This window comes from Paralichthys olivaceus, chromosome 22 (genome assembly GCF_024713975.1).
Source record: "Paralichthys olivaceus isolate ysfri-2021 chromosome 22, ASM2471397v2, whole genome shotgun sequence".
NCBI lineage: Eukaryota > Metazoa > Chordata > Actinopteri > Pleuronectiformes > Paralichthyidae > Paralichthys > Paralichthys olivaceus.
This window is the reverse complement of record NC_091114.1, coordinates 22,819-94,907: the sequence shown is the minus strand read 5'-3', so window position 1 is coordinate 94,907 and position 72,089 is coordinate 22,819.

Here is a 72,089-nt window from a genome sequence, read left to right as displayed (position 1 = left end):
TAGTTCATTGCCATTGCAGGACTTTTTAAAATCCAGCACATAGGTTTTTGAGCATGAACTGTACATTCATGCTGTACTCTAAAGTCTTGCCACAGCATCATAACCGGGTTCAAGTTGAGAGCTAACATTTGGTGTTTGTCCTGATGCCTATGTAAATACGTGCTCAGGACATTATGTGTTGCTCTACAAATTGTTTGGAGTGTCCAGTCAGTTGTATTGGCAGTTTGCTACTGCATGGCGTGAGTTTTATTTGCTTTGCAGCTTGTTTTTTCGAATTTAACTGTTGCTTGTGGGTATCGTTGTGTTATTGCGAAGTTGTGCTCTCCCTGTTGTTAAAAAAAATCCACTGTGTGTGTGTATGTGTGTGCAGAGGTGATAAAAGCACACACATACTTTACTCAAGTAGAGGTACAGGTACTTGTATTAAAAATAACTTGAGCTGAAGTTTAACCACTGTTTCGGCTTCTTTAACCAAGTAAAAGTATAAAAGTACAGGTTCTGAAATGTACTTTGACTTCTTTAACTGAACTACTCTTACTTCAAATAAAGTAAAAAACAATTCACTTAAACGGAGGGTTAAAGCAAAGATTTTTGAGCATGAAAAACTGTCCACAAGAAAATGAGTACAATGTATTGAATGAAGTATTTTCTTAAAAGGTCCAGTGTATAAGACTTAGGAGAAAGTGATCTATTGGCAAGAATTGAATATAAAATAATCCACCAGTGGGCAATCGTCAAAATTGTACAGATTGAACAGAATGGGCCCTGCTAGATTTAAATACTTTATATTTACATCAGGAGTGCGTCCAAACTGGACAAACTAAAGCTTTTGAGTTTTTATGTCAGCTGAAGTTCACCACAGGTTCTACTTCCCACCTCTGAGAGTGTTTATGTACATATGATATTCATTAGCGATATTCACTGCCACTAGATGTCGCACTAGCAGCAGTATCTCAAACCATAGCAAATGTGGAGGTAATCCTGTAATTCTCCATTTACTTTAATTAAATCTCAATAGGTATATGTTTATATCAGTGATGTAAGTGTGGATATTTCAGTGGATACGATGCATGGTGCTAAAAAGGGAACCTTTTTATTAAGAGCACCTGCTAAAATGCAAAAATTAGACTTTTTTTCTTTTAATTTTTTCTTTGCCCAAACAACACCTAGCATAATATAAGGAGATTCACTTGGGGGTTGGGGGTTTACAGATAGCAAGTGGCTGATCCCTTATTCAGTAGAACATGTAACTTGTACAATGCTCAATTATATAGATATCCATTTCAGATTTCTGCAACATACTTTGTAATTTTATCCATAATTAATTATGAAAATAAATCCAGTTTATGATTTGTGATATATGACAATTTGATTCTGTGTGCTCAGCTACCGATAGGTTTATGGGTGCTCGTCAGTCGCCCACCAATCACAGCCCATTCTCTCACCAAAGTGGTCTCTTTAAATACGACCTCAACATTAAATTTCTCATATTCTAATACTAGAGCATATTCATGTTATGGTTGTAATGTTTACTGTCAGTTGCAGCACTTAGAGAACAGTATTTTTGTTTATTCTTGTGTTTTTATGTTCAAAAAGTTATTCTAACACCAGCAGCAGTAAGAGCATGTGTAGTTACCCTAACCAGACATTTGAACCCAAAAGGCTCCAAATTTGATCTTTTGACCTGCAACACCCGAGCTTTTTTTTTTTTTCAATTATCTTTTTTATTGATTCCACATATCAATATTCCATCAATATTTTACATAATGTGTATAATTTTACAACAGTATAAAACATTCCTATACTTCCACCGCAGAGCAGAGACATAATTGGACATGAATTCTCAAGTAAAGTTACAGTAGAGTAAATGTGAAGTAAAATGAACCGCTTTTTCACTCTTGTCCTTATTTTCACACCTCTCCTGCATTGTTCCTTGTCTCCTGATTGGGGTAAACATATCAAATAAATAAATGAACAATAAACAAGTTTGTAGCCTGAACCAAGGGGGTCAACACTCTGCAATACACACTGTCCTTATTGCACAAAGTCTACTCTCAATGGAGACACAAAATCAATCGAGTTTTCCCAGTAGTTTTTAAAAGTTTCTGATTTTAGTCTAGCTGAGAAAGTCAGCTTCTCCATTCTATATATATCGAGCATTACATCTACCCAATCCTCTATTTTTGGTGGATCTTTTTTTAGCCATTTTCTGGTGATGGCCTTTTTAGCCACCACCACCATTATTCGAAATATGTATTTAATCTCCTGGTTCTCTTTTCCCAAATATAAAACTTCAAATGAAAGTGGAATTTGCACTTTCAGAATTGTTTCCATACTCTTCTTTAACTCTTGCCAAAAAGGTATAATACAAGGGCATCCCCAAAAGATATGAAAATGGTTGGCCTTATTTTCCCCACACAGTCTCCAACGTCGTGTGTCTTGAGATTTCTGTTGTGTTGGTGTAATAAAGTATCTTACAATGTTCTTCCAACCATATTCTCTACATGAGAGGGAGCATGTTGTTTTCCACTGTCCTTCATTTACCTTGTCCCATTCCTCCTCTGATAACGTGCGAACGAGCTGAACACGTTCTTCAATAGGTTCAACAACAACCCCCCCACCCCCAGCGGACCCTCCACTGCCTCTACGACTGCCTCTACTGCTTCTCAGAGCAACAACCCCCCACCTCCCCCCATCATCCTCTGCCCCACACCACACCCGTCACCATCTCCCCCCACCCCTCCGCTGGCTTTCACCACAGACTTTTTCAAACCTCCCACCCCCAGGACATCCTCACATCACCCACAGTCCCCCACCACCACCACCTCCTGCAACACACACCTCTTTGCACCACCCTCAAACCCACCACTGACATCCCCTACCCTCCAGTCTGGACTACACATCACAGCCAGCCAGGTGAGGAGAGAGCTGGAGAGGCTCAAACAGAGGAAAGCTGCTGGACCGGACCGCATCAGCCCTCGTGTGCTGAAGGCATGTTCCAGCCAGCTCTGTGGAGTTCTCCAGCACCTCTTCAACCTGAGCCTACACCTTCAGAGAGTGCCAGTGCTCTGGAAAACATCCTGCCTGGTCCCAGTGCCCAAAAAAGGACATCCTGCTGCACTGGAGGACTACAGGCCGGTGGCACTGACCTCTCACATCATGAAGGTCATGGAGAGACTGGTATTGGCACACCTCAGACCACTGGTGTGCCCATCACAAGACCCCCTGCAGTTTGCATATCAGCCCCATGTTGGGGTTGATGATGCAATCATCTACCTGCTGCAGAAGGCCTACTCCTCCCTGGACAGACCCAACACCTCAGTCCGGATCATGTTTTTTGATTTCTCCAGCGCCTTCAACACCATCCAGCCCAGACTGCTGAAGGCCAAACTGGAGGGCACGCGGGTGAGTGCTCCCCTCATCACTTGGGTCGATGACTATCTGACGGGCAGACCACAGTTTGTGAGATTACAGAATTGTGTGTCTGATCGTCTGATCAGTAACATCGGGGCCCCCCAGGGAACTGTACTGTCCCCCTTCCTCTTCACCACATACACTGCTGATTTTAAGCACTGCACTGAGTCGTGTCATCTGCAGAAGTTCTCTGATGACACAGCCATTGTGGGGTGTATTGAGGGCGGGAGGGAGGCTGAGTACAGGGACCTGGTCGACCGCTTTGTGAAGTGGTGTGGGGAGAACCGCCTGCAGCTCAACGTGGAGAAGACGAAGGAGATGGTGGTGGATTTCAGGAGGAACAAGCCCCTGCCCTCTCCTGTCTGCATCGGTGGGACGGATGTGGAGGTGGTACCTGCATACAAGTACCTCGGTATCACATTGGACAATAAACTGGACTGGTCCACCCACACAGAGGCCGTCTACAAGAAGGGCCTGAGCCGGCTTTACTTCCTGAGGAGGCTCGGGTCCTTCAATGTCTGGAACAAAATGCCCGCAGATGTTCTATCAGTCTGTTGTGGCGAGCACCATCTTCTTTGCTGTGGTGTCCTGGGGTGCGGGCATCAGGACAAAGGATGCCAACAGACTGAACAAAATCATAAGGAAAGCAGAGTCTGTGGTTGGCTCTAAGCTTGTCACCATGGAGGAGGTGGTGGAGAACAGGATGCTGGCAATCATGGACAATCCCTCTCACCCCCTCCACAAAACACTGGACAAGCTAAAGAGCAGCTTCAGCCACAGGCTCATCCAACCCCGCTGCTCTAAGGAGCGATACAGGAAATCGTTCATTCCAACCGCAATAAGACTCTATAACTCATCTACCTCTGTCAGAGCCACCATCACAGAACTGCACTAACATACCTGTCACCCTTGCACCATGTACCCTGTACTACACTACGCCCCATATACTGGAACATTTACTTCTGTGATATGTGTTAATTAAACCATTTTGATATTACAGACCATTTTATACAATAATATTGTCTTTTGCACACCCAGTCTACATATTCTTACACTGATAGTATATTGTATAGTCAAGTACTTATATTTATACCCTACTATATACTATATATCATATCATATTATATCATACTCTGTATATTCTCTGTATATTCTTCGTATATATAAGTCTATATACACATATTTATACATGTGTACATGTTATTATTATTATATTATTACTACTACTATTACTATTATTATTATATATACTGTTGCTGCCATTATTACTATATACTGCTATTATATTGGTATAAGTACTATCTATATAAATATATATTATGTTATATTGTATACTATATATATATATATATATATATATACTGTACTACTATTCTTATATACTGTCTAACAATAACATTACCATCATATCATCATTACTATTACCATCATATTGCCACTGCACTACTTGTCTGCCTATTCATCTTGTGTTTCTGTTTTTGTTCATTTTTACCTCAATGTTTTGTTTTGTTCTATTGTATTGTGTTTTGTTGTGTTCTGATATACGAGCTGCTATGACAACTTAATTTCCCTCCGGGGATGAATAAAGTAATCTATCTATCTATCTATCTAACTGCCACCCAGCCTCTTTTCCCCCCTTTTCTTTTATATATGTCATATTGTTACCCTTTAATCTTTCCACTTCTTTATATAGTTTTGTGATTAGTTTCTTTCCCTGGTCTGAATCATATGCTGAGATAAAGAACTTAATGATTCCTGACTCAGGCTCATCTGAATTAAACTTTTTTATAGTTTTCTCCATATAATGCCGCATCTGTAGATATCTGTATAAATCTTGATTGTTTAATCCATACCGATTTTTTAGATCCTGAAAACTTTTGATGGTCTTCTTTTTAAAAAGTTCCCAAAATATTTTTGGTCCCGCGTCCCATCTACTGAATCTACTATCTGCTGTGTTTGGTGTGAAGTCTGAATCATATGCGATTCATCTCAATACCTTACTCTCTTCAATCACTTTATTCTTTGATATAATCTCAAGAAATTCCCTGTCTGCCCCTGCTGCCTTCTAGCCGTATAACGTTATTAAAAACAAGCAAGATCTTACCTTTGCACTTTTCCTGCCACACAGGGAAAGACAACGCCTCCACGACACACACAAATGAAACTTATCTCTCTCTCACGTGTCTGTGTGTGTGTGTGTGTGTGTGTGTGTGTGTGCGTCGGGTCAGATCAAGGTGGTCAGCGGGACCTTTCACGTGACTCCTGCATTTAGAGACGCGGTCTTTCCCTGCGTGGAGTTGGAGAGAGCGAGCGACCTTCGGTGACCACGTACAATGATATTCCGGCTGAAATCTTGATACGGACACACAGGGGATGCAGAGGAAGGCAAAAATCTACGGAGGAAAAGGGAGGCTGTGAAACAACAAAGACTTATCAAGAAGAGCTATAAACCGAGTCTTCCCTCCATTGTCATGGGAAACGTGAGATCGCTGGGGAATAAGATGGACGAGCTGACTGCACTGGTCCAAAGTCAGAAGGAGTATCTTGAGTGTAGTTTAATATGCTTTACGGAGACATGGCTGCACCAGGATGTTCCCGACGAAAACACCACAATTCTGTGGAAGCCCTTGAAGCACAGTATGCGCGTGGACAGAGACAGCGTTCAGAGCGGTAAGCGCAAAGGAGGGGGTCTTTGCAGGCGACTGAAAGACCGCGTCTCTAAATGCAGGTGTCACATGAAAGGTCCCGCTGATCACCTTGATCTGACCCGACACACACAGACACGTGAGAGAGAGAGAGAGATAAGTTTCATTTCTGATGAAAGTGTGTGTCGTGGAGGCGTGGTCTTCCCCTGTGTAGGAGAGGTGTATAGGCTGGTAAGATCTTTTTTGTTTTTTAATTTTTAATAACGTTATATGGATTACATTATAGCGTAACGAGTTGATATGATGCGGAGCTCCCTGTGTTGTTTTCCAATTGCTGGTGGAAGTGAAGGGGGTTAACCCCGCAGTAAGCAACATCACCTTCGGCCCTGGATGGAACACACCTCTGGCTACGACCGGTGAGCTGAAGCAGGAACGATTAACAAGAGGAAAGTGACTGAAGGAAAGTGTGAAAGACATTCACAGATTCAGACTTTTCGGATCAATAGCAGACTCGCAAGGGGATTCGTATCAAGTTACATTGTGAAACCTTTCAGGTAATGCAATAACTTTATTACAGTTTCCCTTTTTCCAAATGAACAACTGAGACGATCCCTCATGTGATTAGTTTATCATTAATACCACGGTCATTTTATACTCCACTTCAACTCTTCTTTACCCATCTTTCACACTTTACTGCAGTAATTTCCTCCTGTCCTCAACCAGAAATATGTCACGCTATAATGTGATCCGTATAATGTTATTAAAAATGTATAAAACACCCCACACTTGAGAACAAACACAGTTAAGATAAGTTGTTATATAGATAGTATGCTTGAATGTTGTTATATAGTATTGTTTGCAGATGCTATGAATGTGTTGTTAATTTTATGACACTCAGCCCACAGTGTGGACGATCATCTGCCTGGATCATCTGGTATCAGCTCTTACTAGTTAAAATGTAAACAATAACAGTGTAAAGAAGTTATTGATTATCAATGATAGCAGCAACAATTAATATAATAAGCATTGTTGTTAATAATAATAATAATAATAGTTGTTCTCCTTCAGTTCTTGAGTCAGAGGTATCTGCAATGAGAGAGAGAAAGAGAGAGAGGGACTATGGGAGAAAAGAGACACGTCAATAACATAGTTTTTGACATTTATTAAAAAAAATAAATGAGTGTGGGGTGGGGGGGGGGGCAGAGAGACAGAGAGAAGTGGAGAAGTGCTCTGTGGATGATGGGAGTTTCCCCTGCAGTCTAGACCTATAGCAGCTTAAGGGATGGTTCAGGACTCACCTGATCCAGCAAGGCTTTATCAAAAAGGAATGTTTTAAGTTTAACCGTAAATGCACAGAAGTTGTCTGCCTGGTAGCTGAATGCTCTACCTCCTGTTCTACTCTTACAGACTCTTGGAACCACAAGAGAGCCTGTGTTTTGGGAATGAAAACACCTACTGTAGATCCTTGAGAGAGAGTCTGAGCCAGGGACAGTAAATATGGTTGAGGTTCCATCAATAAGGTGAGTAATAAAAAATGTGATACCTTACAATATACTGTGATGTTAACTTTGTTCTGAGAAGGTTTTTGAAATCTGTGGGGATTTATGTAGATAACATTTATTTGACAACTTGTACCATTTCTATTTGGGGGGGCAACTTCACGGCTATGCTCAGTATCAAATTCTAAATCCACATTAAAAAATTGAGGAGAAAAAAATATGAAAAGATGAGGAGGGAGGTTGATTTTCATGTGATTTTTATTGTGTTGTAGACTGGTTTGTTTTAAATGTCCCCCAGGCAAAATGGAACGTGCGTAACTTGTAATGACTACAGTATCAGTATAGTGCCTGGAAAAGATAATTTTGGATACATGCCTCGAGCTGCAACTGGCAACTGACACAGAAAGTAATGCATGTAAGACACATTGTCATCATCCACAGGGTCTCCTCCTGTGTCCTTTCACCTCCCCTCTATAATGTGTATACTGATGACTGCCGCAGCTGGCATGACAACAGATTACTTTTCAAATTTGCTGATGACTCTGTGACAGTCAGTTTCCTCCATGCAGATGAGAACAACCATGGTCCCATTGTGGATTGTGTGTGTGTGGGGGGGGGGGGGTGTTTTAAGTTTAACCGTAAATGCACAGAAGTTGTCTGCCTGGTAGCTGAATGCTCTACCTCCTGTTCTACTCTTACAGACTCTTGGAACCACAAGAGAGCCTGTGTTTTGGGAATGAAAACACCTACTGTAGATGCTTGAGAGAGAGTCTGAGCCAGGGACAGTAAATATGGTTGAGGTTCCATCAATAAGGTGAGTAATAAAAAATGTGATACCTTACAATATACTGTGATGTTAACTTTGTTCTGAGAATGTTTTTGAAATCTGTGGGGATTTATGTAGATAACATTTATTTGACAACTTGTACCATTTCTATTTGGGGGGGCAACTTCACGGCTATGCTCAGTATCAAATTCTAAATCCACATTAAAAAATTGAGGAGAAAAAAATATGAAAAGATGAGGAGGGAGGTTGATTTTCATGTGATTTTTATTGTGTTGTAGACTGGTTTGTTTTAAATGTCCCCCAGGCAAAATGGAACGTGCGTAACTTGTAATGACTACAGTATCAGTATAGTGCCTGGAAAAGATAATTTTGGATACATGCCTCGAGCTGCAACTGGCAACTGACACAGAAAGTAATGCATGTAAGACACATTGTCATCATCCACAGGGTCTCCTCCTGTGTCCTTTCACCTCCCCTCTATAATGTGTATACTGATGACTGCCGCAGCTGGCATGACAACAGATTACTTTTCAAATTTGCTGATGACTCTGTGACAGTCAGTTTCCTCCATGCAGATGAGAACAACCATGGTCCCATTGTGGATTGTGTGTGTGTGGGGGGGGGGGGGTGTTTTAAGTTTAACCGTAAATGCACAGAAGTTGTCTGCCTGGTAGCTGAATGCTCTACCTCCTGTTCTACTCTTACAGACTCTTGGAACCACAAGAGAGCCTGTGTTTTGGGAATGAAAACACCTACTGTAGATGCTTGAGAGAGAGTCTGAGCCAGGGACAGTAAATATGGTTGAGGTTCCATCAATAAGGTGAGTAATAAAAACTGTGATACCTTACAATATACTGTGATGTTAACTTTGTTCTGAGAATGTTTTTGAAATCTGTGGGGATTTATGTAGATAACATTTATTTGACAACTTGTACCATTTCTATTTGGGGGGGCAACTTCACGGCTATGCTCAGTATCAAATTCTAAATCCACGTTAAAAAATTGAGGAGAAAAAAATATGAAAAGATGAGGAGGGAGGTTGATTTTCATGTGATTTTTATTGTGTTGTAGACTGGTTTGTTTTAAATGTCCCCCAGGCAAAATGGAACGTGCGTAACTTGTAATGACTACAGTATCAGTATAGTGCCTGGAAAAGATAATTTTGGATACATGCCTCGAGCTGCAACTGGCAACTGACACAGAAAGTAATGCATGTAAGACACATTGTCATCATCCACAGGGTCTCCTCCTGTGTCCTTTCACCTCCCCTCTATAATGTGTATACTGATGACTGCCGCAGCTGGCATGACAACAGATTACTTTTCAAATTTGCTGATGACTCTGTGACAGTCAGTTTCCTCCATGCAGATGAGAACAACCATGGTCCCATTGTGGATTGTGTGTGTGTGGGGGGGGGGGGGTGTTTTAAGTTTAACCGTAAATGCACAGAAGTTGTCTGCCTGGTAGCTGAATGCTCTACCTCCTGTTCTACTCTTACAGACTCTTGGAACCACAAGAGAGCCTGTGTTTTGGGAATGAAAACACCTACTGTAGATGCTTGAGAGAGAGTCTGAGCCAGGGACAGTAAATATGGTTGAGGTTCCATCAATAAGGTGAGTAATAAAAACTGTGATACCTTACAATATACTGTGATGTTAACTTTGTTCTGAGAATGTTTTTGAAATCTGTGGGGATTTATGTAGATAACATTTATTTGACAACTTGTACCATTTCTATTTGGGGGGGCAACTTCACGGCTATGCTCAGTATCAAATTCTAAATCCACATTAAAAAATTGAGGAGAAAAAAATATGAAAAGATGAGGAGGGAGGTTGATTTTCATGTGATTTTTATTGTGTTGTAGACTGGTTTGTTTTAAATGTCCCCCAGGCAAAATGGAACGTGCGTAACTTGTAATAGATAGATAGATAGATAGATAGATAGAGATAGATAGAGTACTTTATTCATCCCCGGAGGGAAATTAAGGTGTCATAGCAGCTTGTGTATCGGAACACAACAAAACACAATGCAATAGAACAAAACAAAACAAAACAAAACATTTAGGTAAAAAGAACAGAAACAGAAACACAAGATGAATAGGCAGACAAGTAGTGCAGTGGCAATATGATGATAATAGTAATAATGATATGATGGTAATGTTATTGTTAGACAGTATATAAGAATATTAGTACAGTATATATTTATATATATATATATATAGTATACAATATAACATAATATATATTTATATAGACAGTAATTATACCAATATAATAGCAGTATATAGTAATAATGGCAGCAATAGTATATATAATAATAATAATAGTAGTAGTAGTAGTGATAATAATAATATAATAATAGCATGTACACATGTATAAATATGTGTATATAGACTTGTAAATCCGAAGAATATACAGAGAATATGCAGAGTATGCAGAGTATGATATAATATGATATGATATATAATATATAGTAGGGTATAATTATAAGTACTTGACTATACAATATACTGGCAGTGTAAGAATACGTGGACTGGATGTGCAAAAGACAATATTATTGTATAAAAAGGTCTGTAATATTAAAGTGGTTTAAATTAACACACGTAGTGTAGTGCAGGGTACATGGTGCAAAGGTGACAGGTATATTAGTGCAGTTCTGTGATGGTGGCTCTGACAGAGGTAGATGAGTTATAGAGTCTTATTGCGGTTGGGAGGAACGATTTCCTGTATCGCTCCTTAGAGCAGCGGGGTTGGATGAGCCTGTGGCTGAAGCTGCTCTTTAGCTTGTCCAGTGTTTTGTGGAGGGGGTGAGAGGGATTGTCCATGATTGCCAGCAGTTTTGCCAGCATCCTGTTCTCCACCACCTCCTCCAGGGTGACAAGCTTAGAGCCAACCACAGACTCTGCTTTCCTGATGATTTTGTTCAGTCTGTTGGCGTCCTTTGCCTTGATGCCCGCACCCCAGGACACCACAGCAAAGAAAATGGTGCTCGCCACAACAGACTGATAGAACATCTGCAGCATCTTGTTGCAGACATTGAAGGACCCGAGCCTCCTCAGGAAGTAAAGCCGGCTCAGGCCCTTCTTGTAGACGGCCTCTGTGTGAGTGGACCAGTCCAGTTTATTATCCAGTGTGATACCCAGGTACTTGTATGCAGGTACCACCTCCACATCCGTCCCACCGATGCAGACAGGAGAGGGCACGGGCTTGTTCCTCCTGAAATCCACCACCATCTCCTTCGTCTTCTCCACGTTGAGCTGCAGGCGGTTCTCCCCACACCACTTCACAAAGCGGTCGACCAGGTCCCTGTACTCAGCCTCCCCCCCGCCCTCAACACACCCCACAATGGCCGTGTCATCAGAGAACTTCTGCAGATGACACGACTCAGTGCAGTGCTTAAAATCAGCAGTGTATGTGGTGAAGAGGAAGGGGGACAGTACAGTTCCCTGGGGGGCCCCGATGTTACTGATCAGACGATCAGACACACAGTTCTGTAATCTCACAAACTGTGGTCTGCCCGTCAGATAGTCATCGACCCAAGTGATGAGGGGAGCACTCACCCGCGTGCCCTCCAGTTTGGCCTTCAGCAGTCTGGGCTGGATGGTGTTGAAGGCGCTGGAGAAATCAAAAAACATGATCCGGACTGAGGTGTTGGGTCTGTCCAGAGAGGAGTAGGCCTTCTGCAGCAGGTAGATGATTGCATCATCAACCCCAACATGGGGCTGATATGCAAACTGCAGGGGGTCTTGTGATGGGCACACCAGTGGTCTGAGGTGTGCCAATACCAGTCTCTCCATGACCTTCATGATGTGAGAGGTCAGTGCCACCGGCCTGTAGTCCTCCAGTGCAGCAGGGCGTCCTTTTTTGGGCACTGGGACCAGGCAGGATGTTTTCCAGAGCACTGGCACTCTCTGAAGGTGTAGGCTCAGGTTGAAGAGGTGCTGGAGGACTCCACAGAGCTGGCTGGAACATGCCTTCAGCACACGAGGGCTGATGCGGTCCGGTCCAGCAGCTTTCCTGTGTTTGAGCCTCTCCAGCTCTCTCCTCACCTGGCTGGCTGTGATGTGCAGTCCAGACTAATGACTACAGTATCAGTATAGTGCCTGGAAAAGATAATTTTGGATACATGCCTCGAGCTGCAACTGGCAACTGACACAGAAAGTAATGCATGTAAGACACATTGTCATCATCCACAGGGTCTCCTCCTGTGTCCTTTCACCTCCCCTCTATAATATGTATACTGATGACTGCCGCAGCTGGCATGACAACAGATTACTTTTCAAATTTGCTGATGACTCTGTGACAGTCAGTTTCCTCCATGCAGATGAGAACAACCATGGTCCCATTGTGGATTGTGTGTGTGTGGGGGGGGGGGTGTTTTAAGTTTAACCGTAAATGCACAGAAGTTGTCTGCCTGGTAGCTGAATGCTCTACCTCCTGTTCTACTCTTACAGACTCTTGGAACCACAAGAGAGCCTGTGTTTTGGGAATGAAAACACCTACTGTAGATGCTTGAGAGAGAGTCTGAGCCAGGGACAGTAAATATGGTTGAGGTTCCATCAATAAGGTGAGTAATAAAAAATGTGATACCTTACAATATACTGTGATGTTAACTTTGTTCTGAGAATGTTTTTGAAATCTGTGGGGATTTATGTAGATAACATTTATTTGACAACTTGTACCATTTCTATTTGGGGGGGCAACTTCACGGCTATGCTCAGTATCAAATTCTAAATCCACATTAAAAAATTGAGGAGAAAAAAATATGAAAAGATGAGGAGGGAGGTTGATTTTCATGTGATTTTTATTGTGTTGTAGACTGGTTTGTTTTAAATGTCCCCCAGGCAAAATGGAACGTGCGTAACTTGTAATGACTACAGTATCAGTATAGTGCCTGGAAAAGATAATTTTGGATACATGCCTCGAGCTGCAACTGGCAACTGACACAGAAAGTAATGCATGTAAGACACATTGTCATCATCCACAGGGTCTCCTCCTGTGTCCTTTCACCTCCCCTCTATAATGTGTATACTGATGACTGCCGCAGCTGGCATGACAACAGATTACTTTTCAAATTTGCTGATGACTCTGTGACAGTCAGTTTCCTCCATGCAGATGAGAACAACCATGGTCCCATTGTGGATTGTGTGTGTGTGGGGGGGGGGGGGTGTTTTAAGTTTAACCGTAAATGCACAGAAGTTGTCTGCCTGGTAGCTGAATGCTCTACCTCCTGTTCTACTCTTACAGACTCTTGGAACCACAAGAGAGCCTGTGTTTTGGGAATGAAAACACCTACTGTAGATGCTTGAGAGAGAGTCTGAGCCAGGGACAGTAAATATGGTTGAGGTTCCATCAATAAGGTGAGTAATAAAAACTGTGATACCTTACAATATACTGTGATGTTAACTTTGTTCTGAGAATGTTTTTGAAATCTGTGGGGATTTATGTAGATAACATTTATTTGACAACTTGTACCATTTCTATTTGGGGGGGCAACTTCACGGCTATGCTCAGTATCAAATTCTAAATCCACATTAAAAAATTGAGGAGAAAAAAATATGAAAAGATGAGGAGGGAGGTTGATTTTCATGTGATTTTTATTGTGTTGTAGACTGGTTTGTTTTAAATGTCCCCCAGGCAAAATGGAACGTGCGTAACTTGTAACGACTACAGTATCAGTATAGTGCCTGGAAAAGATAATTTTGGATACATGCCTCGAGCTGCAACTGGCAACTGACACAGAAAGTAATGCATGTAAGACACATTGTCATCATCCACAGGGTCTCCTCCTGTGTCCTTTCACCTCCCCTCTATAATGTGTATACTGATGACTGCCGCAGCTGGCATGACAACAGATTACTTTTCAAATTTGCTGATGACTCTGTGACAGTCAGTTTCCTCCATGCAGATGAGAACAACCATGGTCCCATTGTGGATTGTGTGTGTGTGGGGGGGGGGGGTGTTTTAAGTTTAACCGTAAATGCACAGAAGTTGTCTGCCTGGTAGCTGAATGCTCTACCTCCTGTTCTACTCTTACAGACTCTTGGAACCACAAGAGAGCCTGTGTTTTGGGAATGAAAACACCTACTGTAGATGCTTGAGAGAGAGTCTGAGCCAGGGACAGTAAATATGGTTGAGGTTCCATCAATAAGGTGAGTAATAAAAACTGTGATACCTTACAATATACTGTGATGTTAACTTTGTTCTGAGAATGTTTTTGAAATCTGTGGGGATTTATGTAGATAACATTTATTTGACAACTTGTACCATTTCTATTTGAGGGGGCAACTTCACGGCTATGCTCAGTATCAAATTCTAAATCCACATTAAAAAATTGAGGAGAAAAAAATATGAAAAGATGAGGAGGGAGGTTGATTTTCATGTGATTTTTATTGTGTTGTAGACTGGTTTGTTTTAAATGTCCCCCAGGCAAAATGGAACGTGCGTAACTTGTAATGACTACAGTATCAGTATAGTGCCTGGAAAAGATAATTTTGGATACATGCCTCGAGCTGCAACTGGCAACTGACACAGAAAGTAATGCATGTAAGACACATTGTCATCATCCACAGGGTCTCCTCCTGTGTCCTTTCACCTCCCCTCTATAATATGTATACTGATGACTGCCGCAGCTGGCATGACAACAGATTACTTTTCAAATTTGCTGATGACTCTGTGACAGTCAGTTTCCTCCATGCAGATGAGAACAACCATGGTCCCATTGTGGATTGTGTGTGTGTGGGGGGGGGGGGGGTGTTTTAATTTTAACCGTAAATGCACAGAAGTTGTCTGCCTGGTAGCTGAATGCTCTACCTCCTGTTCTACTCTTACAGACTCTTGGAACCACAAGAGAGCCTGTGTTTTGGGAATGAAAACACCTACTGTAGATGCTTGAGAGAGAGTCTGAGCCAGGGACAGTAAATATGGTTGAGGTTCCATCAATAAGGTGAGTAATAAAAACTGTGATACCTTACAATATACTGTGATGTTAACTTTGTTCTGAGAATGTTTTTGAAATCTGTGGGGATTTATGTAGATAACATTTATTTGACAACTTGTACCATTTCTATTTGGGGGGGCAACTTCACGGCTATGCTCAGTATCAAATTCTAAATCCACATTAAAAAATTGAGGAGAAAAAAATATGAAAAGATGAGGAGGGAGGTTGATTTTCATGTGATTTTTATTGTGTTGTAGACTGGTTTGTTTTAAATGTCCCCCAGGCAAAATGGAACGTGCGTAACTTGTAGTGACTACAGTATCAGTATAGTGCCTGGAAAAGATAATTTTGGATACATGCCTCGAGCTGCAACTGGCAACTGACACAGAAAGTAATGCATGTAAGACACATTGTCATCATCCACAGGGTCTCCTCCTGTGTCCTTTCACCTCCCCTCTATAATGTGTATACTGATGACTGCCGCAGCTGGCATGACAACAGATTACTTTTCAAATTTGCTGATGACTCTGTGACAGTCAGTTTCCTCCATGCAGATGAGAACAACCATGGTCCCATTGTGGATTGTGTGTGTGTGGGGGGGGGGGGTGTTTTAAGTTTAACCGTAAATGCACAGAAGTTGTCTGCCTGGTAGCTGAATGCTCTACCTCCTGTTCTACTCTTACAGACTCTTGGAACCACAAGAGAGCCTGTGTTTTGGGAATGAAAACACCTACTGTAGATGCTTGAGAGAGAGTCTGAGCCAGGGACAGTAAATATGGTTGAGGTTCCATCAATAAGGTGAGTAATAAAAAATGTGATACCTTACAATATACTGTGATGTTAACTTTGTTCTGAGAATGTTTTTGAAATCTGTGGGGATTTATGTAGATAACATTTATTTGACAACTTGTACCATTTCTATTTGGGGGGGCAACTTCACGGCTATGCTCAGTATCAAATTCTAAATCCACATTAAAAAATTGAGGAGAAAAAAATATGAAAAGATGAGGAGGGAGGTTGATTTTCATGTGATTTTTATTGTGTTGTAGACTGGTTTGTTTTAAATGTCCCCCAGGCAAAATGGAACGTGCGTAACTTGTAATGACTACAGTATCAGTATAGTGCCTGGAAAAGATAATTTTGGATACATGCCTCGAGCTGCAACTGGCAACTGACACAGAAAGTAATGCATGTAAGACACATTGTCATCATCCACAGGGTCTCCTCCTGTGTCCTTTCACCTCCCCTCTATAATGTGTATACTGATGACTGCCGCAGCTGGCATGACAACAGATTACTTTTCAAATTTGCTGATGACTCTGTGACAGTCAGTTTCCTCCATGCAGATGAGAACAACCATGGTCCCATTGTGGATTGTGTGTGTGTGGGGGGGGGGGGGTGTTTTAAGTTTAACCGTAAATGCACAGAAGTTGTCTGCCTGGTAGCTGAATGCTCTACCTCCTGTTCTACTCTTACAGACTCTTGGAACCACAAGAGAGCCTGTGTTTTGGGAATGAAAACACCTACTGTAGATGCTTGAGAGAGAGTCTGAGCCAGGGACAGTAAATATGGTTGAGGTTCCATCAATAAGGTGAGTAATAAAAACTGTGATACCTTACAATATACTGTGATGTTAACTTTGTTCTGAGAATGTTTTTGAAATCTGTGGGGATTTATGTAGATAACATTTATTTGACAACTTGTACCATTTCTATTTGGGGGGGCAACTTCACGGCTATGCTCAGTATCAAATTCTAAATCCACATTAAAAAATTGAGGAGAAAAAAATATGAAAAGATGAGGAGGGAGGTTGATTTTCATGTGATTTTTATTGTGTTGTAGACTGGTTTGTTTTAAATGTCCCCCAGGCAAAATGGAACGTGCGTAACTTGTAATGACTACAGTATCAGTATAGTGCCTGGAAAAGATAATTTTGGATACATGCCTCGAGCTGCAACTGGCAACTGACACAGAAAGTAATGCATGTAAGACACATTGTCATCATCCACAGGGTCTCCTCCTGTGTCCTTTCACCTCCCCTCTATAATATGTATACTGATGACTGCCGCAGCTGGCATGACAACAGATTACTTTTCAAATTTGCTGATGACTCTGTGACAGTCAGTTTCCTCCATGCAGATGAGAACAACCATGGTCCCATTGTGGATTGTGTGTGTGTGGGGGGGGGGGGGTGTTTTAAGTTTAACCGTAAATGCACAGAAGTTGTCTGCCTGGTAGCTGAATGCTCTACCTCCTGTTCTACTCTTACAGACTCTTGGAACCACAAGAGAGCCTGTGTTTTGGGAATGAAAACACCTACTGTAGATGCTTGAGAGAGAGTCTGAGCCAGGGACAGTAAATATGGTTGAGGTTCCATCAATAAGGTGAGTAATAAAAAATGTGATACCTTACAATATACTGTGATGTTAACTTTGTTCTGAGAATGTTTTTGAAATCTGTGGGGATTTATGTAGATAACATTTATTTGACAACTTGTACCATTTCTATTTGGGGGGGCAACTTCACGGCTATGCTCAGTATCAAATTCTAAATCCACATTAAAAAATTGAGGAGAAAAAAATATGAAAAGATGAGGAGGGAGGTTGATTTTCATGTGATTTTTATTGTGTTGTAGACTGGTTTGTTTTAAATGTCCCCCAGGCAAAATGGAACGTGCGTAACTTGTAATGACTACAGTATCAGTATAGTGCCTGGAAAAGATAATTTTGGATACATGCCTCGAGCTGCAACTGGCAACTGACACAGAAAGTAATGCATGTAAGACACATTGTCATCATCCACAGGGTCTCCTCCTGTGTCCTTTCACCTCCCCTCTATAATGTGTATACTGATGACTGCCGCAGCTGGCATGACAACAGATTACTTTTCAAATTTGCTGATGACTCTGTGACAGTCAGTTTCCTCCATGCAGATGAGAACAACCATGGTCCCATTGTGGATTGTGTGTGTGTGGGGGGGGGGGGTGTTTTAAGTTTAACCGTAAATGCACAGAAGTTGTCTGCCTGGTAGCTGAATGCTCTACCTCCTGTTCTACTCTTACAGACTCTTGGAACCACAAGAGAGCCTGTGTTTTGGGAATGAAAACACCTACTGTAGATGCTTGAGAGAGAGTCTGAGCCAGGGACAGTAAATATGGTTGAGGTTCCATCAATAAGGTGAGTAATAAAAAATGTGATACCTTACAATATACTGTGATGTTAACTTTGTTCTGAGAATGTTTTTGAAATCTGTGGGGATTTATGTAGATAACATTTATTTGACAACTTGTACCATTTCTATTTGGGGGGGCAACTTCACGGCTATGCTCAGTATCAAATTCTAAATCCACATTAAAAAATTGAGGAGAAAAAAATATGAAAAGATGAGGAGGGAGGTTGATTTTCATGTGATTTTTATTGTGTTGTAGACTGGTTTGTTTTAAATGTCCCCCAGGCAAAATGGAACGTGCGTAACTTGTAATGACTACAGTATCAGTATAGTGCCTGGAAAAGATAATTTTGGATACATGCCTCGAGCTGCAACTGGCAACTGACACAGAAAGTAATGCATGTAAGACACATTGTCATCATCCACAGGGTCTCCTCCTGTGTCCTTTCACCTCCCCTCTATAATGTGTATACTGATGACTGCCGCAGCTGGCATGACAACAGATTACTTTTCAAATTTGCTGATGACTCTGTGACAGTCAGTTTCCTCCATGCAGATGAGAACAACCATGGTCCCATTGTGGATTGTGTGTGTGTGGGGGGGGGGGGGTGTGTTTTAAGTTTAACCGTAAATGCACAGAAGTTGTCTGCCTGGTAGCTGAATGCTCTACCTCCTGTTCTACTCTTACAGACTCTTGGAACCACAAGAGAGCCTGTGTTTTGGGAATGAAAACACCTACTGTAGATGCTTGAGAGAGAGTCTGAGCCAGGGACAGTAAATATGGTTGAGGTTCCATCAATAAGGTGAGTAATAAAAACTGTGATACCTTACAATATACTGTGATGTTAACTTTGTTCTGAGAATGTTTTTGAAATCTGTGGGGATTTATGTAGATAACATTTATTTGACAACTTGTACCATTTCTATTTGGGGGGGCAACTTCACGGCTATGCTCAGTATCAAATTCTAAATCCACATTAAAAAATTGAGGAGAAAAAAATATGAAAAGATGAGGAGGGAGGTTGATTTTCATGTGATTTTTATTGTGTTGTAGACTGGTTTGTTTTAAATGTCCCCCAGGCAAAATGGAACGTGCGTAACTTGTAATGACTACAGTATCAGTATAGTGCCTGGAAAAGATAATTTTGGATACATGCCTCGAGCTGCAACTGGCAACTGACACAGAAAGTAATGCATGTAAGACACATTGTCATCATCCACAGGGTCTCCTCCTGTGTCCTTTCACCTCCCCTCTATAATATGTATACTGATGACTGCCGCAGCTGGCATGACAACAGATTACTTTTCAAATTTGCTGATGACTCTGTGACAGTCAGTTTCCTCCATGCAGATGAGAACAACCATGGTCCCATTGTGGATTGTGTGTGTGTGGGGGGGGGGGGGTGTTTTAAGTTTAACCGTAAATGCACAGAAGTTGTCTGCCTGGTAGCTGAATGCTCTACCTCCTGTTCTACTCTTACAGACTCTTGGAACCACAAGAGAGCCTGTGTTTTGGGAATGAAAACACCTACTGTAGATGCTTGAGAGAGAGTCTGAGCCAGGGACAGTAAATATGGTTGAGGTTCCATCAATAAGGTGAGTAATAAAAAATGTGATACCTTACAATATACTGTGATGTTAACTTTGTTCTGAGAATGTTTTTGAAATCTGTGGGGATTTATGTAGATAACATTTATTTGACAACTTGTACCATTTCTATTTGGGGGGGCAACTTCACGGCTATGCTCAGTATCAAATTCTAAATCCACATTAAAAAATTGAGGAGAAAAAAATATGAAAAGATGAGGAGGGAGGTTGATTTTCATGTGATTTTTATTGTGTTGTAGACTGGTTTGTTTTAAATGTCCCCCAGGCAAAATGGAACGTGCGTAACTTGTAGTGACTACAGTATCAGTATAGTGCCTGGAAAAGATAATTTTGGATACATGCCTCGAGCTGCAACTGGCAACTGACACAGAAAGTAATGCATGTAAGACACATTGTCATCATCCACAGGGTCTCCTCCTGTGTCCTTTCACCTCCCCTCTATAATGTGTATACTGATGACTGCCGCAGCTGGCATGACAACAGATTACTTTTCAAATTTGCTGATGACTCTGTGACAGTCAGTCTCCTCCATGCAGATGAGAACAACCATGGTCCCATTGTGGATTGTGAATCTGTATTGGTGTGACTGTGCATTTTTACTACTAAATGTGACAAAAACCAAGGACATAAGTTTTAGGCATCAGTCCTCAAACTCTTAGAATACTATCATCAAGGGACATGTGGTAGACTTTGTAGAGAACTACAAGTACCTTGGGATGATTATTAACTATGATCTCTCTGATGTTCCTGATGATGGCTGTTTGTATTACAGATAGCAAGTGGCTGATCCCTTATTCAGTAGAACATGTACTTGCACAATGTAACTTGTACAATGCTCAATGATATAGATATCCATTTCAGATTTCTGCAACATACTTTGTAATTGTATCCATAATTAATTATGAAAATAAATCCAGTTTATGATTTGTGATATATGACAATTTGATTCTGACTGATCATAATTCAAGGTCAGCTTTAATTTGCCTCAATTCAAGATACTTTGTATTAAGTTTAAAGTGAGAATGTCATAGTAGAAATCCTGAACTTGAATTGTGACTAATGAAGCATTGTGTTAGTTCATGCAGGACACAGAGTCATGTGCTCAGCTACCGATAGGTTCATGGGTGCTCATCAGTCACTCACCAATCACAGCCCATTCTCTCACCAAAGCGGTCCCTTTAAATACGACCTCATCCTCACTGATCCCTGCTCAGCTATAACACTTTTAGCACTGTAATGGAAATGTTACATTTGTGTATGTATAATTGCATGAGCAAAGATATATGTGGAGGACTGACCAAATGGTTGACCAAATTGTTCATCTAAAAGTGCAACTTTAAGGTTTACGATGGTGGCTTACTGACTGACTCCCAGCAGACCTCAGTTTACACACTGTCTCCTTCCATTAGACAGACAATCCCCATTCCCGCAGCTTGTCAATATTATTCAAAGGTTTATTGTAAAGTTGTTTAATGTTGTAAATAGATATTTAAGGACCCGTGACTTGCCAATTCATTTACATGAAATACTAAGATGACCACATCCTCTCTTAGAGGATGCAGGCTTATGCTCCTGGTAAATATGCCAGAAGTAACAAGTTTGCAAAACAGGAAGTGCTGGATGACGCCCAGCCTCACAGGCCTTTGTCTTTGACATTTCCTCAATAGAATAACAGAAGAAATTTGAATATCCTTTTATCTTTCAACAACATAAAAAGAGAGGATGGCACAGTGTTAAATAAACATCTGCCCCCAGCTGGTAAATTTAAAGAGAACAATTAATCCTGATGACTTTGTGAGAATTATGGTGTTAGGTATCGATCTTCACATTTTATCGGAGGTGATCATTTTTGTCAGTGAATAATTACTTAAGAAAGAGTAATTGTTTTCTTATTGTCTTGAACTCTCCCTCAGCTCTCTCTCTTTCCAATTCATGTCCATCACTGTGGTGTAAAGGCAATTTCATTATTAACTGAACATAATAACAAATCCATGTTGCTGTTTAAACTCTGCAATAAATCTGCAGAAAGAGCATGGCCAGTGTAGTTCACCTAGTTCATTGCCATTGCAGGACTTTTTAAAATCCAGCACATAGGTTTTTGAGCATGAACTGTACATTCATGCTGTACTCTAAAGTCTTGCCACAGCATCATAACCGGGTTCAAGTTGAGAGCTAACATTTGGTGTTTGTCCTGATGCCTATGTAAATACGTGCTCAGGACATTATGTGTTGCTCTACAAATTGTTTGGAGTGTCCAGTCAGTTGTATTGGCAGTTTGCTACTGCATGGCGTGAGTTTTATTTGCTTTGCAGCTTGTTTTTTCGAATTTAACTGTTGCTTGTGGGTATCGTTGTGTTATTGCGAAGTTGTGCTCTCCCTGTTGTTAAAAAAAATCCACTGTGTGTGTGTATGTGTGTGCAGAGGTGATAAAAGCACACACATACTTTACTCAAGTAGAGGTACAGGTACTTGTATTAAAAATAACTTGAGCTGAAGTTTAACCACTGTTTCGGCTTCTTTAACCAAGTAAAAGTATAAAAGTACAGGTTCTGAAATGTACTTTGACTTCTTTAACTGAACTACTCTTACTTCAAATAAAGTAAAAAACAATTCACTTAAACGGAGGGTTAAAGCAAAGATTTTTGAGCATGAAAAACTGTCCACAAGAAAATGAGTACAATGTATTGAATGAAGTATTTTCTTAAAAGGTCCAGTGTATAAGACTTAGGAGAAAGTGATCTATTGGCAAGAATTGAATATAAAATAATCCACCAGTGGGCAATCGTCAAAATTGTACAGATTGAACAGAATGGGCCCTGCTAGATTTAAATACTTTATATTTACATCAGGAGTGCGTCCAAACTGGACAAACTAAAGCTTTTGAGTTTTTATGTCAGCTGAAGTTCACCACAGGTTCTACTTCCCACCTCTGAGAGTGTTTATGTACATATGATATTCATTAGCGATATTCACTGCCACTAGATGTCGCACTAGCAGCAGTATCTCAAACCATAGCAAATGTGGAGGTAATCCTGTAATTCTCCATTTACTTTAATTAAATCTCAATAGGTATATGTTTATATCAGTGATGTAAGTGTGGATATTTCAGTGGATACGATGCATGGTGCTAAAAAGGGAACCTTTTTATTAAGAGCACCTGCTAAAATGCAAAAATTAGACTTTTTTTCTTTTAATTTTTTCTTTGCCCAAACAACACCTAGCATAATATAAGGAGATTCACTTGGGGGTTGGGGGTTTACAGATAGCAAGTGGCTGATCCCTTATTCAGTAGAACATGTAACTTGTACAATGCTCAATTATATAGATATCCATTTCAGATTTCTGCAACATACTTTGTAATTTTATCCATAATTAATTATGAAAATAAATCCAGTTTATGATTTGTGATATATGACAATTTGATTCTGTGTGCTCAGCTACCGATAGGTTTATGGGTGCTCGTCAGTCGCCCACCAATCACAGCCCATTCTCTCACCAAAGTGGTCTCTTTAAATACGACCTCAACATTAAATTTCTCATATTCTAATACTAGAGCATATTCATGTTATGGTTGTAATGTTTACTGTCAGTTGCAGCACTTAGAGAACAGTATTTTTGTTTATTCTTGTGTTTTTATGTTCAAAAAGTTATTCTAACACCAGCAGCAGTAAGAGCATGTGTAGTTACCCTAACCAGACATTTGAACCCAAAAGGCTCCAAATTTGATCTTTTGACCTGCAACACCCGAGCTTTTTTTTTTTTTCAATTATCTTTTTTATTGATTCCACATATCAATATTCCATCAATATTTTACATAATGTGTATAATTTTACAACAGTATAAAACATTCCTATACTTCCACCGCAGAGCAGAGACATAATTGGACATGAATTCTCAAGTAAAGTTACAGTAGAGTAAATGTGAAGTAAAATGAACCGCTTTTTCACTCTTGTCCTTATTTTCACACCTCTCCTGCATTGTTCCTTGTCTCCTGATTGGGGTAAACATATCAAATAAATAAATGAACAATAAACAAGTTTGTAGCCTGAACCAAGGGGGTCAACACTCTGCAATACACACTGTCCTTATTGCACAAAGTCTACTCTCAATGGAGACACAAAATCAATCGAGTTTTCCCAGTAGTTTTTAAAAGTTTCTGATTTTAGTCTAGCTGAGAAAGTCAGCTTCTCCATTCTATATATATCGAGCATTACATCTACCCAATCCTCTATTTTTGGTGGATCTTTTTTTAGCCATTTTCTGGTGATGGCCTTTTTAGCCACCACCACCATTATTCGAAATATGTATTTAATCTCCTGGTTCTCTTTTCCCAAATATAAAACTTCAAATGAAAGTGGAATTTGCACTTTCAGAATTGTTTCCATACTCTTCTTTAACTCTTGCCAAAAAGGTATAATACAAGGGCATCCCCAAAAGATATGAAAATGGTTGGCCTTATTTTCCCCACACAGTCTCCAACGTCGTGTGTCTTGAGATTTCTGTTGTGTTGGTGTAATAAAGTATCTTACAATGTTCTTCCAACCATATTCTCTACATGAGAGGGAGCATGTTGTTTTCCACTGTCCTTCATTTACCTTGTCCCATTCCTCCTCTGATAACGTGCGAACGAGCTGAACACGTTCTTCAATAGGTTCAACAACAACCCCCCCACCCCCAGCGGACCCTCCACTGCCTCTACGACTGCCTCTACTGCTTCTCAGAGCAACAACCCCCCACCTCCCCCCATCATCCTCTGCCCCACACCACACCCGTCACCATCTCCCCCCACCCCTCCGCTGGCTTTCACCACAGACTTTTTCAAACCTCCCACCCCCAGGACATCCTCACATCACCCACAGTCCCCCACCACCACCACCTCCTGCAACACACACCTCTTTGCACCACCCTCAAACCCACCACTGACATCCCCTACCCTCCAGTCTGGACTACACATCACAGCCAGCCAGGTGAGGAGAGAGCTGGAGAGGCTCAAACAGAGGAAAGCTGCTGGACCGGACCGCATCAGCCCTCGTGTGCTGAAGGCATGTTCCAGCCAGCTCTGTGGAGTTCTCCAGCACCTCTTCAACCTGAGCCTACACCTTCAGAGAGTGCCAGTGCTCTGGAAAACATCCTGCCTGGTCCCAGTGCCCAAAAAAGGACATCCTGCTGCACTGGAGGACTACAGGCCGGTGGCACTGACCTCTCACATCATGAAGGTCATGGAGAGACTGGTATTGGCACACCTCAGACCACTGGTGTGCCCATCACAAGACCCCCTGCAGTTTGCATATCAGCCCCATGTTGGGGTTGATGATGCAATCATCTACCTGCTGCAGAAGGCCTACTCCTCCCTGGACAGACCCAACACCTCAGTCCGGATCATGTTTTTTGATTTCTCCAGCGCCTTCAACACCATCCAGCCCAGACTGCTGAAGGCCAAACTGGAGGGCACGCGGGTGAGTGCTCCCCTCATCACTTGGGTCGATGACTATCTGACGGGCAGACCACAGTTTGTGAGATTACAGAATTGTGTGTCTGATCGTCTGATCAGTAACATCGGGGCCCCCCAGGGAACTGTACTGTCCCCCTTCCTCTTCACCACATACACTGCTGATTTTAAGCACTGCACTGAGTCGTGTCATCTGCAGAAGTTCTCTGATGACACAGCCATTGTGGGGTGTATTGAGGGCGGGAGGGAGGCTGAGTACAGGGACCTGGTCGACCGCTTTGTGAAGTGGTGTGGGGAGAACCGCCTGCAGCTCAACGTGGAGAAGACGAAGGAGATGGTGGTGGATTTCAGGAGGAACAAGCCCCTGCCCTCTCCTGTCTGCATCGGTGGGACGGATGTGGAGGTGGTACCTGCATACAAGTACCTCGGTATCACATTGGACAATAAACTGGACTGGTCCACCCACACAGAGGCCGTCTACAAGAAGGGCCTGAGCCGGCTTTACTTCCTGAGGAGGCTCGGGTCCTTCAATGTCTGGAACAAAATGCCCGCAGATGTTCTATCAGTCTGTTGTGGCGAGCACCATCTTCTTTGCTGTGGTGTCCTGGGGTGCGGGCATCAGGACAAAGGATGCCAACAGACTGAACAAAATCATAAGGAAAGCAGAGTCTGTGGTTGGCTCTAAGCTTGTCACCATGGAGGAGGTGGTGGAGAACAGGATGCTGGCAATCATGGACAATCCCTCTCACCCCCTCCACAAAACACTGGACAAGCTAAAGAGCAGCTTCAGCCACAGGCTCATCCAACCCCGCTGCTCTAAGGAGCGATACAGGAAATCGTTCATTCCAACCGCAATAAGACTCTATAACTCATCTACCTCTGTCAGAGCCACCATCACAGAACTGCACTAACATACCTGTCACCCTTGCACCATGTACCCTGTACTACACTACGCCCCATATACTGGAACATTTACTTCTGTGATATGTGTTAATTAAACCATTTTGATATTACAGACCATTTTATACAATAATATTGTCTTTTGCACACCCAGTCTACATATTCTTACACTGATAGTATATTGTATAGTCAAGTACTTATATTTATACCCTACTATATACTATATATCATATCATATTATATCATACTCTGTATATTCTCTGTATATTCTTCGTATATATAAGTCTATATACACATATTTATACATGTGTACATGTTATTATTATTATATTATTACTACTACTATTACTATTATTATTATATATACTGTTGCTGCCATTATTACTATATACTGCTATTATATTGGTATAAGTACTATCTATATAAATATATATTATGTTATATTGTATACTATATATATATATATATATATATATACTGTACTACTATTCTTATATACTGTCTAACAATAACATTACCATCATATCATCATTACTATTACCATCATATTGCCACTGCACTACTTGTCTGCCTATTCATCTTGTGTTTCTGTTTTTGTTCATTTTTACCTCAATGTTTTGTTTTGTTCTATTGTATTGTGTTTTGTTGTGTTCTGATATACGAGCTGCTATGACAACTTAATTTCCCTCCGGGGATGAATAAAGTAATCTATCTATCTATCTATCTAACTGCCACCCAGCCTCTTTTCCCCCCTTTTCTTTTATATATGTCATATTGTTACCCTTTAATCTTTCCACTTCTTTATATAGTTTTGTGATTAGTTTCTTTCCCTGGTCTGAATCATATGCTGAGATAAAGAACTTAATGATTCCTGACTCAGGCTCATCTGAATTAAACTTTTTTATAGTTTTCTCCATATAATGCCGCATCTGTAGATATCTGTATAAATCTTGATTGTTTAATCCATACCGATTTTTTAGATCCTGAAAACTTTTGATGGTCTTCTTTTTAAAAAGTTCCCAAAATATTTTTGGTCCCGCGTCCCATCTACTGAATCTACTATCTGCTGTGTTTGGTGTGAAGTCTGAATCATATGCGATTCATCTCAATACCTTACTCTCTTCAATCACTTTATTCTTTGATATAATCTCAAGAAATTCCCTGTCTGCCCCTGCTGCCTTCTAGCCGTATAACGTTATTAAAAACAAGCAAGATCTTACCTTTGCACTTTTCCTGCCACACAGGGAAAGACAACGCCTCCACGACACACACAAATGAAACTTATCTCTCTCTCACGTGTCTGTGTGTGTGTGTGTGTGTGTGTGTGTGTGTGTGTGTGTGCGTCGGGTCAGATCAAGGTGGTCAGCGGGACCTTTCACGTGACTCCTGCATTTAGAGACGCGGTCTTTCCCTGCGTGGAGTTGGAGAGAGCAAGCGACCTTCGGTGACCACGGACAATGATATTCCGGCTGAAATCTTGATACGGACACACAGGGGATGCAGAGGACGCAAAAAACTACGGAGGAAAAGGCGAGTCTTCCCTCCATTGTCATGGGAAACGTGAGATCGCTGGGGAATAAGATGGACGAGCTGACTGCACTGGTCCAAAGTCAGAAGGAGTATCGTGAGTGTAGTTTAATATGCTTTACGGAGACATGGCTGCACCAGGATGTTCCCGACGAAAACACCACCATCAAGGGCTTCCATACTGTGCGCGTGGACAGAGACAGCGTTCAGAGCGGTAAGCGCAAAGGAGGGGGTCTTTGCAGGCGACTGAAAGACCGCGTCTCTAAATGCAGGTGTCACATGAAAGGTCCCGCTGATCACCTTGATCTGACCCGACACACACAGACACGTGAGAGAGAGAGAGAGAGAGATAAGTTTCATTTCTGATGAAAGTGTGTGTCGTGGAGGCGTGGTCTTCCCCTGTGTAGGAGAGGTGTATAGGCTGGTAAGATCTTTTTTGTTTTTTAATTTTTAATAACGTTATATGGATTACATTATAGCGTAACGAGTTGATATGATGCGGAGCTCCCTGTGTTGTTTTCCAATTGCTGGTGGAAGTGAAGGGGGTTAACCCCGCAGTAAGCAACATCACCTTCGGCCCTGGATGGAACACACCTCTGGCTACGACCGGTGAGCTGAAGCAGGAACGATTAACAAGAGGAAAGTGACTGAAGGAAAGTGTGAAAGACATTCACAGATTCAGACTTTTCGGATCAATAGCAGACTCGCAAGGGGATTCGTATCAAGTTACATTGTGAAACCTTTCAGGTAATGCAATAACTTTATTACAGTTTCCCTTTTTCCAAATGAACAACTGAGACGATCCCTCATGTGATTAGTTTATCATTAATACCACGGTCATTTTATACTCCACTTCAACTCTTCTTTACCCATCTTTCACACTTTACTGCAGTAATTTCCTCCTGTCCTCAACCAGAAATATGTCACGCTATAATGTGATCCGTATAATGTTATTAAAAATGTATAAAACACCCCACACTTGAGAACAAACACAGTTAAGATCTGTTGTTATATAGATAGTATGCTTGAATGTTGTTATATAGTATTGTTTGCAGATGCTATGAATGTGTTGTTAATTTTATGACACTCAGCCCACAGTGTGGACGATCATCTGCCTGGATCATCTGGTATCAGCTCTTACTAGTTAAAATGTAAACAATAACAGTGTAAAGAAGTTATTGATTATCAATGATAGCAGCAACAATTAATATAATAAGCATTGTTGTTAATAATAATAATAATAATAGTTGTTCTCCTTCAGTTCTTGAGTCAGAGGTATCTGCAATGAGAGAGAGAAAGAGAGAGAGGGACTATGGGAGAAAAGAGACACGTCAATAACATAGTTTTTGACATTTATTAAAAAAAATAAATGAGTGTGGGGTGGGGGGGGGGGGGGGGGCAGAGAGACAGAGAGAAGTGGAGAAGTGCTCTGTGGATGATGGGAGTTTCCCCTGCAGTCTAGACCTATAGCAGCTTAAGGGATGGTTCAGGACTCACCTGATCCAGCAAGGCTTTATCAAAAAGGAATGTTTTAAGTTTAACCGTAAATGCACAGAAGTTGTCTGCCTGGTAGCTGAATGCTCTACCTCCTGTTCTACTCTTACAGACTCTTGGAACCACAAGAGAGCCTGTGTTTTGGGAATGAAAACACCTACTGTAGATGCTTGAGAGAGAGTCTGAGCCAGGGACAGTAAATATGGTTGAGGTTCCATCAATAAGGTGAGTAATAAAAAATGTGATACCTTACAATATACTGTGATGTTAACTTTGTTCTGAGAATGTTTTTGAAATCTGTGGGGATTTATGTAGATAACATTTATTTGACAACTTGTACCATTTCTATTTGGGGGGGCAACTTCACGGCTATGCTCAGTATCAAATTCTAAATCCACATTAAAAAATTGAGGAGAAAAAAATATGAAAAGATGAGGAGGGAGGTTGATTTTCATGTGATTTTTATTGTGTTGTAGACTGGTTTGTTTTAAATGTCCCCCAGGCAAAATGGAACGTGCGTAACTTGTAATGACTACAGTATCAGTATAGTGCCTGGAAAAGATAATTTTGGATACATGCCTCGAGCTGCAACTGGCAACTGACACAGAAAGTAATGCATGTAAGACACATTGTCATCATCCACAGGGTCTCCTCCTGTGTCCTTTCACCTCCCCTCTATAATGTGTATACTGATGACTGCCGCAGCTGGCATGACAACAGATTACTTTTCAAATTTGCTGATGACTCTGTGACAGTCAGTTTCCTCCATGCAGATGAGAACAACCATGGTCCCATTGTGGATTGTGTGTGTGTGGGGGGGGGGGTGTTTTAAGTTTAACCGTAAATGCACAGAAGTTGTCTGCCTGGTAGCTGAATGCTCTACCTCCTGTTCTACTCTTACAGACTCTTGGAACCACAAGAGAGCCTGTGTTTTGGGAATGAAAACACCTACTGTAGATGCTTGAGAGAGAGTCTGAGCCAGGGACAGTAAATATGGTTGAGGTTCCATCAATAAGGTGAGTAATAAAAAATGTGATACCTTACAATATACTGTGATGTTAACTTTGTTCTGAGAAGGTTTTTGAAATCTGTGGGGATTTATGTAGATAACATTTATTTGACAACTTGTACCATTTCTATTTGGGGGGGCAACTTCACGGCTATGCTCAGTATCAAATTCTAAATCCACATTAAAAAATTGAGGAGAAAAAAATATGAAAAGATGAGGAGGGAGGTTGATTTTCATGTGATTTTTATTGTGTTGTAGACTGGTTTGTTTTAAATGTCCCCCAGGCAAAATGGAACGTGCGTAACTTGTAATGACTACAGTATCAGTATAGTGCCTGGAAAAGATAATTTTGGATACATGCCTCGAGCTGCAACTGGCAACTGACACAGAAAGTAATGCATGTAAGACACATTGTCATCATCCACAGGGTCTCCTCCTGTGTCCTTTCACCTCCCCTCTATAATGTGTATACTGATGACTGCCGCAGCTGGCATGACAACAGATTACTTTTCAAATTTGCTGATGACTCTGTGACAGTCAGTTTCCTCCATGCAGATGAGAACAACCATGGTCCCATTGTGGATTGTGTGTGTGTGTGGGGGGGGGGGGTGTTTTAAGTTTAACCGTAAATGCACAGAAGTTGTCTGCCTGGTAGCTGAATGCTCTACCTCCTGTTCTACTCTTACAGACTCTTGGAACCACAAGAGAGCCTGTGTTTTGGGAATGAAAACACCTACTGTAGATGCTTGAGAGAGAGTCTGAGCCAGGGACAGTAAATATGGTTGAGGTTCCATCAATAAGGTGAGTAATAAAAAATGTGATACCTTACAATATACTGTGATGTTAACTTTGTTCTGAGAAGGTTTTTGAAATCTGTGGGGATTTATGTAGATAACATTTATTTGACAACTTGTACCATTTCTATTTGGGGGGGCAACTTCAAGGCTATGCTCAGTATCAAATTCTAAATCCACATTAAAAAATTGAGGAGAAAAAAATATGAAAAGATGAGGAGGGAGATTGATTTTCATGTGATTTTTATTGTGTTGTAGACTGGTTTGTTTTAAATGTCCCCCAGGCAAAATGGAACGTGCGTAACTTGTAATGACTACAGTATCAGTATAGTGCCTGGAAAAGATAATTTTGGATACATGCCTCGAGCTGCAACTGGCAACTGACACAGAAAGTAATGCATGTAAGACACATTGTCATCATCCACAGGGTCTCCTCCTGTGTCCTTTCACCTCCCCTCTATAATGTGTATACTGATGACTGCCGCAGCTGGCATGACAACAGATTACTTTTCAAATTTGCTGATGACTCTGTGACAGTCAGTTTCCTCCATGCAGATGACAACAACCATGGTCCCATTGTGGATTGGGGGGGGGGGGTAAATATGGTTGAGGTTCCAACAATAAGGTGAGTAATAAAAAATGTGATACTGTGGTGGCAATTTCTGTGAAACAAGCACAAAGTCAAACACTTCTTTCTGAAAGTTTAATTCAGCATCTGCAGATGGACTCATCAGTACACATCACCTGAATGACATGCACAAATGAGCAAAGAACATAGGATAATCTGTGTTCTTATAACTCTCAGCCCCCTCCCACTAAGCATTCAAAGGTATTTATTACCCTCCTGTAGTTTCACTCAGTGGAGGAGACATCCTGGCCATTTGTTTACATGTTCTGTGGATGACCCCCCCTGTGAGATCCCAGTTGTTTGATCCCAATCAGAGATACCATGAGAAGCCATAAAGATTTGGTTTCTCGAGGCCATACAACTCAAGTCTCTTAAGCCACCATCGTAAACCTTAAGGTTGCCCTTTCAGATAAACAATTTGGTGAACCATTTGGTCAGTCATCCACATACATGTCTGCTAATGCAATTAAACATTCACAAATGTAAATATTTCCATTACATTTCCCCCCTTTGAGCATTTCATGCTCACTAAACAACTATCATTTTTAGACAAACGCATCATCTTGAAATTGAGAATTTCATTCTAGATGAGGGCCCGGAAATTTAACATATCCAATTGCATTCTTGATTAAAGTACACAAATAGTACACAATCAATACACCAGACCAACAACACTTAAATACAAACAAAAATCTGAATCGATGTCAAATATTCCAATGACACATTTTTCACATTTAAAATATACTATGACCACCAATTCCATGCTTCAGGAATCTGTGTGTCCTTGTTCTTTTCCTCAAACAATAGGCAATTTAAATGAAAAACAATATGCATCAAATTGTCAGATGTATGTATGTATGTATGTGCAGCAATCAAATCAGATTATGTGACCAACACCTCCTTGGCTGGTGAGCATAATGTCCAAAGCCATCCTATTTCGCAGAGCCACATTTCTGAGGCCCTGAATATTGGGAGAAACAAAAATGAAAACCCAACCCCCACTAAGTACAATCCCATCTATTCTGTGTGTTGTTCGCACATTCCCCCACCATGGGAAGAGTCCCTCAAATCCTTTGAAGACACTTTCAATGTGGAACACTCATATCTTCATAATAGTGAGTGCAATCTGTATGGAAGTAAGTGAGGTTAGGTCTCTCATTGATGATCTTTCCTCGCAGTTGTCTTCATGGCTGCATACCATGAATTGACTTCAGGCTTTGTCAGTTCAAACAAGAGTTTCCATTTTTTTTTTTTGCCTATGATGCTCAGTTTAGTTTGGTGTTGTTCTTCCTGCCAAGGTTTCACCTGCCATAGCAATGTTGGCAGGACGATGATGACTGTGAGCAAGGATAGGGAACACATCTTTTCCCTTGAACTGCATCCCAGTCGTCCCATCAGGTGTCACTTTTTGTCTGTCGGCGTCATCGTTTATCAGCAGCGTCACCCTAGCCAACCCCCTAATCAATGTGCCGCCTCTTCGTGAGATTGGAGACGTGTGGTCCTAGAGATTTCCACCCCCTCCTTGCTCGCGGACACAAAGCAGTTGAAGGCTGAGGTGCACTCACTGACATCAATGCACGCTGTGTTCTGAAGAATCCACTCCTTGCTCAGGAACCTGCAATGGCTTGCATACATCCAAGTTGATCTTTCAGCAGCCTTCACTGCCATCTTTTTTGCCAGGATTTTGGTAGGGCTTCCTTCACCTATCTGTGGATCTCAAAAAGCATAGGGGACAGGTTGCACAATAAAACATTTCCCTGAGCAGTGCCTTCGCAACTGCTGAAGAGTCCTGTTTAAATGTGGAGAAACACACATGTCAATAAAATCAAGACAGTATTGCTTTCCCTCACTTTGTTCTTCCATAAAATCCCTCAAACAGTTCACTTTATATAATCTGGATTCCTCTTTGTATATTATTATAGTACCAATTATATAACTCTAATGAAAATTTAAAAATAATTTGTGAGTCATTTGTGAGTTTGACAATTCTTTTGTAAACCAATATATCTGTATCTCTTCCTACATTTGGCATCCCCCCTTTGACACTTGGTTCTGACCATGTGTCAACTATGAGGAAACAGATATCTTTCTAAACAGGATTTCCTATTTGTTCCAGACCAAAATGTATAGCCACCAAACAATCCACTTCCCTTCAAACAGTTTTTTTGTTTGTTTTTAACTGAGCTGCCCTTATCTGCAGCTCCTTTAAATCTGTATTTAAATGTTAATGACCCATCAAATACATTAGGTGTTAATGACCTATCAGATTCAGAAACGCCTCGGACAAGCAGACTGTGCTTTGCTGCAGCTTTTGCAGCAGCTTCTGCTCTCACATTCCCCTGTGAAACTGAAAAGTCTTTAAAAAATGCTTCACATTTGCAGAACGCAATTAGTTTGAATAACAACACAGCATCAATCAGAACAGCAACCAATGTATGGTAGGTAATGGGTTTGAGAATTTCCCTTTAGCCAAAAATCTGCCAAATCATATACCACTCCCAATGCATACCTGCTACCAGTGTATATGTTGACACCTGTCACTTACATATTTGCATTTCTCAATCAATGCAACCAATTCTGCAGCTTCTGCAGAATAATGTAATGAGTGATTCAGCCAAATTTGTCATACAAAGTTGTAACGTCAAAACCCACTTGGCTTCTACCAGTTGCTGGATCTTTTAATGCTGAGTCGTCCACAAACAGCTTCATATCTGCATTTATCAGCTGTACTGTATCTGAGTCACTTAGCTTTTGAAAAGTGTTCAGTCTGACAATAATAAATTCCACAGTCCTAATTGCATTTATCACTGCAGAAATCTTTTGTGATTTACCTCTAAACCTCTGATTAAATTATTTTTATTATTGGGATCAGATGTTTTTTCCCTTCCCATAACCCCTTTTGGTCCAAAGTTCCAAAACTTTCAATACCAATTGTTTTTGTTCTCCTTTGCTTAATAGAACATGGAGATCAGAATTTGATACCTTAAACAATTTGTCCAGTGAGTCAATCTAAGCTACTGAGACAACACAGTGATTACTGTTCTAGTATAACCAACCTAACCTATCGTTAATCTTTAATCTAACTTTCTCTATCACATTCTTTAACTACTTACTCTAACCTTCTCTACAATCCTTTGTGTTAGGATAACATCTGTAATTACATCTGGGTGAGTACCTCAGCATCTCACAAGAAAGTGTTACTTACAGAGGTGAGGGAAGCGTTCAGAATCTTCCATTGATATGCATATATCAAATCCTCTAGTTACATCTACGCCTTGTGATGTTAAAATTAGCATATTACTCAATGAACACATGAAATCTCTACCAATAATATCTATCAGCCAGCGTGGTGACAACAAAAATTAATGTTTAAAATTTCCTTAACCTCATTTTTTTTTTTAAAACAATGGTACAGTGTATCTCTCTAGCACTGTCGTACCTGTTGCTTCAATTGTTTTAAAACATCTCTAACATTCATTTTTGGAGACTGATTCTGTTTTCACCTGAATCTACCAAAAATGTGATGTCTTTACCATTTACTTTGATTGTGTGTTTTTGCATATATGCATCAGTTCTAACAGTAATTCATATGGTGTGCGTGTTACAGTGCTCTTACGAATTTGGTGAGTAGGTTGAAACTTTCTCTCTGTCTCCGCGTCTGCACCAGATGAATCCTTCACTGTCCCCAGCTCCACCGCTACTCAATCGCACTATGTGTATTGGTTCTCAGGGCAATCCCTGATCCAATGTCCAATTTTGCCACATTTGAAACAAGCGTCAGTTCTTCCACGTCCCCTTCCTCTCCCTCCATGACCTTTCTTGTGCCCGCAGACTTGGTTTTGATATGCTGCCAGCTGTGCCATTTGCAGTCCCTCTGTCAACTGCGTTGCCTTTTTCTTTTTCTTGCTGTTCAAGAGTTTTTCTGCATAATCAGCATTACCCCATGCTGGATTCACCATTCTCCGCTCCTGTGCAGAGACGGATCTTGCCACTTTCGAATACTGAGTCCCCATCTCAGTCATCAGCAGTCTTTGCTGTTCAGTGCTGGTTCCAGTTGCACTGCATACCGCTCCCCCACTTAACACTTGTGGGAGAGATGAAGTGGTAGGTTCTTTCATATTGGTGAATGTCCATGGTCTGTAGATCAGCTGAGTGTTTCCATCTCCTGCAGCCACCTCCACCATCGGTGCTTGCGGGGTTGCATTCAAATCATAAATTGCCTCCTTCCCGGTGCGCCGTGGAGTATGTGCTGCCACATATGGAGTGGTGCATGATGGAGGCCTGTCCACCTCCTCTGCTGCAACAAGCTCGAGGTCTGGATGGAGGTTAGGGACGGCTGGAGCTGCCGCCTGCGCCCTCTGCACCGGTAGCAGCTGAGTGTCCTGCTGGTCATCACACTGCACCGCTGCTGGCTGTGGTTGTCCTCTCGGTGGAGCTCCAGCTGCTAAAGCTGCTAAACCATCCCTTAGCAGCTTAAGGGATGGTTCAGGACTCACCTGATCCAGCAAGGCTTTATCAAAAAGGAATGTTTTAAGTTTAACCGTAAATGCACAGAAGTTGTCTGCCTGGTAGCTGAATGCTCTACCTCCTGTTCTACTCTTACAGACTCTTGGAACCACAAGAGAGCCTGTGTTTAAGGAATGAAAACACTTACTGTAGATGCTTGAGAGAGAGTCTGAGCCAGGGACAGTAAATATGGTTGAGGTTCCAACAATAAGGTGAGTAATAAAAAATGTGATACCTCACAATATACTGTGATGTTAACTGTGTTCTGAGAATGTTTTTGAAATCTGTGGGGATTTATGTAGATAACATTTATTTGACAACGTGTACCATTTCTATTTGGGGGGGCAATTTCACGGCTATGCTCAGTATCAAATTCTAAATCCACATCAAAAAATTGAGGAGTAAAAAAATATGAAAAGATGAGGAGGGAGGTTGATTTTCATGTGATTTTTATTGTGTTGTAGACTGGTTTGTTTTAAATGTCCCCCAGGCAAAATGGAACATGCGTAACTTGTAGTGACTACAGTATCAGTATAGTGCCTGGAAAAGATAATTTTGGATACATGCCTCGAGCTGCAACTGGCAACTGACACAGAAAGTAATGCATGTAAGACACATTGTCATCATCCACAGGGTCTCCTCCTGTGTCCTTTCACCTCCCCTCTATAATGTGTATACTGATGACTGCCGCAGCTGGCATGACAACAGATTACTTTTCAAATTTGCTGATGACTCTGTGACAGTCAGTCTCCTCCATGCAGATGAGAACAACCATGGTCCCATTGTGGATTGTGAATCTGTATTGGTGTGACTGTGCATTTTTACTACTAAATGTGACAAAAACCAAGGACATAAGTTTTAGGCATCAGTCCTCAAACTCTTAGAATACTATCATCAAGGGACATGTGGTAGACTTTGTAGAGAACTACAAGTACCTTGGGATGATTATTAACTATGATCTCTCTGATGTTCCTGATGATGGCTGTTTGTATTACAGATAGCAAGTGGCTGATCCCTTATTCAGTAGAACATGTACTTGCACAATGTAACTTGTACAATGCTCAATGATATAGATATCCATTTCAGATTTCTGCAACATACTTTGTAATTGTATCCATAATTAATTATGAAAATAAATCCAGTTTATGATTTGTGATATATGACAATTTGATTCTGACTGATCATAATTCAAGGTCAGCTTTAATTTGCCTCAATTCAAGATACTTTGTATTAAGTTTAAAGTGAGAATGTCATAGTAGAAATCCTGAACTTGAATTGTGACTAATGAAGCATTGTGTTAGTTCATGCAGGACACAGAGTCATGTGCTCAGCTACCGATAGGTTCATGGGTGCTCATCAGTCACTCACCAATCACAGCCCATTCTCTCACCAAAGCGGTCCCTTTAAATACGACCTCATCCTCACTGATCCCTGCTCAGCTATAACACTTTTAGCACTGTAATGGAAATGTTACATTTGTGTATGTATAATTGCATGAGCAAAGATATATGTGGAGGACTGACCAAATGGTTGACCAAATTGTTCATCTAAAAGTGCAACTTTAAGGTTTACGATGGTGGCTTACTGACTGACTCCCAGCAGACCTCAGTTTACACACTGTCTCCTTCCATTAGACAGACAATCCCCATTCCCGCAGCTTGTCAATATTATTCAAAGGTTTATTGTAAAGTTGTTTAATGTTGTAAATAGATATTTAAGGACCCGTGACTTGCCAATTCATTTACATGAAATACTAAGATGACCACATCCTCTCTTAGAGGATGCAGGCTTATGCTCCTGGTAAATATGCCAGAAGTAACAAGTTTGCAAAACAGGAAGTGCTGGATGACGCCCAGCCTCACAGGCCTTTGTCTTTGACATTTCCTCAATAGAATAACAGAAGAAATTTGAATATCCTTTTATCTTTCAACAACATAAAAAGAGAGGATGGCACAGTGTTAAATAAACATCTGCCCCCAGCTGGTAAATTTAAAGAGAACAATTAATCCTGATGACTTTGTGAGAATTATGGTGTTAGGTATCGATCTTCACATTTTATCGGAGGTGATCATTTTTGTCAGTGAATAATTACTTAAGAAAGAGTAATTGTTTTCTTATTGTCTTGAACTCTCCCTCAGCTCTCTCTCTTTCCAATTCATGTCCATCACTGTGGTGTAAAGGCAATTTCATTATTAACTGAACATAATAACAAATCCATGTTGCTGTTTAAACTCTGCAATAAATCTGCAGAAAGAGCATGGCCAGTGTAGTTCACCTAGTTCATTGCCATTGCAGGACTTTTTAAAATCCAGCACATAGGTTTTTGAGCATGAACTGTACATTCATGCTGTACTCTAAAGTCTTGCCACAGCATCATAACCGGGTTCAAGTTGAGAGCTAACATTTGGTGTTTGTCCTGATGCCTATGTAAATACGTGCTCAGGACATTATGTGTTGCTCTACAAATTGTTTGGAGTGTCCAGTCAGTTGTATTGGCAGTTTGCTACTGCATGGCGTGAGTTTTATTTGCTTTGCAGCTTGTTTTTTCGAATTTAACTGTTGCTTGTGGGTATCGTTGTGTTATTGCGAAGTTGTGCTCTCCCTGTTGTTAAAAAAAATCCACTGTGTGTGTGTATGTGTGTGCAGAGGTGATAAAAGCACACACATACTTTACTCAAGTAGAGGTACAGGTACTTGTATTAAAAATAACTTGAGCTGAAGTTTAACCACTGTTTCGGCTTCTTTAACCAAGTAAAAGTATAAAAGTACAGGTTCTGAAATGTACTTTGACTTCTTTAACTGAACTACTCTTACTTCAAATAAAGTAAAAAACAATTCACTTAAACGGAGGGTTAAAGCAAAGATTTTTGAGCATGAAAAACTGTCCACAAGAAAATGAGTACAATGTATTGAATGAAGTATTTTCTTAAAAGGTCCAGTGTATAAGACTTAGGAGAAAGTGATCTATTGGCAAGAATTGAATATAAAATAATCCACCAGTGGGCAATCGTCAAAATTGTACAGATTGAACAGAATGGGCCCTGCTAGATTTAAATACTTTATATTTACATCAGGAGTGCGTCCAAACTGGACAAACTAAAGCTTTTGAGTTTTTATGTCAGCTGAAGTTCACCACAGGTTCTACTTCCCACCTCTGAGAGTGTTTATGTACATATGATATTCATTAGCGATATTCACTGCCACTAGATGTCGCACTAGCAGCAGTATCTCAAACCATAGCAAATGTGGAGGTAATCCTGTAATTCTCCATTTACTTTAATTAAATCTCAATAGGTATATGTTTATATCAGTGATGTAAGTGTGGATATTTCAGTGGATACGATGCATGGTGCTAAAAAGGGAACCTTTTTATTAAGAGCACCTGCTAAAATGCAAAAATTAGACTTTTTTTCTTTTAATTTTTTCTTTGCCCAAACAACACCTAGCATAATATAAGGAGATTCACTTGGGGGTTGGGGGTTTACAGATAGCAAGTGGCTGATCCCTTATTCAGTAGAACATGTAACTTGTACAATGCTCAATTATATAGATATCCATTTCAGATTTCTGCAACATACTTTGTAATTTTATCCATAATTAATTATGAAAATAAATCCAGTTTATGATTTGTGATATATGACAATTTGATTCTGTGTGCTCAGCTACCGATAGGTTTATGGGTGCTCGTCAGTCACCCACCAATCACAGCCCATTCTCTCACCAAAGTGGTCTCTTTAAATACGACCTCAACATTAAATTTCTCATATTCTAATACTAGAGCATATTCATGTTATGGTTGTAATGTTTACTGTCAGTTGCAGCACTTAGAGAACAGTATTTTTGTTTATTCTTGTGTTTTTATGTTCAAAAAGTTATTCTAACACCAGCAGCAGTAAGAGCATGTGTAGTTACCCTAACCAGACATTTGAACCCAAAAGGCTCCAAATTTGATCTTTTGACCTGCAACACCCAGAGCTTTTTTTTTTTTTCAATTATCTTTTTTATTGATTCCACATATCAATATTCCATCAATATTTTACATAATGTGTATAATTTTACAATAGTATAAAACATTCCTATACTTCCACCGCAGAGCAGAGACATAATTGGACATGAATTCTCAAGTAAAGTTACAGTAGAGTAAATGTGAAGTAAAATGAACCGCTTTTTCACTCTTGTCCTTATTTTCACACCTCTCCTGCATTGTTCCTTGTCTCCTGATTGGGGTAAACATATCAAATAAATAAATGAACAATAAACAAGTTTGTAGCCTGAACCAAGGGGGTCAACACTCTGCAATACACACTGTCCTTATTGCACAAAGTCTACTCTCAATGGAGACACAAAATCAATCCAGTTTTCCCAGTAGTTTTTAAAAGTTTCTGATTTTAGTCTAGCTGAGAAAGTCAGCTTCTCCATTCTATATATATCGAGCATTACATCTACCCAATCCTCTATTTTTGGTGGATCTTTTTTTAGCCATTTTCTGGTGATGGCCTTTTTAGCCACCACCACCATTATTCGAAATATGTATTTAATCTCCTGGTTCTCTTTTCCCAAATATAAAACTTCAAATGAAAGTGGAATTTGCACTTTCAGAATTGTTTCCATACTCTTCTTTAACTCTTGCCAAAAAGGTATAATACAAGGGCATCCCCAAAAGATATGAAAATGGTTGGCCTTATTTTCCCCACACAGTCTCCAACGTCGTGTGTCTTGAGATTTCTGTTGTGTTGGTGTAATAAAGTATCTTACAATGTTCTTCCAACCATATTCTCTACATGAGAGGGAGCATGTTGTTTTCCACTGTCCTTCATTTATCTTGTCCCATTCCTCCTCTGATAACGTGCGAACGAGCTGAACACGTTCTTCAATAGGTTCAACAACAACCCCCCCACCCCCAGCGGACCCTCCACTGCCTCTACAACTGCCTCTACTGCTTCTCAGAGCAACAACCCCCCACCTCCCCCCATCATCCTCTGCCCCACACCACACCCGTCACCATCTCCCCCCACCCCTCCGCTGGCTTTCACCACAGACTTTTTCACACCTCCCACCCCCAGGACATCCTCACATCACCCACAGTCCCCCACCACCACCACCTCCTGCAACACACACCTCTTTGCACCACCCTCAAACCCACCACTGACATCCCCTACCCTCCAGTCTGGACTACACATCACAGCCAGCCAGGTGAGGAGAGAGCTGGAGAGGCTCAAACAGAGGAAAGCTGCTGGACCGGACCGCATCAGCCCTCGTGTGCTGAAGGCATGTTCCAGCCAGCTCTGTGGAGTTCTCCAGCACCTCTTCAACCTGAGCCTACACCTTCAGAGAGTGCCAGTGCTCTGGAAAACATCCTGCCTGGTCCCAGTGCCCAAAAAAGGACATCCTGCTGCACTGGAGGACTACAGGCCGGTGGCACTGACCTCTCACATCATGAAGGTCATGGAGAGACTGGTATTGGCACACCTCAGACCACTGGTGTGCCCATCACAAGACCCCCTGCAGTTTGCATATCAGCCCCATGTTGGGGTTGATGATGCAATCATCTACCTGCTGCAGAAGGCCTACTCCTCCCTGGACAGACCCAACACCTCAGTCCGGATCATGTTTTTTGATTTCTCCAGCGCCTTCAACACCATCCAGCCCAGACTGCTGAAGGCCAAACTGGAGGGCACGCGGGTGAGTGCTCCCCTCATCACTTGGGTCGATGACTATCTGACGGGCAGACCACAGTTTGTGAGATTACAGAATTGTGTGTCTGATCGTCTGATCAGTAACATCGGGGCCCCCCAGGGAACTGTACTGTCCCCCTTCCTCTTCACCACATACACTGCTGATTTTAAGCACTGCACTGAGTCGTGTCATCTGCAGAAGTTCTCTGATGACACAGCCATTGTGGGGTGTATTGAGGGCGGGAGGGAGGCTGAGTACAGGGACCTGGTCGACCGCTTTGTGAAGTGGTGTGGGGAGAACCGCCTGCAGCTCAACGTGGAGAAGACGAAGGAGATGGTGGTGGATTTCAGGAGGAACAAGCCCCTGCCCTCTCCTGTCTGCATCGGTGGGACGGATGTGGAGGTGGTACCTGCATACAAGTACCTCGGTATCACATTGGACAATAAACTGGACTGGTCCACCCACACAGAGGCCGTCTACAAGAAGGGCCTGAGCCGGCTTTACTTCCTGAGGAGGCTCGGGTCCTTCAATGTCTGGAACAAAATGCCCGCAGATGTTCTATCAGTCTGTTGTGGCGAGCACCATCTTCTTTGCTGTGGTGTCCTGGGGTGCGGGCATCAGGACAAAGGATGCCAACAGACTGAACAAAATCATAAGGAAAGCAGAGTCTGTGGTTGGCTCTAAGCTTGTCACCATGGAGGAGGTGGTGGAGAACAGGATGCTGGCAATCATGGACAATCCCTCTCACCCCCTCCACAAAACACTGGACAAGCTAAAGAGCAGCTTCAGCCACAGGCTCATCCAACCCCGCTGCTCTAAGGAGCGATACAGGAAATCGTTCATTCCAACCGCAATAAGACTCTATAACTCATCTACCTCTGTCAGAGCCACCATCACAGAACTGCACTAACATACCTGTCACCCTTGCACCATGTACCCTGTACTACACTACGCCCCATATACTGGAACATTTACTTCTGTGATATGTGTTAATTAAACCATTTTGATATTACAGACCATTTTATACAATAATATTGTCTTTTGCACACCCAGTCTACATATTCTTACACTGATAGTATATTGTATAGTCAAGTACTTATATTTATACCCTACTATATACTATATATCATATCATATTATATCATACTCTGTATATTCTCTGTATATTCTTCGTATATATAAGTCTATATACACATATTTATACATGTGTACATGTTACTATTATTATATTATTACTACTACTATTACTATTATTATTATATATACTGTTGCTGCCATTATTACTATATACTGCTATTATATTGGTATAAGTACTATCTATATAAATATATATTATGTTATATTGTATACTATATATATATATATATATATATATATATATATATATATATATATATATATACTGTACTACTATTCTTATATACTGTCTAACAATAACATTACCATCATATCATCATTACTATTACCATCATATTGCCACTGCACTACTTGTCTGCCTATTCATCTTGTGTTTCTGTTTTTGTTCATTTTTACCTCAATGTTTTGTTTTGTTCTATTGTATTGTGTTTTGTTGTGTTCTGATATACGAGCTGCTATGACAACTTAATTTCCCTCCGGGGATGAATAAAGTAATCTATCTATCTATCTATCTAACTGCCACCCAGCCTCTTTTCCCCCCTTTTCTTTTATATATGTCATATTGTTACCCTTTAATCTTTCCACTTCTTTATATAGTTTTGTGATTAGTTTCTTTCCCTGGTCTGAATCATATGCTGAGATAAAGAACTTAATGATTCCTGACTCAGGCTCATCTGAATTAAACTTTTTTATAGTTTTCTCCATATAATGCCGCATCTGTAGATATCTGTATAAATCTTGATTGTTTAATCCATACCGATTTTTTAGATCCTGAAAACTTTTGATGGTCTTCTTTTTAAAAAGTTCCCAAAATATTTTTGGTCCCGCGTCCCATCTACTGAATCTACTATCTGCTGTGTTTGGTGTGAAGTCTGAATCATATGCGATTCATCTCAATACCTTACTCTCTTCAATCACTTTATTCTTTGATATAATCTCAAGAAATTCCCTGTCTGCCCCTGCTGCCTTCTAGCCGTATAACGTTATTAAAAACAAGCAAGATCTTACCTTTGCACTTTTCCTGCCACACAGGGAAAGACAACGCCTCCACGACACACACAAATGAAACTTATCTCTCTCTCACGTGTCTGTGTGTGTGTGTGTGTGTGTGTGTGTGTGTGTGTGTGTGTGTGCGTCGGGTCAGATCAAGGTGGTCAGCGGGACCTTTCACGTGACTCCTGCATTTAGAGACGCGGTCTTTCCCTGCGTGGAGTTGGAGAGAGCAAGCGACCTTCGGTGACCACGGACAATGATATTCCGGCTGAAATCTTGATACGGACACACAGGGGATGCAGAGGACGCAAAAAACTACGGAGGAAAAGGCGAGTCTTCCCTCCATTGTCATGGGAAACGTGAGATCGCTGGGGAATAAGATGGACGAGCTGACTGCACTGGTCCAAAGTCAGAAGGAGTATCGTGAGTGTAGTTTAATATGCTTTACGGAGACATGGCTGCACCAGGATGTTCCCGACGAAAACACCACCATCAAGGGCTTCCATACTGTGCGCGTGGACAGAGACAGCGTTCAGAGCGGTAAGCGCAAAGGAGGGGGTCTTTGCAGGCGACTGAAAGACCGCGTCTCTAAATGCAGGTGTCACATGAAAGGTCCCGCTGATCACCTTGATCTGACCCGACACACACAGACACGTGAGAGAGAGAGAGAGATAAGTTTCATTTCTGATGAAAGTGTGTGTCGTGGAGGCGTGGTCTTCCCCTGTGTAGGAGAGGTGTATAGGCTGGTAAGATCTTTTTTGTTTTTTAATTTTTAATAACGTTATATGGATTACATTATAGCGTAACGAGTTGATATGATGCGGAGCTCCCTGTGTTGTTTTCCAATTGCTGGTGGAAGTGAAGGGGGTTAACCCCGCAGTAAGCAACATCACCTTCGGCCCTGGATGGAACACACCTCTGGCTACGACCGGTGAGCTGAAGCAGGAACGATTAACAAGAGGAAAGTGACTGAAGGAAAGTGTGAAAGACATTCACAGATTCAGACTTTTCGGATCAATAGCAGACTCGCAAGGGGATTCGTATCAAGTTACATTGTGAAACCTTTCAGGTAATGCAATAACTTTATTACAGTTTCCCTTTTTCCAAATGAACAACTGAGACGATCCCTCATGTGATTAGTTTATCATTAATACCACGGTCATTTTATACTCCACTTCAACTCTTCTTTACCCATCTTTCACACTTTACTGCAGTAATTTCCTCCTGTCCTCAACCAGAAATATGTCACGCTATAATGTGATCCGTATAATGTTATTAAAAATGTATAAAACACCCCACACTTGAGAACAAACACAGTTAAGATCTGTTGTTATATAGATAGTATGCTTGAATGTTGTTATATAGTATTGTTTGCAGATGCTATGAATGTGTTGTTAATTTTATGACACTCAGCCCACAGTGTGGACGATCATCTGCCTGGATCATCTGGTATCAGCTCTTACTAGTTAAAATGTAAACAATAACAGTGTAAAGAAGTTATTGATTATCAATGATAGCAGCAACAATTAATATAATAAGCATTGTTGTTAATAATAATAATAATAATAGTTGTTCTCCTTCAGTTCTTGAGTCAGAGGTATCTGCAATGAGAGAGAGAAAGAGAGAGAGGGACTATGGGAGAAAAGAGACACGTCAATAACATAGTTTTTGACATTTATTAAAAAAAATAAATGAGTGTGGGGTGGGGGGGGGGCAGAGAGACAGAGAGAAGTGGAGAAGTGCTCTGTGGATGATGGGAGTTTCCCCTGCAGTCTAGACCTATAGCAGCTTAAGGGATGGTTCAGGACTCACCTGATCCAGCAAGGCTTTATCAAAAAGGAATGTTTTAAGTTTAACCGTAAATGCACAGAAGTTGTCTGCCTGGTAGCTGAATGCTCTACCTCCTGTTCTACTCTTACAGACTCTTGGAACCACAAGAGAGCCTGTGTTTTGGGAATGAAAACACCTACTGTAGATGCTTGAGAGAGAGTCTGAGCCAGGGACAGTAAATATGGTTGAGGTTCCATCAATAAGGTGAGTAATAAAAAATGTGATACCTTACAATATACTGTGATGTTAACTTTGTTCTGAGAATGTTTTTGAAATCTGTGGGGATTTATGTAGATAACATTTATTTGACAACTTGTACCATTTCTATTTGGGGGGGCAACTTCACGGCTATGCTCAGTATCAAATTCTAAATCCACATTAAAAAATTGAGGAGAAAAAAATATGAAAAGATGAGGAGGGAGGTTGATTTTCATGTGATTTTTATTGTGTTGTAGACTGGTTTGTTTTAAATGTCCCCCAGGCAAAATGGAACGTGCGTAACTTGTAATGACTACAGTATCAGTATAGTGCCTGGAAAAGATAATTTTGGATACATGCCTCGAGCTGCAACTGGCAACTGACACAGAAAGTAATGCATGTAAGACACATTGTCATCATCCACAGGGTCTCCTCCTGTGTCCTTTCACCTCCCCTCTATAATGTGTATACTGATGACTGCCGCAGCTGGCATGACAACAGATTACTTTTCAAATTTGCTGATGACTCTGTGACAGTCAGTTTCCTCCATTCAGATGAGAACAACCATGGTCCCATTGTGGATTGTGTGTGTGTGGGGGGGGGGGTGTTTTAAGTTTAACCGTAAATGCACAGAAGTTGTCTGCCTGGTAGCTGAATGCTCTACCTCCTGTTCTACTCTTACAGACTCTTGGAACCACAAGAGAGCCTGTGTTTTGGGAATGAAAACACCTACTGTAGATGCTTGAGAGAGAGTCTGAGCCAGGGACAGTAAATATGGTTGAGGTTCCATCAATAAGGTGAGTAATAAAAAATGTGATACCTTACAATATACTGTGATGTTAACTTTGTTCTGAGAATGTTTTTGAAATCTGTGGGGATTTATGTAGATAACATTTATTTGACAACTTGTACCATTTCTATTTGGGGGGGCAACTTCACGGCTATGCTCAGTATCAAATTCTAAATCCACATTAAAAAATTGAGGAGAAAAAAATATGAAAAGATGAGGAGGGAGGTTGATTTTCATGTGATTTTTATTGTGTTGTAGACTGGTTTGTTTTAAATGTCCCCCAGGCAAAATGGAACGTGCGTAACTTGTAATGACTACAGTATCAGTATAGTGCCTGGAAAAGATAATTTTGGATACATGCCTCGAGCTGCAACTGGCAACTGACACAGAAAGTAATGCATGTAAGACACATTGTCATCATCCACAGGGTCTCCTCCTGTGTCCTTTCACCTCCCCTCTATAATGTGTATACTGATGACTGCCGCAGCTGGCATGACAACAGATTACTTTTCAAATTTGCTGATGACTCTGTGACAGTCAGTTTCCTCCATGCAGATGAGAACAACCATGGTCCCATTGTGGATTGTGTGTGTGTGGGGGGGGGGGGGTGTTTTAAGTTTAACCGTAAATGCACAGAAGTTGTCTGCCTGGTAGCTGAATGCTCTACCTCCTGTTCTACTCTTACAGACTCTTGGAACCACAAGAGAGCCTGTGTTTTGGGAATGAAAACACCTACTGTAGATGCTTGAGAGAGAGTCTGAGCCAGGGACAGTAAATATGGTTGAGGTTCCATCAATAAGGTGAGTAATAAAAACTGTGATACCTTACAATATACTGTGATGTTAACTTTGTTCTGAGAATGTTTTTGAAATCTGTGGGGATTTATGTAGATAACATTTATTTGACAACTTGTACCATTTCTATTTGGGGGGGCAACTTCACGGCTATGCTCAGTATCAAATTCTAAATCCACATTAAAAAATTGAGGAGAAAAAAATATGAAAAGATGAGGAGGGAGGTTGATTTTCATGTGATTTTTATTGTGTTGTAGACTGGTTTGTTTTAAATGTCCCCCAGGCAAAATGGAACGTGCGTAACTTGTAATGACTACAGTATCAGTATAGTGCCTGGAAAAGATAATTTTGGATACATGCCTCGAGCTGCAACTGGCAACTGACACAGAAAGTAATGCATGTAAGACACATTGTCATCATCCACAGGGTCTCCTCCTGTGTCCTTTCACCTCCCCTCTATAATATGTATACTGATGACTGCCGCAGCTGGCATGACAACAGATTACTTTTCAAATTTGCTGATGACTCTGTGACAGTCAGTTTCCTCCATGCAGATGAGAACAACCATGGTCCCATTGTGGATTGTGTGTGTGTGGGGGGGGGGGGTGTTTTAAGTTTAACCGTAAATGCACAGAAGTTGTCTGCCTGGTAGCTGAATGCTCTACCTCCTGTTCTACTCTTACAGACTCTTGGAACCACAAGAGAGCCTGTGTTTTGGGAATGAAAACACCTACTGTAGATGCTTGAGAGAGAGTCTGAGCCAGGGACAGTAAATATGGTTGAGGTTCCATCAATAAGGTGAGTAATTAAAAAATGTGATACCTTACAATATACTGTGATGTTAACTTTGTTCTGAGAATGTTTTTGAAATCTGTGGGGATTTATGTAGATAACATTTATTTGACAACTTGTACCATTTCTATTTGGGGGGGCAACTTCACGGCTATGCTCAGTATCAAATTCTAAATCCACATTAAAAAATTGAGGAGAAAAAAATATGAAAAGATGAGGAGGGAGGTTGATTTTCATGTGATTTTTATTGTGTTGTAGACTGGTTTGTTTTAAATGTCCCCCAGGCAAAATGGAACGTGCGTAACTTGTAATGACTACAGTATCAGTATAGTGCCTGGAAAAGATAATTTTGGATACATGCCTCGAGCTGCAACTGGCAACTGACACAGAAAGTAATGCATGTAAGACACATTGTCATCATCCACAGGGTCTCCTCCTGTGTCCTTTCACCTCCCCTCTATAATGTGTATACTGATGACTGCCGCAGCTGGCATGACAACAGATTACTTTTCAAATTTGCTGATGACTCTGTGACAGTCAGTTTCCTCCATGCAGATGAGAACAACCATGGTCCCATTGTGGATTGTGTGTGTGTGGGGGGGGGGGTGTTTTAAGTTTAACCGTAAATGCACAGAAGTTGTCTCCCTGGTAGCTGAATGCTCTACCTCCTGTTCTACTCTTACAGACTCTTGGAACCACAAGAGAGCCTGTGTTTTGGGAATGAAAACACCTACTGTAGATGCTTGAGAGAGAGTCTGAGCCAGGGACAGTAAATATGGTTGAGGTTCCATCAATAAGGTGAGTAATAAAAAATGTGATACCTTACAATATACTGTGATGTTAACTTTGTTCTGAGAATGTTTTTGAAATCTGTGGGGATTTATGAAGATAACATTTATTTGACAACTTGTACCATTTCTATTTGGGGGGGCAACTTCACGGCTATGCTCAGTATCAAATTCTAAATCCACATTAAAAAATTGAGGAGAAAAAAATATGAAAAGATGAGGAGGGAGGTTGATTTTCATGTGATTTTTATTGTGTTGTAGACTGGTTTGTTTTAAATGTCCCCCAGGCAAAATGGAACGTGCGTAACTTGTAATGACTACAGTATCAGTATAGTGCCTGGAAAAGATAATTTTGGATACATGCCTCGAGCTGCAACTGGCAACTGACACAGAAAGTAATGCATGTAAGACACATTGTCATCATCCACAGGGTCTCCTCCTGTGTCCTTTCACCTCCCCTCTATAATGTGTATACTGATGACTGCCGCAGCTGGCATGACAACAGATTACTTTTCAAATTTGCTGATGACTCTGTGACAGTCAGTTTCCTCCATGCAGATGAGAACAACCATGGTCCCATTGTGGATTGTGTGTGTGTGGGGGGGGGGGGGGGTGTTTTAAGTTTAACCGTAAATGCACAGAAGTTGTCTGCCTGGTAGCTGAATGCTCTACCTCCTGTTCTACTCTTACAGACTCTTGGAACCACAAGAGAGCCTGTGTTTTGGGAATGAAAACACCTACTGTAGATGCTTGAGAGAGAGTCTGAGCCAGGGACAGTAAATATGGTTGAGGTTCCATCAATAAGGTGAGTAATAAAAACTGTGATACCTTACAATATACTGTGATGTTAACTTTGTTCTGAGAATGTTTTTGAAATCTGTGGGGATTTATGTAGATAACATTTATTTGACAACTTGTACCATTTCTATTTGGGGGGGCAACTTCACGGCTATGCTCAGTATCAAATTCTAAATCCACATTAAAAAATTGAGGAGAAAAAAATATGAAAAGATGAGGAGGGAGGTTGATTTTCATGTGATTTTTATTGTGTTGTAGACTGGTTTGTTTTAAATGTCCCCCAGGCAAAATGGAACGTGCGTAACTTGTAATGACTACAGTATCAGTATAGTGCCTGGAAAAGATAATTTTGGATACATGCCTCGAGCTGCAACTGGCAACTGACACAGAAAGTAATGCATGTAAGACACATTGTCATCATCCACAGGGTCTCCTCCTGTGTCCTTTCACCTCCCCTCTATAATATGTATACTGATGACTGCCGCAGCTGGCATGACAACAGATTACTTTTCAAATTTGCTGATGACTCTGTGACAGTCAGTTTCCTCCATGCAGATGAGAACAACCATGGTCCCATTGTGGATTGTGTGTGTGTGGGGGGGGGGGGGTGTTTTAAGTTTAACCGTAAATGCACAGAAGTTGTCTGCCTGGTAGCTGAATGCTCTACCTCCTGTTCTACTCTTACAGACTCTTGGAACCACAAGAGAGCCTGTGTTTTGGGAATGAAAACACCTACTGTAGATGCTTGAGAGAGAGTCTGAGCCAGGGACAGTAAATATGGTTGAGGTTCCATCAATAAGGTGAGTAATAAAAAATGTGATACCTTACAATATACTGTGATGTTAACTTTGTTCTGAGAATGTTTTTGAAATCTGTGGGGATTTATGTAGATAACATTTATTTGACAACTTGTACCATTTCTATTTGGGGGGGCAACTTCACGGCTATGCTCAGTATCAAATTCTAAATCCACATTAAAAAATTGAGGAGAAAAAAATATGAAAAGATGAGGAGGGAGGTTGATTTTCATGTGATTTTTATTGTGTTGTAGACTGGTTTGTTTTAAATGTCCCCCAGGCAAAATGGAACGTGCGTAACTTGTAGTGACTACAGTATCAGTATAGTGCCTGGAAAAGATAATTTTGGATACATGCCTCGAGCTGCAACTGGCAACTGACACAGAAAGTAATGCATGTAAGACACATTGTCATCATCCACAGGGTCTCCTCCTGTGTCCTTTCACCTCCCCTCTATAATGTGTATACTGATGACTGCCGCAGCTGGCATGACAACAGATTACTTTTCAAATTTGCTGATGACTCTGTGACAGTCAGTCTCCTCCATGCAGATGAGAACAACCATGGTCCCATTGTGGATTGTGAATCTGTATTGGTGTGACTGTGCATTTTTACTACTAAATGTGACAAAAACCAAGGACATAAGTTTTAGGCATCAGTCCTCAAACTCTTAGAATACTATCATCAAGGGACATGTGGTAGACTTTGTAGAGAACTACAAGTACCTTGGGATGATTATTAACTATGATCTCTCTGATGTTCCTGATGATGGCTGTTTGTATTACAGATAGCAAGTGGCTGATCCCTTATTCAGTAGAACATGTACTTGCACAATGTAACTTGTACAATGCTCAATGATATAGATATCCATTTCAGATTTCTGCAACATACTTTGTAATTGTATCCATAATTAATTATGAAAATAAATCCAGTTTATGATTTGTGATATATGACAATTTGATTCTGACTGATCATAATTCAAGGTCAGCTTTAATTTGCCTCAATTCAAGATACTTTGTATTAAGTTTAAAGTGAGAATGTCATAGTAGAAATCCTGAACTTGAATTGTGACTAATGAAGCATTGTGTTAGTTCATGCAGGACACAGAGTCATGTGCTCAGCTACCGATAGGTTCATGGGTGCTCATCAGTCACTCACCAATCACAGCCCATTCTCTCACCAAAGCGGTCCCTTTAAATACGACCTCATCCTCACTGATCCCTGCTCAGCTATAACACTTTTAGCACTGTAATGGAAATGTTACATTTGTGTATGTATAATTGCATGAGCAAAGATATATGTGGAGGACTGACCAAATGGTTGACCAAATTGTTCATCTAAAAGTGCAACTTTAAGGTTTACGATGGTGGCTTACTGACTGACTCCCAGCAGACCTCAGTTTACACACTGTCTCCTTCCATTAGACAGACAATCCCCATTCCCGCAGCTTGTCAATATTATTCAAAGGTTTATTGTAAAGTTGTTTAATGTTGTAAATAGATATTTAAGGACCCGTGACTTGCCAATTCATTTACATGAAATACTAAGATGACCACATCCTCTCTTAGAGGATGCAGGCTTATGCTCCTGGTAAATATGCCAGAAGTAACAAGTTTGCAAAACAGGAAGTGCTGGATGACGCCCAGCCTCACAGGCCTTTGTCTTTGACATTTCCTCAATAGAATAACAGAAGAAATTTGAATATCCTTTTATCTTTCAACAACATAAAAAGAGAGGATGGCACAGTGTTAAATAAACATCTGCCCCCAGCTGGTAAATTTAAAGAGAACAATTAATCCTGATGACTTTGTGAGAATTATGGTGTTAGGTATCGATCTTCACATTTTATCGGAGGTGATCATTTTTGTCAGTGAATAATTACTTAAGAAAGAGTAATTGTTTTCTTATTGTCTTGAACTCTCCCTCAGCTCTCTCTCTTTCCAATTCATGTCCATCACTGTGGTGTAAAGGCAATTTCATTATTAACTGAACATAATAACAAATCCATGTTGCTGTTTAAACTCTGCAATAAATCTGCAGAAAGAGCATGGCCAGTGTAGTTCACCTAGTTCATTGCCATTGCAGGACTTTTTAAAATCCAGCACATAGGTTTTTGAGCATGAACTGTACATTCATGCTGTACTCTAAAGTCTTGCCACAGCATCATAACCGGGTTCAAGTTGAGAGCTAACATTTGGTGTTTGTCCTGATGCCTATGTAAATACGTGCTCAGGACATTATGTGTTGCTCTACAAATTGTTTGGAGTGTCCAGTCAGTTGTATTGGCAGTTTGCTACTGCATGGCGTGAGTTTTATTTGCTTTGCAGCTTGTTTTTTCGAATTTAACTGTTGCTTGTGGGTATCGTTGTGTTATTGCGAAGTTGTGCTCTCCCTGTTGTTAAAAAAAATCCACTGTGTGTGTGTATGTGTGTGCAGAGGTGATAAAAGCACACACATACTTTACTCAAGTAGAGGTACAGGTACTTGTATTAAAAATAACTTGAGCTGAAGTTTAACCACTGTTTCGGCTTCTTTAACCAAGTAAAAGTATAAAAGTACAGGTTCTGAAATGTACTTTGACTTCTTTAACTGAACTACTCTTACTTCAAATAAAGTAAAAAACAATTCACTTAAACGGAGGGTTAAAGCAAAGATTTTTGAGCATGAAAAACTGTCCACAAGAAAATGAGTACAATGTATTGAATGAAGTATTTTCTTAAAAGGTCCAGTGTATAAGACTTAGGAGAAAGTGATCTATTGGCAAGAATTGAATATAAAATAATCCACCAGTGGGCAATCGTCAAAATTGTACAGATTGAACAGAATGGGCCCTGCTAGATTTAAATACTTTATATTTACATCAGGAGTGCGTCCAAACTGGACAAACTAAAGCTTTTGAGTTTTTATGTCAGCTGAAGTTCACCACAGGTTCTACTTCCCACCTCTGAGAGTGTTTATGTACATATGATATTCATTAGCGATATTCACTGCCACTAGATGTCGCACTAGCAGCAGTATCTCAAACCATAGCAAATGTGGAGGTAATCCTGTAATTCTCCATTTACTTTAATTAAATCTCAATAGGTATATGTTTATATCAGTGATGTAAGTGTGGATATTTCAGTGGATACGATGCATGGTGCTAAAAAGGGAACCTTTTTATTAAGAGCACCTGCTAAAATGCAAAAATTAGACTTTTTTTCTTTTAATTTTTTCTTTGCCCAAACAACACCTAGCATAATATAAGGAGATTCACTTGGGGGTTGGGGGTTTACAGATAGCAAGTGGCTGATCCCTTATTCAGTAGAACATGTAACTTGTACAATGCTCAATTATATAGATATCCATTTCAGATTTCTGCAACATACTTTGTAATTTTATCCATAATTAATTATGAAAATAAATCCAGTTTATGATTTGTGATATATGACAATTTGATTCTGTGTGCTCAGCTACCGATAGGTTTATGGGTGCTCGTCAGTCACCCACCAATCACAGCCCATTCTCTCACCAAAGTGGTCTCTTTAAATACGACCTCAACATTAAATTTCTCATATTCTAATACTAGAGCATATTCATGTTATGGTTGTAATGTTTACTGTCAGTTGCAGCACTTAGAGAACAGTATTTTTGTTTATTCTTGTGTTTTTATGTTCAAAAAGTTATTCTAACACCAGCAGCAGTAAGAGCATGTGTAGTTACCCTAACCAGACATTTGAACCCAAAAGGCTCCAAATTTGATCTTTTGACCTGCAACACCCAGAGCTTTTTTTTTTTTTCAATTATCTTTTTTATTGATTCCACATATCAATATTCCATCAATATTTTACATAATGTGTATAATTTTACAACAGTATAAAACATTCCTATACTTCCACCGCAGAGCAGAGACATAATTGGACATGAATTCTCAAGTAAAGTTACAGTAGAGTAAATGTGAAGTAAAATGAACCGCTTTTTCACTCTTGTCCTTATTTTCACACCTCTCCTGCATTGTTCCTTGTCTCCTGATTGGGGTAAACATATCAAATAAATAAATGAACAATAAACAAGTTTGTAGCCTGAACCAAGGGGGTCAACACTCTGCAATACACACTGTCCTTATTGCACAAAGTCTACTCTCAATGGAGACACAAAATCAATCCAGTTTTCCCAGTAGTTTTTAAAAGTTTCTGATTTTAGTCTAGCTGAGAAAGTCAGCTTCTCCATTCTATATATATCGAGCATTACATCTACCCAATCCTCTATTTTTGGTGGATCTTTTTTTAGCCATTTTCTGGTGATGGCCTTTTTAGCCACCACCACCATTATTCGAAATATGTATTTAATCTCCTGGTTCTCTTTTCCCAAATATAAAACTTCAAATGAAAGTGGAATTTGCACTTTCAGAATTGTTTCCATACTCTTCTTTAACTCTTGCCAAAAAGGTATAATACAAGGGCATCCCCAAAAGATATGAAAATGGTTGGCCTTATTTTCCCCACACAGTCTCCAACGTCGTGTGTCTTGAGATTTCTGTTGTGTTGGTGTAATAAAGTATCTTACAATGTTCTTCCAACCATATTCTCTACATGAGAGGGAGCATGTTGTTTTCCACTGTCCTTCATTTATCTTGTCCCATTCCTCCTCTGATAACGTGCGAACGAGCTGAACACGTTCTTCAATAGGTTCAACAACAACCCCCCCACCCCCAGCGGACCCTCCACTGCCTCTACAACTGCCTCTACTGCTTCTCAGAGCAACAACCCCCCACCTCCCCCCATCATCCTCTGCCCCACACCACACCCGTCACCATCTCCCCCCACCCCTCCGCTGGCTTTCACCACAGACTTTTTCACACCTCCCACCCCCAGGACATCCTCACATCACCCACAGTCCCCCACCACCACCACCTCCTGCAACACACACCTCTTTGCACCACCCTCAAACCCACCACTGACATCCCCTACCCTCCAGTCTGGACTACACATCACAGCCAGCCAGGTGAGGAGAGAGCTGGAGAGGCTCAAACAGAGGAAAGCTGCTGGACCGGACCGCATCAGCCCTCGTGTGCTGAAGGCATGTTCCAGCCAGCTCTGTGGAGTTCTCCAGCACCTCTTCAACCTGAGCCTACACCTTCAGAGAGTGCCAGTGCTCTGGAAAACATCCTGCCTGGTCCCAGTGCCCAAAAAAGGACATCCTGCTGCACTGGAGGACTACAGGCCGGTGGCACTGACCTCTCACATCATGAAGGTCATGGAGAGACTGGTATTGGCACACCTCAGACCACTGGTGTGCCCATCACAAGACCCCCTGCAGTTTGCATATCAGCCCCATGTTGGGGTTGATGATGCAATCATCTACCTGCTGCAGAAGGCCTACTCCTCCCTGGACAGACCCAACACCTCAGTCCGGATCATGTTTTTTGATTTCTCCAGCGCCTTCAACACCATCCAGCCCAGACTGCTGAAGGCCAAACTGGAGGGCACGCGGGTGAGTGCTCCCCTCATCACTTGGGTCGATGACTATCTGACGGGCAGACCACAGTTTGTGAGATTACAGAATTGTGTGTCTGATCGTCTGATCAGTAACATCGGGGCCCCCCAGGGAACTGTACTGTCCCCCTTCCTCTTCACCACATACACTGCTGATTTTAAGCACTGCACTGAGTCGTGTCATCTGCAGAAGTTCTCTGATGACACAGCCATTGTGGGGTGTATTGAGGGCGGGAGGGAGGCTGAGTACAGGGACCTGGTCGACCGCTTTGTGAAGTGGTGTGGGGAGAACCGCCTGCAGCTCAACGTGGAGAAGACGAAGGAGATGGTGGTGGATTTCAGGAGGAACAAGCCCCTGCCCTCTCCTGTCTGCATCGGTGGGACGGATGTGGAGGTGGTACCTGCATACAAGTACCTCGGTATCACATTGGACAATAAACTGGACTGGTCCACCCACACAGAGGCCGTCTACAAGAAGGGCCTGAGCCGGCTTTACTTCCTGAGGAGGCTCGGGTCCTTCAATGTCTGGAACAAAATGCCCGCAGATGTTCTATCAGTCTGTTGTGGCGAGCACCATCTTCTTTGCTGTGGTGTCCTGGGGTGCGGGCATCAGGACAAAGGATGCCAACAACAACAACAGGAGGTGGTGGAGAACAGGATGCTGGCAATCATGGACAATCCCTCTCACCCCCTCCACAAAACACTGGACAAGCTAAAGAGCAGCTTCAGCCACAGGCTCATCCAACCCCGCTGCTCTAAGGAGCGATACAGGAAATCGTTCATTCCAACCGCAATAAGACTCTATAACTCATCTACCTCTGTCAGAGCCACCATCACAGAACTGCACTAACATACCTGTCACCCTTGCACCATGTACCCTGTACTACACTACGCCCCATATACTGGAACATTTACTTCTGTGATATGTGTTAATTAAACCATTTTGATATTACAGACCATTTTATACAATAATATTGTCTTTTGCACACCCAGTCTACATATTCTTACACTGATAGTATATTGTATAGTCAAGTACTTATATTTATACCCTACTATATACTATATATCATATCATATTATATCATACTCTGTATATTCTTCGTATATATAAGTCTATATACACATATTTATACATGTGTACATGTTACTATTATTATATTATTACTACTACTATTACTATTATTATTATATATACTGTTGCTGCCATTATTACTATATACTGCTATTATATTGGTATAAGTACTATCTATATAAATATATATTATGTTATATTGTATACTATATATATATATATATATATATATATATATATACTGTACTACTATTCTTATATACTGTCTAACAATAACATTACCATCATATCATCATTACTATTACCATCATATTGCCACTGCACTACTTGTCTGCCTATTCATCTTGTGTTTCTGTTTTTGTTCATTTTTACCTCAATGTTTTGTTTTGTTCTATTGTATTGTGTTTTGTTGTGTTCTGATATACGAGCTGCTATGACAACTTAATTTCCCTCCGGGGATGAATAAAGTAATCTATCTATCTATCTATCTAACTGCCACCCAGCCTCTTTTCCCCCCTTTTCTTTTATATATGTCATATTGTTACCCTTTAATCTTTCCACTTCTTTATATAGTTTTGTGATTAGTTTCTTTCCCTGGTCTGAATCATATGCTGAGATAAAGAACTTAATGATTCCTGACTCAGGCTCATCTGAATTAAACTTTTTTATAGTTTTCTCCATATAATGCCGCATCTGTAGATATCTGTATAAATCTTGATTGTTTAATCCATACCGATTTTTTAGATCCTGAAAACTTTTGATGGTCTTCTTTTTAAAAAGTTCCCAAAATATTTTTGGTCCCGCGTCCCATCTACTGAATCTACTATCTGCTGTGTTTGGTGTGAAGTCTGAATCATATGCGATTCATCTCAATACCTTACTCTCTTCAATCACTTTATTCTTTGATATAATCTCAAGAAATTCCCTGTCTGCCCCTGCTGCCTTCTAGCCGTATAACGTTATTAAAAACAAGCAAGATCTTACCTTTGCACTTTTCCTGCCACACAGGGAAAGACAACGCCTCCACGACACACACAAATGAAACTTATCTCTCTCTCACGTGTCTGTGTGTGTGTGTGTGTGTGTGTGTGTGTGTGTGTGTGTGCGTCGGGTCAGATCAAGGTGGTCAGCGGGACCTTTCACGTGACTCCTGCATTTAGAGACGCGGTCTTTCCCTGCGTGGAGTTGGAGAGAGCAAGCGACCTTCGGTGACCACGGACAATGATATTCCGGCTGAAATCTTGATACGGACACACAGGGGATGCAGAGGACGCAAAAAACTACGGAGGAAAAGGCGAGTCTTCCCTCCATTGTCATGGGAAACGTGAGATCGCTGGGGAATAAGATGGACGAGCTGACTGCACTGGTCCAAAGTCAGAAGGAGTATCGTGAGTGTAGTTTAATATGCTTTACGGAGACATGGCTGCACCAGGATGTTCCCGACGAAAACACCACCATCAAGGGCTTCCATACTGTGCGCGTGGACAGAGACAGCGTTCAGAGCGGTAAGCGCAAAGGAGGGGGTCTTTGCAGGCGACTGAAAGACCGCGTCTCTAAATGCAGGTGTCACATGAAAGGTCCCGCTGATCACCTTGATCTGACCCGACACACACAGACACGTGAGAGAGAGAGAGAGATAAGTTTCATTTCTGATGAAAGTGTGTGTCGTGGAGGCGTGGTCTTCCCCTGTGTAGGAGAGGTGTATAGGCTGGTAAGATCTTTTTTGTTTTTTAATTTTTAATAACGTTATATGGATTACATTATAGCGTAACGAGTTGATATGATGCGGAGCTCCCTGTGTTGTTTTCCAATTGCTGGTGGAAGTGAAGGGGGTTAACCCCGCAGTAAGCAACATCACCTTCGGCCCTGGATGGAACACACCTCTGGCTACGACCGGTGAGCTGAAGCAGGAACGATTAACAAGAGGAAAGTGACTGAAGGAAAGTGTGAAAGACATTCACAGATTCAGACTTTTCGGATCAATAGCAGACTTGCAAGGGGATTCGTATCAAGTTACATTGTGAAACCTTTCAGGTAATGCAATAACTTTATTACAGTTTCCCTTTTTCCAAATGAACAACTGAGACGATCCCTCATGTGATTAGTTTATCATTAATACCACGGTCATTTTATACTCCACTTCAACTCTTCTTTACCCATCTTTCACACTTTACTGCAGTAATTTCCTCCTGTCCTCAACCAGAAATATGTCACGCTATAATGTGATCCGTATAATGTTATTAAAAATGTATAAAACACCCCACACTTGAGAACAAACACAGTTAAGATCTGTTGTTATATAGATAGTATGCTTGAATGTTGTTATATAGTATTGTTTGCAGATGCTATGAATGTGTTGTTAATTTTATGACACTCAGCCCACAGTGTGGACGATCATCTGCCTGGATCATCTGGTATCAGCTCTTACTAGTTAAAATGTAAACAATAACAGTGTAAAGAAGTTATTGATTATCAATGATAGCAGCAACAATTAATATAATAAGCATTGTTGTTAATAATAATAATAATAATAGTTGTTCTCCTTCAGTTCTTGAGTCAGAGGTATCTGCAATGAGAGAGAGAAAGAGAGAGAGGGACTATGGGAGAAAAGAGACACGTCAATAACATAGTTTTTGACATTTATTAAAAAAAATAAATGAGTGTGGGGTGGGGGGGGGGCAGAGAGACAGAGAGAAGTGGAGAAGTGCTCTGTGGATGATGGGAGTTTCCCCTGCAGTCTAGACCTATAGCAGCTTAAGGGATGGTTCAGGACTCACCTGATCCAGCAAGGCTTTATCAAAAAGGAATGTTTTAAGTTTAACCGTAAATGCACAGAAGTTGTCTGCCTGGTAGCTGAATGCTCTACCTCCTGTTCTACTCTTACAGACTCTTGGAACCACAAGAGAGCCTGTGTTTTGGGAATGAAAACACCTACTGTAGATGCTTGAGAGAGAGTCTGAGCCAGGGACAGTAAATATGGTTGAGGTTCCATCAATAAGGTGAGTAATAAAAAATGTGATACCTTACAATATACTGTGATGTTAACTTTGTTCTGAGAATGTTTTTGAAATCTGTGGGGATTTATGTAGATAACATTTATTTGACAACTTGTACCATTTCTATTTGGGGGGGCAACTTCACGGCTATGCTCAGTATCAAATTCTAAATCCACATTAAAAAATTGAGGAGAAAAAAATATGAAAAGATGAGGAGGGAGGTTGATTTTCATGTGATTTTTATTGTGTTGTAGACTGGTTTGTTTTAAATGTCCCCCAGGCAAAATGGAACGTGCGTAACTTGTAATGACTACAGTATCAGTATAGTGCCTGGAAAAGATAATTTTGGATACATGCCTCGAGCTGCAACTGGCAACTGACACAGAAAGTAATGCATGTAAGACACATTGTCATCATCCACAGGGTCTCCTCCTGTGTCCTTTCACCTCCCCTCTATAATGTGTATACTGATGACTGCCGCAGCTGGCATGACAACAGATTACTTTTCAAATTTGCTGATGACTCTGTGACAGTCAGTTTCCTCCATGCAGATGAGAACAACCATGGTCCCATTGTGGATTGTGTGTGTGTGGGGGGGGGGGGTGTTTTAAGTTTAACCGTAAATGCACAGAAGTTGTCTGCCTGGTAGCTGAATGCTCTACCTCCTGTTCTACTCTTACAGACTCTTGGAACCACAAGAGAGCCTGTGTTTTGGGAATGAAAACACCTACTGTAGATGCTTGAGAGAGAGTCTGAGCCAGGGACAGTAAATATGGTTGAGGTTCCATCAATAAGGTGAGTAATAAAAAATGTGATACCTTACAATATACTGTGATGTTAACTTTGTTCTGAGAATGTTTTTGAAATCTGTGGGGATTTATGTAGATAAAATTTATTTGACAACTTGTACCATTTCTATTTGGGGGGGCAACTTCACGGCTATGCTCAGTATCAAATTCTAAATCCACATTAAAAAATTGAGGAGAAAAAAATATGAAAAGATGAGGAGGGAGGTTGATTTTCATGTGATTTTTATTGTGTTGTAGACTGGTTTGTTTTAAATGTCCCCCAGGCAAAATGGAACGTGCGTAACTTGTAATGACTACAGTATCAGTATAGTGCCTGGAAAAGATAATTTTGGATACATGCCTCGAGCTGCAACTGGCAACTGACACAGAAAGTAATGCATGTAAGACACATTGTCATCATCCACAGGGTCTCCTCCTGTGTCCTTTCACCTCCCCTCTATAATGTGTATACTGATGACTGCCGCAGCTGGCATGACAACAGATTACTTTTCAAATTTGCTGATGACTCTGTGACAGTCAGTTTCCTCCATGCAGATGAGAACAACCATGGTCCCATTGTGGATTGTGTGTGTGTGTGGGGGGGGGGTGTTTTAAGTTTAACCGTAAATGCACAGAAGTTGTCTGCCTGGTAGCTGAATGCTCTACCTCCTGTTCTACTCTTACAGACTCTTGGAACCACAAGAGAGCCTGTGTTTTGGGAATGAAAACACCTACTGTAGATGCTTGAGAGAGAGTCTGAGCCAGGGACAGTAAATATGGTTGAGGTTCCATCAATAAGGTGAGTAATAAAAACTGTGATACCTTACAATATACTGTGATGTTAACTTTGTTCTGAGAATGTTTTTGAAATCTGTGGGGATTTATGTAGATAACATTTATTTGACAACTTGTACCATTTCTATTTGGGGGGGCAACTTCACGGCTATGCTCAGTATCAAATTCTAAATCCACATTAAAAAATTGAGGAGAAAAAAATATGAAAAGATGAGGAGGGAGGTTGATTTTCATGTGATTTTTATTGTGTTGTAGACTGGTTTGTTTTAAATGTCCCCCAGGCAAAATGGAACGTGCGTAACTTGTAATGACTACAGTATCAGTATAGTGCCTGGAAAAGATAATTTTGGATACATGCCTCGAGCTGCAACTGGCAACTGACACAGAAAGTAATGCATGTAAGACACATTGTCATCATCCACAGGGTCTCCTCCTGTGTCCTTTCACCTCCCCTCTATAATGTGTATACTGATGACTGCCGCAGCTGGCATGACAACAGATTACTTTTCAAATTTGCTGATGACTCTGTGACAGTCAGTTTCCTCCATGCAGATGAGAACAACCATGGTCCCATTGTGGATTGTGTGTGTGTGGGGGGGGGGGGGTGTTTTAAGTTTAACCGTAAATGCACAGAAGTTGTCTGCCTGGTAGCTGAATGCTCTACCTCCTGTTCTACTCTTACAGACTCTTGGAACCACAAGAGAGCCTGTGTTTTGGGAATGAAAACACCTACTGTAGATGCTTGAGAGAGAGTCTGAGCCAGGGACAGTAAATATGGTTGAGGTTCCATCAATAAGGTGAGTAATAAAAACTGTGATACCTTACAATATACTGTGATGTTAATTTTGTTCTGAGAATGTTTTTGAAATCTGTGGGGATTTATGTAGATAACATTTATTTGACAACTTGTACCATTTCTATTTGGGGGGGCAACTTCACGGCTATGCTCAGTATCAAATTCTAAATCCACATTAAAAAATTGAGGAGAAAAAAATATGAAAAGATGAGGAGGGAGGTTGATTTTCATGTGATTTTTATTGTGTTGTAGACTGGTTTGTTTTAAATGTCCCCCAGGCAAAATGGAACGTGCGTAACTTGTAATGACTACAGTATCAGTATAGTGCCTGGAAAAGATAATTTTGGATACATGCCTCGAGCTGCAACTGGCAACTGACACAGAAAGTAATGCATGTAAGACACATTGTCATCATCCACAGGGTCTCCTCCTGTGTCCTTTCACCTCCCCTCTATAATGTGTATACTGATGACTGCCGCAGCTGGCATGACAACAGATTACTTTTCAAATTTGCTGATGACTCTGTGACAGTCAGTTTCCTCCATGCAGATGAGAACAACCATGGTCCCATTGTGGATTGTGTGTGTGTGGGGGGGGGGGGTGTTTTAAGTTTAACCGTAAATGCACAGAAGTTGTCTGCCTGGTAGCTGAATGCTCTACCTCCTGTTCTACTCTTACAGACTCTTGGAACCACAAGAGAGCCTGTGTTTTGGGAATGAAAACACCTACTGTAGATGCTTGAGAGAGAGTCTGAGCCAGGGACAGTAAATATGGTTGAGGTTCCATCAATAAGGTGAGTAATAAAAAATGTGATACCTTACAATATACTGTGATGTTAACTTTGTTCTGAGAATGTTTTTGAAATCTGTGGGGATTTATGTAGATAACATTTATTTGACAACTTGTACCATTTCTATTTGGGGGGGCAACTTCACGGCTATGCTCAGTATCAAATTCTAAATCCACATTAAAAAATTGAGGAGAAAAAAATATGAAAAGATGAGGAGGGAGGTTGATTTTCATGTGATTTTTATTGTGTTGTAGACTGGTTTGTTTTAAATGTCCCCCAGGCAAAATGGAACGTGCGTAACTTGTAATGACTACAGTATCAGTATAGTGCCTGGAAAAGATAATTTTGGATACATGCCTCGAGCTGCAACTGGCAACTGACACAGAAAGTAATGCATGTAAGACACATTGTCATCATCCACAGGGTCTCCTCCTGTGTCCTTTCACCTCCCCTCTATAATGTGTATACTGATGACTGCCGCAGCTGGCATGACAACAGATTACTTTTCAAATTTGCTGATGACTCTGTGACAGTCAGTTTCCTCCATGCAGATGAGAACAACCATGGTCCCATTGTGGATTGTGTGTGTGTGGGGGGGGGGGGTGTTTTAAGTTTAACCGTAAATGCACAGAAGTTGTCTGCCTGGTAGCTGAATGCTCTACCTCCTGTTCTACTCTTACAGACTCTTGGAACCACAAGAGAGCCTGTGTTTTGGGAATGAAAACACCTACTGTAGATGCTTGAGAGAGAGTCTGAGCCAGGGACAGTAAATATGGTTGAGGTTCCATCAATAAGGTGAGTAATAAAAAATGTGATACCTTACAATATACTGTGATGTTAACTTTGTTCTGAGAATGTTTTTGAAATCTGTGGGGATTTATGTAGATAACATTTATTTGACAACTTGTACCATTTCTATTTGGGGGGGCAACTTCACGGCTATGCTCAGTATCAAATTCTAAATCCACATTAAAAAATTGAGGAGAAAAAAATATGAAAAGATGAGGAGGGAGGTTGATTTTCATGTGATTTTTATTGTGTTGTAGACTGGTTTGTTTTAAATGTCCCCCAGGCAAAATGGAACGTGCGTAACTTGTAATGACTACAGTATCAGTATAGTGCCTGGAAAAGATAATTTTGGATACATGCCTCGAGCTGCAACTGGCAACTGACACAGAAAGTAATGCATGTAAGACACATTGTCATCATCCACAGGGTCTCCTCCTGTGTCCTTTCACCTCCCCTCTATAATGTGTATACTGATGACTGCCGCAGCTGGCATGACAACAGATTACTTTTCAAATTTGCTGATGACTCTGTGACAGTCAGTTTCCTCCATGCAGATGAGAACAACCATGGTCCCATTGTGGATTGTGTGTGTGTGGGGGGGGGGGGTGTTTTAAGTTTAACCGTAAATGCACAGAAGTTGTCTGCCTGGTAGCTGAATGCTCTACCTCCTGTTCTACTCTTACAGACTCTTGGAACCACAAGAGAGCCTGTGTTTTGGGAATGAAAACACCTACTGTAGATGCTTGAGAGAGAGTCTGAGCCAGGGACAGTAAATATGGTTGAGGTTCCATCAATAAGGTGAGTAATAAAAAATGTGATACCTTACAATATACTGTGATGTTAACTTTGTTCTGAGAATGTTTTTGAAATCTGTGGGGATTTATGTAGATAACATTTATTTGACAACTTGTACCATTTCTATTTGGGGGGGCAACTTCACGGCTATGCTCAGTATCAAATTCTAAATCCACATTAAAAAATTGAGGAGAAAAAAATATGAAAAGATGAGGAGGGAGGTTGATTTTCATGTGATTTTTATTGTGTTGTAGACTGGTTTGTTTTAAATGTCCCCCAGGCAAAATGGAACGTGCGTAACTTGTAATGACTACAGTATCAGTATAGTGCCTGGAAAAGATAATTTTGGATACATGCCTCGAGCTGCAACTGGCAACTGACACAGAAAGTAATGCATGTAAGACACATTGTCATCATCCACAGGGTCTCCTCCTGTGTCCTTTCACCTCCCCTCTATAATGTGTATACTGATGACTGCCGCAGCTGGCATGACAACAGATTACTTTTCAAATTTGCTGATGACTCTGTGACAGTCAGTTTCCTCCATGCAGATGAGAACAACCATGGTCCCATTGTGGATTGTGTGTGTGTGGGGGGGGGGGGGTGTTTTAAGTTTAACCGTAAATGCACAGAAGTTGTCTGCCTGGTAGCTGAATGCTCTACCTCCTGTTCTACTCTTACAGACTCTTGGAACCACAAGAGAGCCTGTGTTTTGGGAATGAAAACACCTACTGTAGATGCTTGAGAGAGAGTCTGAGCCAGGGACAGTAAATATGGTTGAGGTTCCATCAATAAGGTGAGTAATAAAAACTGTGATACCTTACAATATACTGTGATGTTAACTTTGTTCTGAGAATGTTTTTGAAATCTGTGGGGATTTATGTAGATAACATTTATTTGACAACTTGTACCATTTCTATTTGGGGGGGCAACTTCACGGCTATGCTCAGTATCAAATTCTAAATCCACATTAAAAAATTGAGGAGAAAAAAATATGAAAAGATGAGGAGGGAGGTTGATTTTCATGTGATTTTTATTGTGTTGTAGACTGGTTTGTTTTAAATGTCCCCCAGGCAAAATGGAACGTGCGTAACTTGTAATGACTACAGTATCAGTATAGTGCCTGGAAAAGATAATTTTGGATACATGCCTCGAGCTGCAACTGGCAACTGACACAGAAAGTAATGCATGTAAGACACATTGTCATCATCCACAGGGTCTCCTCCTGTGTCCTTTCACCTCCCCTCTATAATATGTATACTGATGACTGCCGCAGCTGGCATGACAACAGATTACTTTTCAAATTTGCTGATGACTCTGTGACAGTCAGTTTCCTCCATGCAGATGAGAACAACCATGGTCCCATTGTGGATTGTGTGTGTGTGGGGGGGGGGGGGGGTGTTTTAAGTTTAACCGTAAATGCACAGAAGTTGTCTGCCTGGTAGCTGAATGCTCTACCTCCTGTTCTACTCTTACAGACTCTTGGAACCACAAGAGAGCCTGTGTTTTGGGAATGAAAACACCTACTGTAGATGCTTGAGAGAGAGTCTGAGCCAGGGACAGTAAATATGGTTGAGGTTCCATCAATAAGGTGAGTAATAAAAAATGTGATACCTTACAATATACTGTGATGTTAACTTTGTTCTGAGAATGTTTTTGAAATCTGTGGGGATTTATGTAGATAACATTTATTTGACAACTTGTACCATTTCTATTTGGGGGGGCAACTTCACGGCTATGCTCAGTATCAAATTCTAAATCCACATTAAAAAATTGAGGAGAAAAAAATATGAAAAGATGAGGAGGGAGGTTGATTTTCATGTGATTTGTATTGTGTTGTAGACTGGTTTGTTTTAAATGTCCCCCAGGCAAAATGGAACGTGCGTAACTTGTAATGACTACAGTATCAGTATAGTGCCTGGAAAAGATAATTTTGGATACATGCCTCGAGCTGCAACTGGCAACTGACACAGAAAGTAATGCATGTAAGACACATTGTCATCATCCACAGGGTCTCCTCCTGTGTCCTTTCACCTCCCCTCTATAATGTGTATACTGATGACTGCCGCAGCTGGCATGACAACAGATTACTTTTCAAATTTGCTGATGACTCTGTGACAGTCAGTTTCCTCCATGCAGATGAGAACAACCATGGTCCCATTGTGGATTGTGTGTGTGTGGGGGGGGGGGGTGTTTTAAGTTTAACCGTAAATGCACAGAAGTTGTCTCCCTGGTAGCTGAATGCTCTACCTCCTGTTCTACTCTTACAGACTCTTGGAACCACAAGAGAGCCTGTGTTTTGGGAATGAAAACACCTACTGTAGATGCTTGAGAGAGAGTCTGAGCCAGGGACAGTAAATATGGTTGAGGTTCCATCAATAAGGTGAGTAATAAAAAATGTGATACCTTACAATATACTGTGATGTTAACTTTGTTCTGAGAATGTTTTTGAAATCTGTGGGGATTTATGTAGATAACATTTATTTGACAACTTGTACCATTTCTATTTGGGGGGGCAACTTCACGGCTATGCTCAGTATCAAATTCTAAATCCACATTAAAAAATTGAGGAGAAAAAAATATGAAAAGATGAGGAGGGAGGTTGATTTTCATGTGATTTTTATTGTGTTGTAGACTGGTTTGTTTTAAATGTCCCCCAGGCAAAATGGAACGTGCGTAACTTGTAATGACTACAGTATCAGTATAGTGCCTGGAAAAGATAATTTTGGATACATGCCTCGAGCTGCAACTGGCAACTGACACAGAAAGTAATGCATGTAAGACACATTGTCATCATCCACAGGGTCTCCTCCTGTGTCCTTTCACCTCCCCTCTATAATGTGTATACTGATGACTGCCGCAGCTGGCATGACAACAGATTACTTTTCAAATTTGCTGATGACTCTGTGACAGTCAGTTTCCTCCATGCAGATGAGAACAACCATGGTCCCATTGTGGATTGTGTGTGTGTGGGGGGGGGGGGGTGTTTTAAGTTTAACCGTAAATGCACAGAAGTTGTCTGCCTGGTAGCTGAATGCTCTACCTCCTGTTCTACTCTTACAGACTCTTGGAACCACAAGAGAGCCTGTGTTTTGGGAATGAAAACACCTACTGTAGATGCTTGAGAGAGAGTCTGAGCCAGGGACAGTAAATATGGTTGAGGTTCCATCAATAAGGTGAGTAATAAAAACTGTGATACCTTACAATATACTGTGATGTTAACTTTGTTCTGAGAATGTTTTTGAAATCTGTGGGGATTTATGTAGATAACATTTATTTGACAACTTGTACCATTTCTATTTGGGGGGGCAACTTCACGGCTATGCTCAGTATCAAATTCTAAATCCACATTAAAAAATTGAGGAGAAAAAAATATGAAAAGATGAGGAGGGAGGTTGATTTTCATGTGATTTTTATTGTGTTGTAGACTGGTTTGTTTTAAATGTCCCCCAGGCAAAATGGAACGTGCGTAACTTGTAATGACTACAGTATCAGTATAGTGCCTGGAAAAGATAATTTTGGATACATGCCTCGAGCTGCAACTGGCAACTGACACAGAAAGTAATGCATGTAAGACACATTGTCATCATCCACAGGGTCTCCTCCTGTGTCCTTTCACCTCCCCTCTATAATATGTATACTGATGACTGCCGCAGCTGGCATGACAACAGATTACTTTTCAAATTTGCTGATGACTCTGTGACAGTCAGTTTCCTCCATGCAGATGAGAACAACCATGGTCCCATTGTGGATTGTGTGTGTGTGGGGGGGGGGGGGTGTTTTAAGTTTAACCGTAAATGCACAGAAGTTGTCTGCCTGGTAGCTGAATGCTCTACCTCCTGTTCTACTCTTACAGACTCTTGGAACCACAAGAGAGCCTGTGTTTTGGGAATGAAAACACCTACTGTAGATGCTTGAGAGAGAGTCTGAGCCAGGGACAGTAAATATGGTTGAGGTTCCATCAATAAGGTGAGTAATAAAAAATGTGATACCTTACAATATACTGTGATGTTAACTTTGTTCTGAGAATGTTTTTGAAATCTGTGGGGATTTATGTAGATAACATTTATTTGACAACTTGTACCATTTCTATTTGGGGGGGCAACTTCACGGCTATGCTCAGTATCAAATTCTAAATCCACATTAAAAAATTGAGGAGAAAAAAATATGAAAAGATGAGGAGGGAGGTTGATTTTCATGTGATTTTTATTGTGTTGTAGACTGGTTTGTTTTAAATGTCCCCCAGGCAAAATGGAACGTGCGTAACTTGTAGTGACTACAGTATCAGTATAGTGCCTGGAAAAGATAATTTTGGATACATGCCTCGAGCTGCAACTGGCAACTGACACAGAAAGTAATGCATGTAAGACACATTGTCATCATCCACAGGGTCTCCTCCTGTGTCCTTTCACCTCCCCTCTATAATGTGTATACTGATGACTGCCGCAGCTGGCATGACAACAGATTACTTTTCAAATTTGCTGATGACTCTGTGACAGTCAGTCTCCTCCATGCAGATGAGAACAACCATGGTCCCATTGTGGATTGTGAATCTGTATTGGTGTGACTGTGCATTTTTACTACTAAATGTGACAAAAACCAAGGACATAAGTTTTAGGCATCAGTCCTCAAACTCTTAGAATACTATCATCAAGGGACATGTGGTAGACTTTGTAGAGAACTACAAGTACCTTGGGATGATTATTAACTATGATCTCTCTGATGTTCCTGATGATGGCTGTTTGTATTACAGATAGCAAGTGGCTGATCCCTTATTCAGTAGAACATGTACTTGCACAATGTAACTTGTACAATGCTCAATGATATAGATATCCATTTCAGATTTCTGCAACATACTTTGTAATTGTATCCATAATTAATTATGAAAATAAATCCAGTTTATGATTTGTGATATATGACAATTTGATTCTGACTGATCATAATTCAAGGTCAGCTTTAATTTGCCTCAATTCAAGATACTTTGTATTAAGTTTAAAGTGAGAATGTCATAGTAGAAATCCTGAACTTGAATTGTGACTAATGAAGCATTGTGTTAGTTCATGCAGGACACAGAGTCATGTGCTCAGCTACCGATAGGTTCATGGGTGCTCATCAGTCACTCACCAATCACAGCCCATTCTCTCACCAAAGCGGTCCCTTTAAATACGACCTCATCCTCACTGATCCCTGCTCAGCTATAACACTTTTAGCACTGTAATGGAAATGTTACATTTGTGTATGTATAATTGCATGAGCAAAGATATATGTGGAGGACTGACCAAATGGTTGACCAAATTGTTCATCTAAAAGTGCAACTTTAAGGTTTACGATGGTGGCTTACTGACTGACTCCCAGCAGACCTCAGTTTACACACTGTCTCCTTCCATTAGACAGACAATCCCCATTCCCGCAGCTTGTCAATATTATTCAAAGGTTTATTGTAAAGTTGTTTAATGTTGTAAATAGATATTTAAGGACCCGTGACTTGCCAATTCATTTACATGAAATACTAAGATGACCACATCCTCTCTTAGAGGATGCAGGCTTATGCTCCTGGTAAATATGCCAGAAGTAACAAGTTTGCAAAACAGGAAGTGCTGGATGACGCCCAGCCTCACAGGCCTTTGTCTTTGACATTTCCTCAATAGAATAACAGAAGAAATTTGAATATCCTTTTATCTTTCAACAACATAAAAAGAGAGGATGGCACAGTGTTAAATAAACATCTGCCCCCAGCTGGTAAATTTAAAGAGAACAATTAATCCTGATGACTTTGTGAGAATTATGGTGTTAGGTATCGATCTTCACATTTTATCGGAGGTGATCATTTTTGTCAGTGAATAATTACTTAAGAAAGAGTAATTGTTTTCTTATTGTCTTGAACTCTCCCTCAGCTCTCTCTCTTTCCAATTCATGTCCATCACTGTGGTGTAAAGGCAATTTCATTATTAACTGAACATAATAACAAATCCATGTTGCTGTTTAAACTCTGCAATAAATCTGCAGAAAGAGCATGGCCAGTGTAGTTCACCTAGTTCATTGCCATTGCAGGACTTTTTAAAATCCAGCACATAGGTTTTTGAGCATGAACTGTACATTCATGCTGTACTCTAAAGTCTTGCCACAGCATCATAACCGGGTTCAAGTTGAGAGCTAACATTTGGTGTTTGTCCTGATGCCTATGTAAATACGTGCTCAGGACATTATGTGTTGCTCTACAAATTGTTTGGAGTGTCCAGTCAGTTGTATTGGCAGTTTGCTACTGCATGGCGTGAGTTTTATTTGCTTTGCAGCTTGTTTTTTCGAATTTAACTGTTGCTTGTGGGTATCGTTGTGTTATTGCGAAGTTGTGCTCTCCCTGTTGTTAAAAAAAATCCACTGTGTGTGTGTATGTGTGTGCAGAGGTGATAAAAGCACACACATACTTTACTCAAGTAGAGGTACAGGTACTTGTATTAAAAATAACTTGAGCTGAAGTTTAACCACTGTTTCGGCTTCTTTAACCAAGTAAAAGTATAAAAGTACAGGTTCTGAAATGTACTTTGACTTCTTTAACTGAACTACTCTTACTTCAAATAAAGTAAAAAACAATTCACTTAAACGGAGGGTTAAAGCAAAGATTTTTGAGCATGAAAAACTGTCCACAAGAAAATGAGTACAATGTATTGAATGAAGTATTTTCTTAAAAGGTCCAGTGTATAAGACTTAGGAGAAAGTGATCTATTGGCAAGAATTGAATATAAAATAATCCACCAGTGGGCAATCGTCAAAATTGTACAGATTGAACAGAATGGGCCCTGCTAGATTTAAATACTTTATATTTACATCAGGAGT